Source organism: Cygnus olor, chromosome Z (assembly GCF_009769625.2).
Source record: "Cygnus olor isolate bCygOlo1 chromosome Z, bCygOlo1.pri.v2, whole genome shotgun sequence".
Taxonomy (NCBI): Eukaryota; Metazoa; Chordata; class Aves; order Anseriformes; family Anatidae; genus Cygnus; species Cygnus olor.
The window spans coordinates 1,242,558-1,308,477 of record NC_049198.1 but is presented as its reverse complement, the minus strand read 5'-3'; the positions used below and the strand labels follow the sequence as shown (position 1 = coordinate 1,308,477).

The window sequence follows — 65,920 nt, the reverse complement described above, 5'->3', positions numbered from 1 at the left end:
AGCTGTGCCATGAGCCTTATTTTGCAGTAGGAAAATTTGGGGTAGCAGTGGGAGCCAGGTATCAGTGTGCACGTTCATTCCCGGTTTCTCTTCCCTCCATCTCCTGCTGGGCAGGCGTGAGGAGGAAGATGTCAAGGCATAATTGCACCCACAGATCAAGGAACAAGGTAGTCGAGTGTGTTTGTTTGTTTTCCCCATATTTGGTTTCTGCATGGAAGAAATGTGCTTCTGTGCTGGAGCCCATGCAGAGGGCACGGACAGGCGTTATTCCTCCACCCAGCCTGGGGACACGGGGCTGCCCCCCGGGCTGCGGAGTGAGCCTGCGATGGCATCTGGATAGGAACAACTGGCAGCATTGTTTCCATGGGAAATAAGAGATGTTAGCTGTCTGAAGAGAGCAGGATCACCCCGTGTAGAGCCTTGAACGCTGTTTGTGCTCCAGGCGCTGGCAGCGAGAACGCTGGGACGTGAAACCTGCGGATAGAAAACAAAAAGGAGAGAACAGAGGAATGGGAAATAACTAATAAAAGGTTGGGACAGCTGCTGAAATATTATAAAGTGGATTTCACGAGGCAGCAGCAGAGTAGTTAGAGGTGCCTGCTGCTCTCGCTGTGCTGCTCATGGGGGTATGAGCTCCATGCGGCGATGCAGCAGGAGCACCAGCAATATTTGCAGGCTGGGGGGATCGGTTTTTTATACTCAAAATCGAGGTCAACAGTGGGGGAAAGTGGAATAACCAGGATTTGTTACGTCCTCCCTGTAACAATGCCTGTGGCCAGAGGGGAAATAATGAGCAGCGCTGCTTCTGCATGGCTCACGCTTCATTTTCATGTCTCCCTTCACCACGTATCCCTGACCTGGGCATGCTCTTCCTTCCTGGGGGATGCTGAGCTGCCAGCACGACATTTCTGCAAGAAGCAGCACTTTTATCTTCAGACAGGATTTGTGGCACAGAAGGGCCCAGGCCGGGCAGGAGAAGGGGCTCTGGGTGCACCTCCTGGGCTCTGCAGCCGTGCGTGTGCTCGGCAGGGCACAGCCAGGAGCTTTTCTCAAGGGGTGATGATTTTATGGAAGATAAAATGTTGATTTTTTTCAGCAGGGATAAAGCACTCACTCCTCTTTCTCAGCGCTCCGCGCTATTTTGCAGCGCCCGGCAAATTAGATTTGCTCAGCGCATTAAGCACCGCTCGGCTGCTAGGTTTTTACAGATTAATTTCATTCGGAGCTCTTCAGCCCTCTCTGTGCTGCATGTAACGAGAGGAGGAGAGCCTTTGGTGCGAAGAAAGTTTGTATGTGATCCAGAGGGGGCCGTGCACAACATAGCGTGCTCTCCACCAACCTATTTTCTGAGCTTACAAAGGGATGCCACCAAATTTTAAAGCCAGTTTGCAGCTAGTGCCGTTGAAAGAAAGGATCTGCTTGCTCAAAAGAGATGCACTTCATGCCTGCACGAAATGTTTTGCTGTCACGTTTTGTTCTGTTTTTGCAAGTTTCTGTAGATAACGTGAAAACGCCTAGAGGAAAGCCAGGGAAAAGAAACCCACACAGACAGTGTATGATTATAGAGCTGTAATAAATCAGCGCAAATGAAGTTAGGATACCGAGGCAGTTGTGTCCAACTCGGAGCGTTTTTCCCTATCTCAACCACCCCAGGTACTGGCAACGGACACGAGACGTCTCAGACTGGTCAGCACTTAGCAATTGCTGCTTCTGCAGCAAGTGGAAGGTGAAATCCGCGTCCAAGGCCTGATGAAGTCCAGCACGAGCCTTATTACGTGGCTTTTCTCACCACCAATACCTCAGTGCAGATGCACACGATTACTTAGGTGCTGATACTCAGCGTTTGCAACATCAAAGCGATCTTGGCTTGCTTCTAAATGTTCAGGCATATGAAATATTTAAAACGTAACACGGGGAATTAATAACACGGCGTGCGTTTTAAAGGTAAATGAGAGATCTGATTTTTTAAAAAGTGATGCAGATTACTTCCATTGTCGATTGGCAGAAATCAAAGTATTCATCTGCTGGCCTTAACGATGTTACGGGAAAATAAAATGTTCTGGGTCTGAAAAAATATGGGGCAACTTTCTAGATGAAAAATGAATCTTAATCTAAAACCTTGGTAGCAATAACAATAATAAAATAACACTTAGGGCCTTTCTTTCTAACACCATTTCAAGCAGAAGAGGACATTGGTTTCTGACCAGCCTCGCTCTTTCCTCTTACTCTTAACTAATTAATCCCTGGCCACCCATTCAGGGGGCAGAAAATATGAGCATATCCTGCTGACTTACTACAAACAGCAAATGGATATAGCGGATTAAATGTGCGGTTAGGGTAAAATACTCGAGTTCAGATGGGCTCGGAGGAGTCAGGCGGGCAGCAGCAGAAGGCTGGTGTGCCTGCAGGCATGGCAGGGACGGGGCACAACTGGGAGGGGACGTGGGTGGCAGGGCAATGGGGGAGGAAGCAGGATATACAGGGCTTAGTCATTAAATAAATCTGCAATGTATGCCTTATCTAATTAACTTGTTGCCATTGTGTTGTTAAGTCAACTCTTTGCTCCAGATTCGCCTTGGTCGTGTATCTCATTTCTCTGTTGTAATTAAATAGGCGTTTTAAAAATGGTTTAGAGTAGTACTTGTCAGTTTAGACTGGCATTTTTTTTTATTTTCTTAATGTAGGTGAGCAAGAGGAAGCTTGATACTATTTAAAACACACAGCAAGTTTCTTCTCGGAGAACCTGGACAACTCAGGCAGTACTTTGGTCAAGGACAGGATGAGAAAATATGAAATATGCTTGCAGCAGTTACTCGGTTTGGACATACCCCTGCCTGATTGCATTCGCTAATTACCACTACTTGCACTGACAGCTCTTTTGGGAACCACTGGACAGCCTTGTGTACATTAAGGCTCCCCACAGCAGGTCACACACAAGGTGACAGGACACGTCTGGTGTCCCAGGGCTGTCCTCTGGCCCCGTTAGGGAGCGGCGTGCCTCTGTCCTTCCAGCCCCACGCGAGGGGGCTGAGCGAGAATAAAGCAGACTGAGGGCATTTGCATCAGAAGCTTGTAGCAGTTTAATTAGGTTGAGTATACATAAATGTAGCTTGCATTAGTAAAATGAAAAATGCTGCTTATATTTTGTGAAAAACCACAACCAAGCCGCAAGAACTGGTTTCAGACAGCTTACTTAAAGGCATGCACCAGTTTTGTTAGTTAAAATGATTTTATTACATTATTATTTTTTTTCCCAAAGCAGAGCAGGCCTTGAAGAAAAATTTGAATAAGTAATAACTTTGTGGGATAATTAAAGAAAAAGCAGGGGGGAGAGAGTTGGCTGCAGCCTCTTCCTTATTCCTGGAGCTCACCAAGGCTATGCAGGGCTGGGTGGCTGCTGCCAGCTGCTGCTCGTTCCCTCTGTGGGCACAGGGAGAACAGGTGAGATAACATATTTGCTCTCTTTGTGGTGCAATATAGCAGCTAAGGCAAATATGCTTGTCACGGCGAGCCTACATACCACATCCTGCTGCTATTTCCAAAGGAGACCCAGCCCTCTTTTAAACAAGGTTTATTCAGGAAATACCACCGCTTCATTATTAATTTTGTATGGTTTATTCTAATAACTCAAAGTACTTGTTTAGCCACTGCTGTTTCACATGAAATTTCTCTATCTAGGAAGAACAGAATCTAGGCACGTTTCCTGTTCTTGTGAATCGTGCTGAGCTTTAATTGTTAGAAGAACAAGCAGGAAGCTGAGGTTACTGAGCAAGACACTCGCCTTTAATTTCAGGAACCCAAAAGAAACGCAACCAAAATCCTTTGGTTTGCCATTTAGCAGCCTAGTGGGGATGAAGAGAGAGCCTATCTAGAAACTGCAACTGCTTCGGCGAAATGCTTCTGTCCGAAACCTTCCGTCACAGCAAAATGTTTCCAGTGACATAAAGAGAGCTGCCAGCACGCAGCTCCTAATCGCTTGTGTGCTCAAACCGCACCGCCGCTGATCGCAGGCCAGGCTGTAGGACGCCCCGTCGGTGCGAAGTTCTGCGACGCGAGGCCTCGAGGAAGTGCTTGCCAGCGCCTCCATCTCCTCTCTCTGCGAGCACTGGGTATTTACCACCGGGGAAAGTGGCAAACCGAGCAGCCACGACCTGTCTGTGAGCATCGCAGCAGCCAATGCTGGCACCGGTGTGGCTGATCCTAAACTGAGCGACCGGCGTTCCCAGCTGAGCTGCAGGAAGGTCCTCTCTAAACGCATGTGCATGCCATCGGTAAGATGGGTTATTTGTTAGCTGTGCATCCCAAAGAACAAAGCCGTTCAGAGAAACTCTTTTTCTCTTGGTAGCAACAGCACTATCTTGAAATGTTGCCAGTAACAAATCCCAGCAAATGGTAGCAACCATTTAAACAGATTTATGAGTGGCTGCAAGTGCTGGAAACTGGTCCGGGGTGGAGGGAACTGCAGCTGGAACATCCTCCCAGGATCATGAAAGGTTAGAGGCAGCCACCCAAGTTCTGCAGCTATCTCTGAAAAGACAAAATTCAAAACAGAAAGATAATGGTGGAGCATTCCGATGTATTTGAGCAGGACAAGAACCTCAGATTCCAGTTTCCAAGAACTGTTTCCAAGAACTTTTTGGTTTGTATTACAGCATATGCCCTTCTGAAGACCAGCACTACCTCTTCTGAAGGATGTTGAGCCCTGCAGAAATTCCCTACCTCCCCTGAACAAGACCTATCTCAGCCCTGTCAGGGTTTAAATGCGGGATTTTCCTCCTGTAGGAGCTCCTACATGTCTCTGCCCATCGGGGCAGCACCCGGGCTGTGCAGTGCTGTGAATTAGCGGGACGGGCACCAGGAGCATCGCTGGCAGCAGCAGTGTAAAGCTGACAAGCCCAGGTGCCATGCCGGCTGGCTGGGCCGCCTGTTTGCCTCTCCCACCTGTTGTGTTTCTATTTTTAAGGCAGATAGTTGAGAGCTAAAATATGCTAGTACTAGGTACCAGTGTCTTGGAGGCAGGTGGGTGTCTGACCCCAAGGAAGCCCCTTCGGGCCTTGCCACGCGCCAGTAGCGACAAGCCTGCAGCAGGGCTGATGATAACCGTGCTGTTTGGCTGTTAGCTCCCTGAAGTTACTCTACTCCTATCACTGGTGTGTGAAAATGCTTCAGAAGGAGCTGCACTTGAGTTACCAAGTGCCATTTCTTCTCAGGAGCGTGGGGCGATGGGATTAGCAGTGGCTGGGTTAGCACTCGATGAGCTCTCACAGCTCGGGGCTGGAAGCAGAGCCTGACCAGCAGGTGCCTCAGCCTGGTTTTGGGGAACAGGGGCACGGATTGAAGCGCGAGCTGGTGAGGTGAAGCCCTTTAGATTTCTCCCCCAGGGCTCGGAGGGGCGATGAGCAACAAGGCAACGGGCCGGGCTGAGGCGGTGCCCGGAGCTCTGTGCTGGAGAGGGGCCGAGCGGGACCAGCCCCACACACAACCGCCGGCACCGGGGCAGGAAGACGACCCCCGTCGCCCCCGGGCACCAGGCGAGCGGGGCTGAGCCCTCGCCCCGGGGGAGGCCCCGGCAGCGCCGCCTCCGCCCCGGCTCCAGCCCCACGGCCCCGGCGCAGCCCCGCCGCCGGCCGCCCGCAGAGGGAGGCGCTCGGCGCCCGGCCCCTCCGCCGCCGCCAGCAGGAAGCAGCGCAGGCGGCGCGGCGCTCCCCGGAGCAGGTCGGTGCCGGTGGGAGCGGGCTGGGGGGCGGCCGGGCGGCACCGGGACCCCCCTTCCCCCCTCCGGTCTCGGTCCCCGGCCCCGCGGCGGGGCGCTGAGATGGAGCCCGGGCGGCCGCGGGCACGGCCTAGCGCTGCTCGCCGGGCTGCGGGGCTGCACCTCCGGCCCCTGCCGACGGAGGGAGGGATGGGGAAGGGGCAGGGGAGGTGGGCCCGGGCCGATCCCGGTCCCTGCCGGGGGGCTGAGGGCTCCGGCAGCCCCCCAGGCCCCGTGAGGCGCAGAGGTGCTCCCACCCGCCTGCAGACGGGGCTTGCTCCCCTCGCTTTATGCTTCTCGGGGCGCCCGAAGTGGCTTCGTCAGGCCCTTGTGCCCAAAACATAGTTACCCCGAAATGGCTCCTGCGGGGCTGCCGGCACCCGCACCTCCGCGGCGGTGCTGCAGGGGTGAGCTGGGAACAGGAGATGAAGCGTAGAAGAAGATGGGCGCAGACACGCGTGGAATACGCTTGTCGTTTGGAAACCGGCCCGGCTCACGGGCACCGGGGGTTCTGGGGTCCCATCGCACCCCGCAGGGGTAACCCACGGGTTTGGGACCCCAGCTCCTGCGGGAGCACCAGGCCCGCGGAGCAGCAGGGAAATAGCTCGCCTCCTCCGAACTCGGGCTAAACGTTCCGTAAAGTAAGCCTAAGCTGCGGGCTGCGGGTGGAGGAACGCGCTGAAGGCGAAAGGGATTGCGTGCTTGCAGGCGTATGGGGGGTTTTCCCCCATAGGCCAGGCGCTGGAGTCGTGCTAATTCACTCCGGTGAGAGGGCGAGCGTGCCGCCGCGTCCCGTCCCTTAGTCAGGCTCGACTCGAAGGAGGAGCAGTTTCCTTGTGCTGAGAAACTCTTCCCAACAAAGCCGGTGGGTTTGTCGGCGGCGCGTGAAGTTCCCAAGGTGGGGGGTGACGAGGGGACGCGCGGGCAGGCACTGTTGGCAGGTCGGCACGCGGCGTTGTTGGAAAGCTCCGCTGAAACGTGGTGTCAGGGAAGTTTGAACAGCTGCAGAGGAAAGCGGCGGCTCTCACGGCGCGGGGCTTGTTGTTGCCTCGGGAGGAACAGCGCTGCGTGGCAGCCTGCGGGAAGGCTCCCTTAACACGCTCCCTTAGCGTGTGCCTAGGAGTTGCTGCGGCTGACACAGCGCAGCCCGGTCAGTACTGAAGTGCCTGCTGCTGCACTCCAGAAACTGGCATAACAGCATCTTGAAAAATACACTTCCCTTAGGAAGGTGTCACAAAACGCGGTTGTGTGCTGCTTACCCAGATATCTGCGAGTCCAGCCTGCCGAAAGTCCAAATTTGCACTCGAGAAAGCTGCGTAGCTTCTTTTTCTGCAGGATGCTGTTTTTTTCCCTCCCTGTTCACGCATCGCTGCCTCAGACCTCCAAGCTGATTTTCCTGCGAGTGAAGGTATTCCTGTCGTCTCGGAACAGCTGCAGAGGAGGCTCTACGTATATGTTGTGCTGCTTCCCGTGAAGGCTTCAGGTTTGCTCTCTTTCACCGAGGAACCAAGCAGCAAGGATTACTGCAGCAGAAAGTCCGCGTTTTGCATTTTGTGTGTTGAGACACGGCACGGTGAAGCAATGTCTGTTGCGTAGTAGAGTGGGGCAGGATTTGATTTGATTCGGGTGGTGCTGGGGCAAGGCCAGGCCGAGCAATCTGTCCCTCCCCGCCATCCCCGGGTCGGGCTGGTGGCCTCGGTGGCATTAAGTTGATGTGACAGCGGAGATCCGAGCGTGACCCGGTGTGTGCATCCCGGCCTGCCGTGCTGTGATATTCCACCTCTGTTCTCGGCAGTGCAGCCGTACAAAATGACCAGGCAGCGTGGAAATAGTTTCAGTGGTCTAAAACACAGTGGGCTTATCAGGCAGTGAGTAACTCTCTGGAGTGGCTTGATTGAGCGCGGACGATGTAATCTTCAAGTATCAGAGCAGAAAAAATGCTTGAGGATCTATGCTTCCTTTTAACTCTTTAAAACCTGCAGTAGATGAGGGTGATAAAACTCACTGCTAGCCTTGCTTGTGGCAGCTTATTGCCCTCTGCGGCTTCGAGGGGTTCAAAACTTCTGGGATGAGCGTTTGTGCCTGAGCAGCGCCGTAGCCTTGGATTCCCAAACCTTTCGTGCAATAATCAGATTGCTTCAGTGCTCCCAAAAGATCGTCTGCCGCAGAAAGAGGAAATGATTTGCTCTTTCCGAAGCGGTGCTTTAAATGTATAATAGCCATTAGCGCGTTAGAACTGATGACTTTCTGTCTCAAGAAACCTTCCTTACAGTTCTCTCGGTCCTTAAAGAGCCGTGATAAATGGGATGGGATTATTTGACAAGCCAAGCCGTTTTGATCACCGTCGTACGTTTTTATTTAACCAGAATGGTGCAGGGCATGGAAATCCGCCTTAACGTGCCAAGGGAGATGTCGGCTGCTCTTGTGGCTTACCATTATTGCCCGGCTTGTTTAAATGAGCTCTGAGAGCGTTAGGAGCTTTCTGAGCCTGTCCTCAGCAATATGGGATGAAACCCATTAATTTTCAGTTATGCCAAAAGTCCCCTCTACCCATCTGACAGCAGAAGGAAAACTGCTTTGAGGATCGCAAAAGAATGGTATAATTTCAAATTTCCACAAGTCGTTTCTGACCAGCTTTGTTTTACAAGGGGCCGGGTGTAAGATGGCAAAATGGGTTTGGGACTTTAGGAGAGCAGTCAGTCCCTGCTCCTGTGCTGGGCAGGGTCGGCTGAATATCTCAGTCATGTTTTTGTAACCTCCTGCGGACCTCCAGGGATGGGGATCCATCTCTAGAGGATGAAAAATTAGAAGCTTTTTATTTAAAAAAAAAATATTAAAAGTAGAAGAAGGAGGATTAAAAGTAGCTTTTAATTTTCCTCCGTTTCAGAAGCTTCTGTAAAGAGGATGGCCTCCCAGCTGTGACCCGTTCCCACATTTATATGCCTGTTTTTTCATCATCATCTTTTTTATTTTCCTTTGCTGTGCATACAGCTCATTATCTGCAGGCAGCACAAAGCAGAAATTCTCCTAGGCTTAGTCTCGATTCGGACTTTTTGTTAAATTCTCCGCTAAGAAGATGCTCCAAAAGACAGGTCTGGGTTTGATTTGGGGATCAGTTATGGGGTTAAAGATGTGATCAACCAGTTGAGAGTCTTCACCAGCTTATCGGGGTTCCTGAATTTAAACAGAGATCTGGCAAAAACCAGCCTGAGAGTCATGCGTGTGGTTGCAAGGGCTGGCTTTTGTCAAAGGAGCTTTGCAAAAGAATTGTGATGAGTTTTGGATCCGCAACAAGAAGTTGATAAGGTCAGGGACAGATGAAGCATGGATAATGATATCGTGTTCCTGCAGTTAAAAGGGAAGTCTAACCCACTTGGTGCCTTTCCGATAACCGTATTAGCTCATAAATTTTCATAGAATTTATTTTTTTTTTTCCTGGCAGGTAAGTAACGTAATGAATGGTAGGTCGCGCTTGCCTTCAGAAGAGCAGGAGGGGCTGAGAGGGTTTGAACGGCAAGCCAGCAAAGAGCTACTCGGACTCGCCCTTTGGATTTATGGCAAGTTGGGTGGCGTTGGTAGGGCGTGAGGTGACCCGGTGCTTGTGACAGCACCCCCCTTACCCTCCTCCTCCTGCATTTAATAGGAGCTGTTCCCACTGCACGTCCACTCCTTATACATTCAGGCGTGAAACACTGGGCTGAGGCCGGCCTAGAGCCTCTACGTCCCGAATCCTGAACCCGTCTGCGCTCAAATGCTGTGGTGCTCCCTCCGGTCCTTTGGGGTTTTCTGCTTTAAGGAAGGAAAGGATGAGAGGTGGCTTCTCTCACGCCAGTGCTCCATTTCTTCTGTATTGTCGCTCACAGCTCCCGTGTGGGAATGAGCGCGTGAGCCCGGGTTTGAGGAGAGGAGCCAGCTTTCATTTCAGCTCAGCGTAGCTCCAGCGAGTTGTTCGATTTTTTTTTTTTTTTTGAGGGGGGGGGGGGGGGAAAGCGTTTGGCTCATTGTGTGCCATTTCCTTGGCAGCTGTGAGGCTCTGCTTTTTTGGCAGATGACTGCTGACAAAGCATGGCATGATGCTGGGGTAACTGGCTGGAGCTTTATCTCGCCATCGCCGTCTCCCATCTGTTTCTCCTGCTCGGGAAGGCTTTGTGAGGCTACTTTCTGATAACGCGCTCTTAAATTTCATTTAAATCTTCTGTCTGCATCCCACCTCGTCCTGCAGACTTCCCTTGAGGTGTTTTCTGCTAGGGAAGAGGTGTCTGATGTGCCTGCTGATGAGTCGGGTGTTAAGGATGTGATCAGTGAGGGGTTGCCTCTTGGGGTATGCTGTCCCACCCCAAGAGTAACAGGCTGTGGGTGTTTGGGGTGGGACTAGGATTTAGCTCTTCATAAAGCATGCAGAGGCCTCAGGGATTGAAAACAAGACAAAAAGAAGCCAGAAAACCAGGGGGCGGCTTCTCTCTTCAATGTATGGTTAAAACTGCTCTCACCTGGGGTAGAACTAGTCTGGCACCTGGAAGGTCTCGTCCTGGTTGAGCATTCGTGTGGCCTGTCTGCTAAGGCTGGGGGCTCAGGGCAGATTTTGTAGTTGGTTTGTTTTGCCTTGTTTTCTTTCAGTAGCTCAGTTTTCCCGTGGATATTCTGATCCAACGGCTGTGGCCCCAAATGTCTGAATTTTGAGGACAAAAGGGAAGGAAGTTTTCCTTAAGAAGCCCGGAGGAGGCCTTCTGTCAGCACGGCAGAGCTTCGCCTTTCTCTTCAAAGGACATCACGAAGGAACGTCAAAGACCAGCCGGGTCCGGCACGATCTTAGGAAGCCTTTGTGTTACAGCCCGTACGGTTTCGTTAGGAGGTCACACAGAGCTAGAGGTAACGCGGTTCCATTCCTCTGTACGTACCGGCTCTGATTTCCAGCAGGAACCTACTGCCGTGAGCGTTTTTTATCGTCGAGAAGCGAATGGAAGAGGGAGCCTAGCAGGCAGCCCGTCCTCCCCCAGATCAGCTTTGCCCATCGGCACCTACCACACGTCGGTAGCAGGGACATCTCTGCTCATGCCTGCGTGGGTGACGAGTGTCCTGGTCACCTGCGTCCAGTCGCCGGCCATCACCGATTCTCTTTGTCCTTAAGCTTTGGGTTTTTCGATGTAAAAACAGATGAATAGTGGTGGTGCCGACGTGTTTTGCCGCAGAGGGAAGGAGTCTCTGCTGACCAGCTGCTGGTACAATATGTGCGCTGCCATTTTACATCCCGCACTCTCTAGAGCTAACGCTATTTATTCAACATTTGTGTTTGTTGGCCTTTTAACTAATAATGTGTCGGGGAAAAAAATCTTGTTTTCTGGAACTGACTTCTCTCTCGTTGCGGGCACAGCTTTTACTTAATGATATTCCCAGTAGCTGCTTACGTAAGTATAAAGATGTCCTCTTTTAAACAACCCTCTCCATTAATTAGAAAAAGCATTATCAGAAAATTCAGCGTGTAGTCTATTTGTTTAGGGCATCCTTTCAACGTTTAAAAACCTGTCCAGTTTGGAATTTAGAAGTTTTAAGATTTTTTCATAAAATAACCTCTTCCAATTCCGAGAGGGCGAAAATATGACTTAACGGGCTACATTTTTAGGTTAGGTTCATCAGAATTTTAGCCTGCTTGATTTGTTTTTACTACACGTCTAAACATCTTGAGATTTAAAAGAGTTTCTGAGTTGAAACCATTTCTCTGCAGTTTGTGCCCAGCCAAAATTAATGTTTGTTTTTTTTCAAAACCAGGTTAGATTTCAGTTCGGAACCATACTTGTAGTTTTTCAGGAGCAGTGCAAATGGAAGAAGAGAGGATGCGGCGTGCAGCCAGCCCCGAGCAGCCGTGCCATCTCTGGCCTGTTAGGAAAGTTCAAGAAGAGAACTGGGAAATCCACAGAGGAAAGGGTGAGGCTGTCAGGAAGCAAAACAGGATACGCTTCGCAGCTTCGGCTGATACCAGGCTGAAATGTGCCGATACTGGCAGATGTGCTTGGAACTCCTTTTGTCCCCGCTGTAGGAGATGCCGGAGGGTCATGCTGCTGTGCTCGAGATGCTCCTCCAAGCGTGCAGTGAGGGCCAAAGTGTGCTTCTTTCGAATTCCCCATCGGGTGCAGAGCAGCAGTGTGGTGTCCGAGGAGTAGATTTGCCTCTCCCGTAGGCTATAACTAAAACATCTTAAGGTTAGGCTGATTTATTTGAAGCCTTGTCTCTCTATTGAGAAAACGCTCTCGAGCATCTGCTGACAAGTGCCAGATTTTAAATGATCTCTTACCCTGTAGTTAGAGAACATTAAATAGGGATGGGAGAAAATAATCAGTCAAGAAACAGGATGCTGCTTCTGGTCTAGATGGGAATCTTGTCTGCCAAGAAAGCTGGGAAGTGTTGTTAAAATCAGGCGCTGTCTCGACGCACAGCCCGGGAGAACAGCAGCAAAATGACACATTTATCATCCTCTGGCTATCGGCCACGTTGCCAGGAAGGCTGGGGAGGAACGGCTGGGAGCTCTGCTGGGGTTCTGAACGATAACACGTCACCAGAGCGAGAGCAGGGCTTGGAATTGGAAGGTGAGGTGGGTGAGTCGAGTGGCAAGCTGCCTTTCGTCTGCCGTAGCTTCTAGTACAATTTCAGACCCGTGTGATGCTCTCAGGATGGTGAGGACTTGAAGGGTAAGATGCCAGGATCAGTTGGTGGTGGTGGTTTGGGCTGTTTTGTGTTTGTTTGTTGGGATACCATTATGGAAAACCATGAATTAAGTTGTGTTGTCTTAACTACATGAGACTTGTACATTACAGCCCGTGGGTATTTCTTTTCAGGAGCTCCATTTATTGAGCCATTTACAATTACAGTTGAATTAGAATGAAGAAAAGTATGTTACACTTTTCTTAAAAAGGCCTTGCTAATTTCTTAGTGGAAAATTTTGATGTGTTTTTCAGATTTTCGCAAAAACCCTTGAAGTAAAGGCTTTTTTTTTTTTTTTGTTATGAACCTCGGATATCATAGTTTGATTCTTATACTTCAGTTGTAGGTATTATCTAAGGTAACGTTTGCCATGGAGCAAATCGAAACATTCAGAATTTTTAAACCCAGTTAAATCACAGACACAGTTAAGAGCAAGCTTAGATGTTTTACTTAATAGTAATTACTAGTAACCAGTAATAGTTTTCACATTTTCATTCTAAACGAAGTGAAAGTCTTCATGGTAAAATTTCCCGTGGAACGAGAACGCAGTTTGCTGTACTGCAGCATTTTGCGAGCATTAAGTCGGTGATGGAAATGGGATGGAAGAGGATGGGTCTGGTCCGTGAGCTCCCCCCCGGCAGCTTTTCGTGCAGCGTGCTCAGCCGGTCTCCATCAAAGAGCTCGCCAAGCTAGGAAGGGTTTCTTAGTGGCTTCAGGTTCCAGTCCGAGGGAATAAATAGGCTTCGTCCTACATGTTATGAACTTACTTTCCTAAGGAGTGAGGAGAATGAAGAGGGCGAAGCGAGGAAGAGGGTGAGGCCGCCAGGATGCCCTGGGTCTGGACGCGGAGAGGACTGTTCGTATTAACAGGCAAGCATCGGGGGGGGAAATCATCTTCCTTTTTTCTGTTTTTTTGAATGAATTACCCAAAGAAGAGTTACCGCGTTGACCAGAAATAGTTTGATTTTGATCATCCTTAAACATCTGGGCAGAAAGTAGTCTCACCCTGCTGGTAAACCTGAGATATTGTGGGAAAGATTAAAGGTACTGAATTAATTTTGGTGACGGTGCTGCGTTGGTGCTCTGACCTCTGAAGAGCACAGGACAGAGGCAGAGTAAGGCAGAGCAAAGCATGCAGGTGAGAGCCTTTTCCTCCGATTTCTTTAAACCCTTGTCATCTGCAGATGGATTTCTCACAAGCTTGTCCTGCCTCTCTGGGTGGCTCTGTGTCTGTCAGAGGTAGAAGGCTCATACAATGAAACGGCTTGGTACGCAGCCAGCTTTTTCTTATCCTTAAAGCTGTTGAAATACAGGGTAGTCAAAACGGGCTGAGATCTCTATTTCAGGCGAAGCAGGTCGGTGCTTGCTAATTTAAGTGCTCAGGAATGTAGGTTTTATCCTGATGGAAATTAAGGGCTTGCACCGAAAGAAGGAGGAGGTTTTATGAATGGAGCGTGACCCCGGGTCTCCCGCTCCGGGTAGCACGGCAATTAGTCTCAGCATAAAGATCCGAACGGAACGGATGTGTTCATCTGGGCTCAGGATTAACAAAACGTTGGAAAAAGCGAGGGGCTTAAATCACATTGAGAACAAGCGAAGAGGACGTAAACCAGCTGGTGTTTCGCGTAATTCCAGTTTTCTCCTCATCAAGGCATTTCAAGCAGGTGAATAAATATTTTATAGGCCTATTTCTTGCGTACGTCGTCCCCTTTCCTTCCTCTGCAGGGCAAAACTTGGCAAAGCCAATACAATAATGGGATTTTCCCTCCCATATATACCACGTCGCTTGACTCAGCAGGTTGGGAAAACTCAGGACGTGCTGTGTGGGGCCGTGAAACTCTCACGGGAATCGTTTCGGTGGCATACATTTAGCTCCGGGAGCTCTGCCTGGGCTGGGAGGCAGCCTGGCAAAGAGGAGGGAGATTTCCCCCTTCCTGGGAATTTGTCTTACCCTGTGATTTCCTGATGTATTTGTTTTACAAGTACCTAATAGGGCAGGCTTTGCTGATCTTGTTTGCAGAAAATAGCCTAAACCAGGGGCTGTTTGTGGTTTCCTCAGGACATCGCCTAACCCGAAATGCTTCCTCCTGGCCTGCAGGAAATAAATCAAGCTGCAGTCAAAAAAGCAACTTCACTGTGGCAGAGCTGAGCCCACGCTGCGGGTTTGCCATCTGGTTTTCGTTCTTCTTCACTCCAATTAGCATCGGCAGCATTTGATTAGGGTTTTGTTGCGTGCGTCGCGGAGCGAGGCAGATGTGCGTGCCTCTGATTGCGCTAGTGAATAAACTGAGCGGGAGAGCCCTGCCCTTATTAACAGTGACCCCGGGATGATTGCTTACTCTGCTGCTTAATTAGTTCTTTGAGGGAAAAACACGTTTCTGTCGAGATAAAAATACGTAGCCCTGATAACTTCATGCAATGCTGTTAGTAGCCTGAGCCCTGCAAGTCTCGTCCTCCAAGGCAAGTCTTTGCAAGTCTTATTTCGTCAGGCTGTGTGACACTGACCCACATCCACAGAGGAGCAGCAGCAGAACCTTTTCTAATGGATGAAAAGCTGCTCCTAAAGCTGTTGGATGGTTCCTGGTACGAAGCCCACCGGGAGGAGTCAGCCGAAGGAACAGCCTCAGAAAGCCGTGCAGCTCCAGAGGACATAATTTTCAACCATGCACACAGGCCAGCGGCGTTTCAGTGACCAGAACTCTAAGTGAGGCAAAAACAAAGAGAAAGGGGTAGGGGTCGTTCTCTTTTTAAAACATTTTGTTTCTTCTTTTTACGTAGGTTCCTAAAAATTAGCACTATGACTGATGGAGACTATGATTATCTGATCAAACTCCTGGCCCTTGGAGACTCTGGGGTTGGAAAAACAACGTTCCTCTACAGATACACCGATAACAAATTTAATCCCAAATTCATCACGACAGTAGGGATAGATTTTCGGGAAAAACGAGTGGTAAGTTGTCTCGTACGAATGATAGCAGCTTCCTTTTGTCTTTATTCGTTACTGCTGAGAACAAATTTGACGTAGATGTGTGCTGCTTCTCTTGCTGTGGGATATGACATGTTGATATGACATGTTGATATGACCATGTTCCTGGTCTAGCTCTTGGCTTAAGCAAATCATAATTAGGAACTGGATAAAGGAGAAAAATGCCATTATCTTTATCCCGATGCGGGACTGGTAAGTGGTTTATTGCATATTTCCAAGAACAGGTTTCCATAGTGCTAGTGAATGAGGTGTGCTTGCTTATGACTAGAAATAACTCTGGCCCCAAAACATAAAAATTTAAATAGAAAAGATGGAAACTTTCAGAAACGCAGCAGTTTCAACTCGCTTCCAGATCAGACAGTAAACTAGCGAAAGGGCTTGCTGCTTCCCTGCTTCCCCGTCAGCAGCAAGGCTGGCAAATGAGTGCAACCAGTCTGTTATCAACAGTCCTTGTAGGATTGATGTAGTTCCTAATGCAAGGCGTGCAAGCCTCCTCCGCAGTGCATTTATTTCTTTATCCTAAATAGAAGATGAGAGTCTTCTGTAGCGTCAGTCAGACTCTTCAGGAATATGAGAGCATGCTTGCTCTGTTTTAATTTCACATGACTAATATATCTGCTCGTACATCCTGATACCAGATACAAGCTAAATATAGGGGACAAATTCAACTTCCTAATAGGAATCGTTCCAGCTTGCTTGAACAGTAAAACCATGATAAATACAAGACATTACACCCTGGAGGATGATTTTACTTATTTATTTGATAAAAAAGATGTAAATACTTGCCCAGTTCACATATGGAGACCTCTTTAAATTTGCATTTTTTAAAATTTAAATACTTGAAGGATTTTGCATGCAAAGTCCTTGGAAGTCTTGACAATGCAGAGATGCTAAAGGGGCAGGAGAACCACTGCTTGTGGAGAGTTTTTCAGCCTGGAGAGGGGCAGACCCTTTTTCCTGAGTTCTGACAAAACTTCCCACTACTTACTTTCAACAAAGCCGTGTTTCTCAGCCCCATCAGGTCAATGTAAGAGTTAAAAAGCATTTAAAATATTTTTCTTAAAAGCTTTCCCAGTTTTGAAGTAGTTGAATGAGAATGAATGCGTTGGCAATATAAAGTTGTTCACGTATTGCCATTTCACGTGTTTTCCAGTCCCTATTACTGTGCAAAAAGGTGAGCTTCATTCCCCCAGACACCCAAAACTTCCCTAACAATTTTTTTTTTTTTTTTTTTTATGGCTGAGAGCATTTGTGGCTGTGGTGTTGAGTTCGGTGGTGCCGTTGTGGAGGGTACATGCCAGCCCCACTGAAGAGAGGGCCCTGTATGGGTTTTAGGGGTAAATCATACATTTCTTGGTCCCCTGTCCTGTATGGGTTTTAGGGGTAAAACACACATTTCTTGGTCCCCTGCTTGAGCCATAGCAGCACACGGGTTTATAGTGTGGTCAGGACACACTAGGTGTATTTAGGTCCGTGGGGAACCAGGCAATTAGGAGGTAACTCTTGTAAATCAGCAGTACTAGAGAATTAATCATTAGGCCTGAGGTAGAATAAAAGAATCAGGGCTCTGGATTATGTCTTAAATTACTCCTAATCAGCACTCCAGCAGCTCAGACCGGTTAAGCACGATGCACAGGTCGGAGGGGAACCCGGTGCCTCCACCGCACCGCTGGATTCCCCTGATAGAACGAGAGGAAAATGTTAAAAGCAGTTTTATTGCAAGGAAATGTCTGAACACGCAAATTGCTGGCGTGCTCTTTCCCTGCCTGGTCAGACGCTCGTTAGCGTGTTTTGAACACGGGTGCTGGCTTCCTTCCAGGGGGCTGAACTTTTCTGCGAAAGGTTGCAGACAGATTTCTTCTGTAATTTTCCACTGCCATACATTTTGGGGTGAGATGGTTTTATAAGGATGGAAGAAACTACGCCTTACGTGCAGTTACGAGCTTTAAAACATCTGGAAGGTCCGTCTGAATAAAACGTCCTTTTAAGAAGGAGATCCAAAAGGTTCAATACGTGTGTTCTTCTGGTGCGTAAAAGTCATATTAAAAAATGACCCCGTGAAATTCCCTGTTTATAATGCTGGGTATTGCAGGAACATGCTTCAGTGAGCCTATTTAATTCGCAAAGCGTGGTGTGTGGTTGATCCTGCTGGTTCTTCTCAGATTCTCAGATCTGGCACCTGCCACAAAGGAAAGAAAAGCATGCTCTGGTTAGAAGCTACATGTTGAAATTACAGCAGTTTAAATAAATCCGTGGAATCACAGAATAATCTAGGTTGTAGTGGGCCTCCCGAGGTCATTTAGGCCAACCCCCAATTAATATTAACTGGGTTGCGCAGGAAAGCTGAACGCTGTATTTTACAGCCCAGAGAGAGCAGGTGAAGAAGTATTCCTCTTCCTCGAATAAGGTCAGTGGAGCATCTGGATAAAGATATGCCCAAAAAGTCCATATCTTCTTGCTGTAAATGCAGGGGCAACATTTTCCTGCTTTTAAAATTGCTAAGAGTCTGCTGAGCAAGTTCAGAGAACAGAAATGGCTCGTATTTGTTTTTTTTCCTTCTGTCTTTTACTGTAACGGTTAGTGTACACATTGTTTTTGTTCAATAAGGAATTGAGCCCCAGGAAAAGGTCACGGTGCTTTCTTTAAGCGCCACAAGGTTACGGGTGCAGTTGGTAAGGAAGTCTTTGATGTCTAACAGGACTTAACGAATCAAAAATAGTTTTAGTAATAGTGGCTAACGCTGTCAGCCAGCTGCAAATTTTGCAAGAACAGCAACGAAACAGAGCGCAGAAAGCTTGCTCAGCACAGAGCTATACCAAGTTTTACAGAATTGGGATCTAATTTGAAGTACTAAATGTGACCAAATAACCTTCCAAATGAAGGTTTCGTGTGATTCATGTGTTTACTGATTGCACTCTCTCGTTAGGTGTACAATAGCAGAGGACCAAATGGATCTCCAGGAAAAGCCTTCAAGGTGCATCTCCAGCTTTGGGACACCGCTGGACAGGAAAGGTAAGAGTTCAGCTCGTTAGAAATCAAGTCTGAGTTTTTCCACATTTGTGGGTAAACCATTAGCCCATACATGTGAAGAATCTCAAAAATCCTCTTAATTTGGGACAAGAAAAGTATTTTCCAGAAGTAAAGCTTTTTCTGACACTTTATCTAGCACTTCTGAGGCCACATCTGGAGTACTGTTCCCATTTTTGGGCCCCTCAGGATGAGGTACTTTATACTGATAACTAAAGTCCAGTGGAGTGCCCTTAAAACAGGTCAGGAGGCAGAGGCACATGAGGCAGACCAGATTCTTTTCAGCTTCACGGCTGGAGGACCAGAGGCGACAGCTCAAGCTGCAGCAAGGCAAATGCCTACTAGGTAGAAGGAAAAAAAAGCGCTGACAGCACGAGCGGTTAAGCACCGGAGCAGGTTGCTCACAGAGGCTGTGCAGTCTGCATTCGTGCAGGTGTTCACAGCTCCGATGGACGAGGTCCAGAACAGCGTGATGCCTTCCTTAAGTCCTCTCCAGTTTAAGTGCCCCTGACTTGCTCAAGCTTTCTGTTAGGAGCAAGTTCTCTTCTGTATTGCCCTGGACTGATGTCCCTTTCATCACCAGGATGCAACGGGGTGGAGAGTTCTGGTTCAAGTCTTACCAACGCTGACTACTTGCATGGTTTTGGTCGTGTTTGCCCTCTTTGCAGCAGCACACTGTGGTTGATGGATGCTAAATTCGTGAGTGGCCCAAATCCTCCTTTGCAGAAGAGTTCCTTAACCGGTTATTCCCCGTCTTCTGTTTGCAGTGATGTTTGCTATTCCCACAGATCTTTTCCACTTGGCACTATTGAACTTGATCCTGTTGGGGTTTTTTGAGAGGGAGAAGTGTGTGTACTGCTTTCTTAAGCTTCCCCTGGCTGGTTACACTGGGTTTTGTGTGTGAGGTTGCCCTCAGCATGATTGCTGATACCATCTGTTGACAAGGGAAGAAATTGCACGTCACACTTCTAACAGCAGCTGAGGAGTAGTGGACGAAAGCGTTCGCCTACTGCAGAGGAAGCAGAGTAGTGATGAGGCAGATTTCAGGTTTCTAAATAAGCAGTGCCAATACTGTGTGGGAGGGGTTATTGCCATGTGAAAAGCAGAAGAAAGCTGAAATTTTGTTTGCATCTCTCCTGCTTACCCCCAAACACCATCTACGTATTAAAAGTTAAACATTTTGAGGCTATTTCTTTTTGCTGAGAAGAAATACAAAGAACGTGTCGGGGTATCTGACAGATTTCTGTGGAGAGCTTTCGTTTTAATTTGCATGTATGTGTGTCATGAAATACCCGTTTCCGTTTCTGACACCGTTAGTTTCTGCAGGATTATGTAGCGCTGTTTTGGGATGGGATCGATCCCCGCCATACACAAAACACCAGAGTGCCGTTGCGTGGTTTGCCAGCACTCTGAAACATGTAATATCGTTTGGATTGTCTTCACGTTTCTGATTTGAACAGAGTTGTGACCTTCTGGTGACAAACGGCTGCAGTTTCATGGTTTGTACTTTCGTCCAGCTCCATGGCTTTGTGGGAAGCCTGTAGAGGAGTGTAAATGCACAGACCACACGTGTGGCCAGAGGTCTGCAAAACCAGGTTACCTTTCCTTATTGCTGAGCTTACCAGTAGAAAATGGCATCGAACAATCAAAAGCATGTAAACAGCCAACTACTCCTATTTTCTTTAATATTTACTATACTAGGCAGTGCAAATCCATCAACTAAGTGCATGTAATCTCACCAGAAGCATCCGTGTCCCTGTGATCTGTGATGCACTAAATGCTTCTGTCTCAGCTTATTTACGTTAGCCAGCTCTTCTCTCTCTCTGTCTCCGTCCCAGGTTAAATCAGACAATTTGAGCTGATACATTAGTCACCGACAATGTTTATTTCTCACGTATAAGCTTCCTCTGGCCAGTTACTAACACACTGATTAATATGTGTTGACTGATGTGATGTATCATAGCTAAAATGAAAATCACATTTTATTTTTTTTTACTTCCAAGGGAATGCACATCCTTTAAATCATGCAGACTTTTCTGACTGGGATTTTTTTAATAGTTTTTCGCAAGTGATTTGGAAAACCTTTCATTTACTTCATCTCTTTCTCCTTACTCAGTTCCGTTTTGCCAGAAACGTGCTTACCTCGAATCTTAGAGCTCACTTTGTAATAGAGCTATGCTCTCTTTTTTTTCTTCCTCCTTCAGATTTCGAAGCCTCACCACAGCATTTTTCAGAGATGCTATGGGCTTTTTACTGATGTTCGATCTCACCAGTCAACAGAGCTTCTTAAATGTCAGAAATTGGATGAGTAAGTAGAACTATATAGTTTGCATTTATTGGTTGACTTGAAGCTTTCCTGCATGTATTTTATGCTTCTAGGCTTTATGTGTATCAGTGTTTGTGAACTGGAAAATTTTCAAAGGTATTTATGTCTAAAGCAGCCATATGTGAGGTACTCACAGCCTGTGTGCTCTAGAGCACCGCTGCTCCGGATCAAGGTTTGAGGTGCACATGAGATGAGTTGTCATCCTTGCATGCACCATTACAACTGAAGGTCTGCCAGAGGTAGGAGGACGTGGATTGTGATCCCGTGGAGCGTGGCACCCTGTTGTGACTTACTTTGGGCTACACTGACTTGCCTCGAGCAGGATATGCCCTTTGATTTGGGGTGAAAGTTTCATCAGATTTGAAAGATGCACGCTTTTCTTCTATTTTTTTTTTTTGCATGGTAGACTTCTGAACACATACTTGATAATCTTGTTTGGATTTGGTACAATCCAAACAAATCTGTCGCCTCTTGAAAATTTCTGGTGTTTGACACTTCTTTGGCCAATCTCCTTATTTGAGGTGATACAAAGGAGCTTGGAAAATGCTGTTTAGTTTAATGGCGTGATTTGTATTAGCAAAACAGAATGAGATTCCTTCCTGTCTTTGAGGTTTTGATTAAAATTGGTCTTTGAAGTTCTTGTTTGAAAGCAGATAGTATTTGCCTTAATAACTGAACAGCTGAATGTATTCTGACCCTTAACAAGGCAAATGGAATTACAGCTGGCACCTGTAGGTAGTTTTTATTGGGACAACCACCTGACTAAAAGTGAAAGAAAGGTTAAATTCTTAAAGTTTGTTTTTAATTGAGGGTATTTAGAGTTCTGGAAGGACGGAGGCCACTGCTTTTCCAACTGGTAGCTTTCCAGCCAGTGAGCTGAAGTGGGGATAATGCAAGAATCCAGACAGATTTGTGAAAACAGCTCCATCAGATTTTATGTACTAGCTGAATTTCTTCAGAGATTCCTCCCACTAAAAGGTTGGTGTCATCACAATCTTCCACTGCTTACCAAGTTGAGTCCCTACTTTCTTCTGTGTTGCAGGCCTTTTGAATTGTTTTGTCAGCCGTCTGAGTCTCTAAGGCACTACCAGCATTCTCTTAACTCTCCTGTTTATTTTTCCTTCTAGGTCAGCTGCAAGCCAATGCGTATTGTGAGAATCCAGATATCGTGTTAATTGGTAATAAAGCTGATTTATCCGACCAACGGGAGGTAAATGAAAGGCAAGCAAAAGATCTGGCAGACAAATACGGGTAAGCACATCATGGCAGAAGCAAAATTTAGCGTTAAAATTGTTGGAAGTATAGCTAATGACTGGCTGGAGACTCTTGCAAGAAAGAGATACTCTAAGGTATGTAGTCAGTGCAGTATCACACGCCTTCTGAAGTGATCCTAGCTTGTCACACTTTCAGATCAACTTGTTTGAATAGGAAATAGCACGAAACACAAAAAACCATAAAACATCTAGATCATGATGATGTGATACAGGCGTCGCCTTTACAGGAAAAATAAGCGTCACTTTAAAATAGTGGACATAAATGCGTCTGTTGCCTACGTGGGCTTTTCAAATCGTGTTTTGGCAGAGGTTCTGTGTAGGAAGCAGCGTTCTGAGAGAGAAGGGAGGTGCTGGAGCTGGGTAGGTGCTCACGTATGAAAAAGGAGCACAGGTTTGGTGTGTTTTCAGAACAGGCAAATGCCTGCATTTGCAGTAGATCGATTACAACCCAAGGTGTGAGTCAGAGATTTGCAGGAACTGTGGCATGCAGGCTGGTGTAGGAGGTACGTCTTCGCTCAGACACGTGGCTGGGTGCTGGGTGAGCTGGCGCTGGTGCCTGGCTGCATTTTAGCTCTGCGCTGGAGCCAGCGCTCAGTGGGTTTAATGCTTGCTGAAGTTGGAAGGCGTAAAGACCGGGACAAAAGTGGCAGACAAAAGAGGGGCATCTCTGCGGTACTGTGCCAGTTCTGGGTTGGAAGGAAATTGGTAGGAATGGAAAGTTTATGTGAAAGGATTCGGCATCCAGAGAGCGTATGAGAAAGGTGTAGAAACTGTGCTTACCTCGGCATTAAAATACGAAGGCCTCCGTTTTAAATCTGTTAAAGAAACTTGCCTATAGAAATTGTTCTCAAAGGGAGCGAAAATTAAGGACGTTTTTGATGTTTTCTTCAATACCTGGGGGAAAAAAAAATCTCCACCTTAAATATGGGAAAGATCTCTCCCTGTTCTAAATTGGGAAACAGTTTTTGCCTTATCCATCCGCTGTGGGTCAGGAATTTCTGAACAACTGAAAGACATACTGTAATTTTTTCTAAATATTTTGATAAATATGCCTGTTAGAGAAACCACACAGCCTGCACTGATACGCTATGTCGTACGGTCCCTGAAACTTTCTGTGATGCAGACCAAGGTTTCTCTTTAAAGCAGACGTCCTGGTTACCTGCAGGACTTTCAGCCGAGGTTTGTGTTGACGTTCTTACTATTTGAAGTCAAAATGTCAGGACAGATTTTTTTTTTTTAATTAATGATTCTGCTTTGTGTGCATATCATCATACCACCGTGTGCTAGGAACAGGAGTTCGGGTTCTGGCGAGCAGGGAAATAGAGTCCATCAACCCCAAAAACCTCTCACGCTGTTTTCGTTAACGCTAAACCCACCGCCGGTAGCTGGGCCAGGAGTTTTATGAAGAGTTCAGTCTCCATTGCCTTAAAATGGAGTAAGTACTCTCCAGTAAACCTTTTCCTTTTTGCCCTAGCATCCCCTACTTTGAAACAAGTGCTGCTACCGGCCAGAACGTGGAGAAGGCCGTGGACACGCTGCTGGACTTGATAATGAAACGTATGGAGCAGTGCGTGGACAAGACGCAAGTCTCTGACACAGCCAACGGAGGAAGCTCGGGGAAGCTGGATTCAGCAAAGCCGGAGGAGAAGAAGTGTGCCTGCTAAACCTCGCCTCTAAACTGTGAGGACCAGCGAAAATATCGCATCAGAACATGGCTGACCTACCACCCAATTCAAACCTGCTCCGTCGAGCCGTGCACAGAAGCAAAGTTCCATCGTGTTAGTGGGATCGTGCATTTTTTTTCTCCAAAGAACTGGTTTCAAAACCTAAAACCTGTATTGCGGTGAGGCTCTTGTGCTGAAATAATTATTCCTGATACGGTGTCATCGTCCTGAATAATTCTCCCACCTGCTCTTCCCCGCTCTCCCATTCCCTCAGCCCTCATCTTTATTTGTTTTGTGATCGGGATACTGAACAGAGGAAAGTAGCTCTATTCAAAATATATATTTAAAAAAAAAAAGGGGGGGTGGGGGGGAGAATATATTGTCTACATCAGCTGGATATTGAAATTTAAATGGAGGTGGGTGGTTTTCTAGGTCTGTGCCATTTTTCCACGGAATCTTTTTTCTTTACGGTTCTTAATCTGCATCAGGGCCCGCGTGTTTTCGAAGGCAGGGATACGAAAGATTGTGTGTGGCCTCTTCAGAAAAACTTTCTCGCTTGCACGGAGTGCAGTGCTGTGAAGCTGTCCCAACCGAATCACTGAGAAGCTGCTTGGGGGTGGGGTGTGTGTCTGTGTGCGTGTGTTTTGGGCTTGGGGGCAGGAAGAAGGGCATTTAATTAAAAAAAAAAAATAAATAAAAAAAATTATCAGGGAATTGTGCAGCATTGCTGATGTTGCCAATAATCCAAGCAGGGATTGGAGCGTTACAGGAAAAAAATGTTGTATTGAGAGGGATTCTGGCACTGCAGGGACAGTTTATACAGATGGGAATGTAATGCATGGGAACAGATATCAACTATATTTTATGAAGCATCTTCTGAATCTTGCCATTAGCAAAAAATAATTGTCTCCCCCGTTTGAGGAAACTGTCCCGTTTCTTCCTTTTTGGGGGGGGGGGGGCGGGGGGGGGTGTATTAACTACATATCCCAGGTAGGATATGGGAACTTGTGAATGTGTTGCACTGCCTAAAAGGGAACTGCAAATCGTGCCACGCTGAGAGATCCTCGAGGTTATCGCTCAGGTTTGGTCAGGTCCTCTGTACACGTAGGTTTTCAGCAGGGGACGACAGGACAATTGTCTCATACTCTTAAATTCTGTACAGAATATGTGACTGGCTCCGGATAAAGATGTGTTGCATAGCTTGCCAGATATTTTGGGACAGAAGTTATTCTGCTGGTGTGCTGCAGCAGCGGGGTGGATTGCAAAGGATTTCTTCTAGGGGTGAAAACCACTTCTAGTGAAATAGCAAGCTGCTTGTCACGAGCAAAGATAAATACAGGAAAAAGTAAAGAAAAAAACCTATATTTATAAGCGAAGAGATCATTTTCTAAACCAGGTTACAGCATAGAGTTTATCCTGTCCTTTTTTATAGAATAACAGTTTGGGTTTTATACAGCTGGTAGTTAAAGGTCTATTTGTGGTTATTGCGCTTTAAGCTACTTAAAAATCATTCAGGGGAGGAAGGGGCAGATCTCTTTACAAGTCAGGCTTGGTTGGTTGGGTTGGCAGAACCGCAGCCGTTCATTTATGTAAATGTTTTCAGCTTTGATCGAGTCACAATTGCAAACTTTGTGAATAGCAAGCTCATAAAGTGTTTCAGCGCTTCCCAGAAACGGAGGATTTACCAGATTCACTGCTGAAAAAATGACAGGTTCTTCCACCCAGCCCATCAAATGATGTTTAGTGGAGGATTTGGCGTGTCAGCGGGGGCAGATGGTACGTCCACAGGAGCAGATCCTTTGGGTGAGTAACCAAATCGCTGCAATTACCAGACCACGAATCCCACTTGGAGACTGTAAAGATTATTTAAGTGACAGGCTGTGCCTAAAGTACGGTGAATGTATACATGCATATATGGTGAATAATATACAGCCAGGTGTATGAAGCACTCCTGTGCTCGACTGAGTTAACTTACGGCCAGCTGTTGCACTGTTTATTACTCAAGGGATCCATATAGGAATGAAAGGGAAATGACTCTAGCAAAAGTTTTGTTCCTTGCTAATACAGGAAGCTAATTATTATTATTATTATGTGTTTTTTAAAAAAACGAAGCAAATGAAACTATTATTCCAAAAGGATTTTGCCATCCAAACTTTGTTTGCAGGAAAAGGGAGAGAAATGGAAGTTTCTTATCTGCTGCAGGTAGGTTTTGTGTGGTAGCTCTCAGGTATTAAAGTGAGGAAAGAGGAGCATAATAAGTGATTCTAAATGCCTGCCAACAGCTTTGTTGTTTATTAGGTTAACCCTCCTTGCAAAAAAACAGGTAACAGACTTATTAAAAACCCTGTCCTGTCCCCTCTCCATCTACATTTGGCTCTTGCTCCCTTTTTTTTTCCCCTGCTAAGCAGCTGCAGCCCTGCACGGATGCCTCAGAGCCACTCCTTGGCTCGGGAGCAGCTCAGACTGAGAGCGAGAGCAGCGTTAAAAGTTCCCAGGTTGTATGTATGTAATGTCCTGGAAACAATGGTAACCGCAGCGAAGAAAGGCCACACCTGAGTCATCCGTGTGATGGATGGTGCTGTCCCGCAGGAAGCCTATTGTGGAGGGCTGAAAGCCCAGCACGTTGGCACAGCACTTTATTTGCCGGTTCTGACTCTTCTGATTGCACTCTGAACTCCTGAATGTATCCCTCCCGGGTGCCAAACCCTGCCGTTTTCCCCCTTTTTGCGCTCCCGTTGGGTGAAGTGTTTCACTCTACCATGTTCCGCCCTAGAAGTGGCTCTGGGACAGTGGCCTTGGAAATGAATTTGCTTTCATTTAATCTCGCTGGTTGGATATGGCCTTACCCCACCCCAGCAGATCTTGAATTCGAATCCTGCCGTTGCAGAACCTCCTTATAGGTATTTGAACTGGAAGTATTTGCTTCTGAGGACAAGTACAGCTTGTTTGCAAGCCTGCTAGGCATCCCACGCGAGGGTTGGAGAGGGAGAGAGGAGGTCCAGCGATGCTTTGTCCGGTTCGATGCTAGGAATTAAGTGCACGTATTCCGACCCTGTTGGCCTGTGTCTGGATTTCAGTCTAGACATAGTGCTTTTTCAAAGCGTCTTTTTGTGTCCCTTTAGAAGCATCTTCTTGCAGCTTTTCAGCAGCCATCCAGTAAGTGCTCTTGCTGCAGGCTTTATTGTGCTCTGTGTAGTAATTTCCTGACTCAATAGCGCTGTGTGTCGACAGAGGTGACGGCAAGGCCAGTCCTTTAGCGGTCCAACCTGCAGGATCTCACAGAAAGTAGAATTTTGTTTCCTTGTCTCTCTGTACAGTTGTTTTCCGTGTCTCTGGCAGCTGTCTCAGGCTCTGGTGTTCACAGGACGGCTCAAGTTAGCAGACTTTATTGCATCTGTTCTGTTGGAAGGGGTCGGGTAGCTGGGGCTGGCTGGGAAGTGCAGGGCAGCACAGGTATGAATGTTGTGGTGGCTTTTTTTTTGTATTGTTGTTGTTTAATAGCGTCTAGCGATTTAAAAAAAGAAAATTAATCAACTGAAGAACGCTAGGAGGGTACTACTAACTGTGCTTCAGTGCAGTTTTAAAGACACTTGAGCATACGCTCTCCAGAAGTCCTTACAAGTTGGATCTGTTGCTCGTGGTAGGGTTAGCTGCTGCGGGGGGTCCAGGCACTGCTTAAAGGCAGGCTACAGGGTATGGCAAATCATATGGCTTAGGCTTTGCAATCATTTAAGCTTCCGTTTCCATTTTACGGAGTATTTTTATCTGGGATTAGCTTTTAGCGTGTTTTTCTCGTTCTGACGTGCCACGTCCCCATGAAGCAGGCTGGCACGGTCAGCAGGATTCCCTGCGGGTACCAGTGCCCCCAGCTGATGCGGTTTCCCCACTCCACATTTCCCTGTCCAGCTGGGGCCACTGCCCCCTCTCACCCCCAGCAGGCTCTGTGCCTGCTAAAGGTGGTGGGAAACCAGCAACAGGGGCTTAAGTAACTCATCTTCGCTATTGCCTTCGCTTTCAGTGGCTTTCTTGGGACGTTTGCAAGAGGAAAAGCAGTTAAAATAAAAAATGTTGGGTGCCTGAAAGACGCTTTTTTTTAAAAGCGGAAGGGATGGACGGGGAAGTTGCTGGCTGCTCCTGCAGCTGCTTGTGGCCTCAGGAGGGTGTGATGTAGCAAAGGATGGAGCTGAGAGCAGTGGCTGCGTTTGCTGGCTTGGTAACTTTATAAAAACCCATTGCCTTAAACTGTTTTCTGAAGGCTAAGCATTCCTTTTTCTGTGTAAAGGGTTGTCACACCTCCATTTACATTTTAGAGGCTGGGAGCCTGTAAGAAACTTTATTAAAAGTTGTACAAGATGCGATTTTGATACCTGCTCCATAGCAACTCCTTGGGACTATTTCAAGGTAAGAGGTTTTTATGTCCTAGATCTATTTCAGCTCCTGGATGTAACTAGTTTTTTTCAGCCTAAACGTAAAACAAGATGAAAAAAAAAATTGAGCTGTTATTTTAAAATTTGTATTCCCGTCACTATAACCCTAGAAACGTAGGAGGTGTAAAAAAATAACCTCCAGTGACTGCTATTTTTACGTGTGCAAATGCTGTAGGCGTTTCAGACCATGCTCTGATATTGCACAAAGAGGAGAAAAGGGGAAAAAAAAAAATCAATGTCTTGTAACTGACGTGAAAATGTTAAAATGAGTATTTTTTTTTTTACCTGACTGCTGTGAGACCTGGCTTGAGACATCTTTAAAGAGAGAGCCAAATTTTCACAGCTTCTTTTCTGTCTTTTATAATTCTTTTACTTTAAAGAAATCGATCCCTGCCCCTCTTCCCCCGAAAGAAAACCAGAAGCGCGCCCCCTCCATATAGGATGAGTTTTGGTTTTGTTCTTTTTTCCCCAAGAGGATGCTATCTGGCTTAGAATTATGCTCTTAGATGCTGGGCAGATCTGTTTCTAACTTATTATTATTTCTATCTAACCTCGTTAAAGGCAACAGAGAAAATGATTCTTTGCTTTGTGCTTTTACAGTTACCTAGTGAAAACATAGCCTTAGAAAATAAACCCTAAAGTCGTCGCTCCTCATTGTGCGATAGGGCTTTGATGGACAAACTGCGTATCACAAAAAAAGCCTGGTGTTACCTTACCAGCTTCCTCGTGGACGTCGAATTGCTCTTCGGTTTCGCTGAGGTATCTTTCATCTTCCAGACAAAAACACTAAGGAGCCTCTGTCAGGTCCTTTCCAAGTGGTTTCTTCTGTTGTGCTAGGGCAAGCATGTTTTCCGGCCGGCTGCGGCAGATCTGTGCGACGCCTAGTGCCGTGAGCGTGGTTGACACTAGATCTCGAACACAAATAGTATTTTTATTATAGCTGCCCCCTCGGTGGGACCATGGCGCTTGCTTTTAACAATGTTACTGTCACTTTTTTGTGCCAAAGCACCTGTGGCTTCAAACCATGCTGGCAGCTGATCCCCCGGTGTGTGGGTCTGTGTAACACAGCTGAGGAATGTATTCCTGTGATCCGGTTTCTGCACTGTTATTTTCAGAATAAAAGTACATTTTTAAGCAGCTGGCTCAGTTGTTTGTGGGGAAAGCGGTTTTTTTTTTTCCTTCCTGACCTGCAGTTGAGCTGAGTTTCTCCTGAAGGACCTGAACACCAGCTCACCACCTTCCCACGTACCACAGGCACTGCGCGAAGCTCTGCAAAGCCAGCACTGGCGTCAGGATAACCCCAGCGGGCACTGCTGCTCACCTGTGCCTGGAGGCCCTGCAGCACCAGGCCTTTATTTGCACCTTAGCAGAGGTAATCCCCAAGCAACGCTACCTTTGAGCAGCGCTTCTGAAGCGAGACAAGAAAAGAAACAGACAAACTGGGTATATTCAAGTCTTATTTAAGAATCAACACTTTTTTTTCTCCGAAATACTGCTATTTGTGACACAGGTGAGAAGACAAACTCCAGACTACGCAACGCTTTGGCTTTCCTTCCCCTAACGCGCGCAGGAGCCCGGTGCAGAGGTAAAGGTGCACGTGCAAATAGTGTCACTCACGTGGGGGACACGAGTCGCACCACGAGGTGACATCTCAAACAAGGGACAGCTGGTCCCCAGCGCGCTTTGGTGTGAGAGCAGAGGGACCAGCCTGTCCTTGGCACAGGGTAGGATGGACGAGGTGTTACCTGCACCTGGGCACCAGTGCAGAGAGCAGGGGCTGCTCATCACCCGTCGATGATGTTGGATTGAAACGAGGTTATAAATGCCAGAACCCATCCAGGAAACGAGGCCAATCCCCCGCAAACGGGATTTCGGGTGAAGGGAAGGAGAGGCTAAACGCGGAGCTTCATCCTCGCACCGACTGGGGCACAAAAGCCACCACTCACCGTGGAAAGCGTCCAGGAAAACAGAAGCTGGCTTAACACCGAGGGATCGGCTCCATCCTCGCCTGAGGACAGCACAGCACCGCGCCCAGGGGGCTGAACGCCACGGGGGCAGCCTTGGGCACCGCTGCTGGGCTCGGCAGCTGCAGCACGGCACCGGGCAGCGACGCGCTTACTGTGAACAGCCGCTGCTCCCGCTGGGTACGGGACTGATGCTCCGCTGCAGCCCGTGGAGGTGGGGGAGCCCCCGTGTGCAGCAGCCCCCGGGCTGTCTCGTCACCTCGTGCCTTGTTTCCAGGTTTATCCTTCCAAGAGCAGCTCCGCGGCACCCCTTCTGCACCACGTCTCGGAGAAAAAGCAGCACGTGTCCAAGGTGCGGTGCGACACAAGAAGTCCTTCTGCCAAAGGCAGGAGATGCGCGCCCGGTAGTTCGTTTAGCTGTCCTGCTGCTTCATCCTGGTCAGCAGCAGGTAAGGGGATGCTCTGTAGTCCCGCAGGGGGCTGCGGAGTGAGGCAGAGAAAAGCAGGGATCGCTCAGAAACCTTCCCGCACCTCTTGTTTTTCTTGAGAGCCCATCGCAAACCCACCCCTCTCTACACACCCACGCTCACACCACCAGTGACGTAGAACTGCTGCCCTGCGCGTGGGGCAGCTGACCCCAAACCTTGGTTTCCCGAGGGCGGCTCTGCCCCCAGGCAGCCAGGACTCCCGTGAGCCCCAGCAGAGCCCCGTGCTGAGCCTGACCCCTGCCCAGGGCACAGCGACCTGCCTCCGTCCCTCAGGTTCGTGCGTCCCCTTTCCTGCAAAAGGGAAGGATCCTCTGCAGGCTGCGGATCTGATTCCTTCCACCGAGGCCTGGATCAGTTTGCCCAAACCCCTCCGCGGGCAGAGGCACTCACTCTGTCAGGACGGCTTTTGAAACTTTCATCTTGGGCTGGCCGGACCATAACGCCACTCTGTCTTTTAGTTCTTCATTCTGCAGGGGGAACAAAAAAAAAAAAAAAAAGGATGTAACGCAAATAAATAACAGCCAGGCGCTGCCCCCAGCTCAGCAGCCTGCAGGGCCATCCCTGCTTTTTGCTGCCCTCTCTCCTGACGTTTCCCCACCTGAGAAACAAGAGGATTTCACGGGACCACTTCTGATCTCTCCTCTTAATGCCTCTTCCTCCTTCCTGACCTTACCTGAGTCTCAAGCGCCGTCACCTTTTCTGTCAGGTCTTCTATTTTTTTGTCCTGGATTTTGAGTTCTTCGTTCAGTTCCTCCACCTAGGAGTTAGGAAGTTTGTAAGAGATTCGAAACACGAAAAACAAGCAAAACCACAGCGTTAAACGGCCTGCCACGCCAGGGGAATTGCAGCCACTTCTTTCACCAGAGGAAAAACTGGAGCTAAGTGATTGCCCAACGTATAAGACAGTTTCCCAACACACGGTGTCGCATTTTCCTTAGTCTGCCTCGCGTTGGTGTATGTGCAGAAAGGTGCTTGTGACAGCTAACTGGTGTGGGGACTTGCCTTAACTGGCTGGGAAAAGACAGGCCAGCATTCTGTGAGGAGCGTGCAGCGGGAACCAATATATTTTAAAAGTCAGCAAGTAAAAGCAGTTCGCGTTGTATAGTTTCTTGGGGAAGGGGGCTGATTGCTTTTAGTTTTGCTGGAGGCTTTCTAGGATCTAGGCCTGTTTTGGGGAGAGGGACTTTATCAGGGAGTGACAGGGCAAGGGGTAATGGCTTTGAACTAAGAGAGCCGACAGATTACACATTGGGAAGAAATTCGCGACGAGGGCTGTTCATGACAGCAGGTTTACAGCCTGAGCTTGCCCCATCCACCCCAATAATCCCAATTTTGGGGGCGATGCCTGCTCTGCATTAATGGCAGGGCCAGGCCCCTGCTCCGCCGTCGCACGGCCTTACCTCCTGGATGACGCGGCGCAGGCTCTGGTGCTGTGCCCCGATCAGGCGCTGCAGGTGGCCGATCTGCTCCCGCAGCGTGGCGATGTCCTGCTGCACGGCCAGGCACCTGGGGACAGGAGCACGGGGGGAGCGCGAGTAGATACACGTATAGAGGCTTCTCTGCTGAGCAGAGCAAATGAACCCATGAAATAAACCCCACAAAATAAAGCAGGCTGTGGGGCAGGACCACCCACCAACCCGAATCCCTGTTGGTCATTAAAATCATCAGTAACTCCACGGGCTGAAGTCACCAACGAGTTCGCAAGCAATAAAGCATTATCTGATATTAAAAAAAGTTGTAAGGGGGGGCTGCAGAGGCTCTGGGAGCCCCATGGGGCGGGTAGGTAGCGATACCCTACACCAAGTCACCCCCAGAAACAAGGGGAGCGCTGCACCATGTGCGTTTAATCACCGTTTGCTGTCTTCATTCCTTGACATCATCTGCAGAAGCATCTTTTCATAGGACGTTTTCTTTTCTATCAGAGTTTTCTTCTCCTAAGGAAACAGAGTTTTATGAGAATGGTATTACACGCCCTGTCGTTTCATTACGAAGAGATATTTGGCTTTAGGTCCGACCGCTCTAGCCGTCTCCAAAAATTCAGCAACAGTCACCTACACCAACCTCATCAGCTCCAGCTGTAGATACAGAACAGTCCGAGCTCTCTAAACCAACCCAGAAAGGGATGGCAGCGTACTGATTTGCCGTGAGAAAATTCACTCAGTGAATTCACAACAGTTTTTGCCTTTATTTAATTAGCAAAAATTTCACATCTTGAGAGTGGCCATGCTCAGCCGCCAGTGGGTACCACATAAGCGCTACAGCCAACTCTCCTTACAGGACGCCGTGTTACCAGAAGACCACAGATCCTTCAGAAACACTTTTTCCAACCGCTTGCCAAACCTTGCGGCGCCCACCTCCTCCATCCTCCGCACGCGCTGCTCCATGCCCGCGATGCGGGCGCACCTCTCCTCCACGTCGCTGGCGAGCCGCCTGGCGTCCTCCTCCTTCTGCTGGAGCTTCTCTTCCTGTTCCCGGCTGCGGGCCTGCGAGCGAGGAGGGCAGCTCAGGGTGTGCGGGTGCGCGGGCACCACTGCGATTTTGGGGGCTCCAAATACCTGCGGGCTTGACCCACAGTAGGAAACATCCCCCTCTGTGGGCAAAGAGCTGCTAAATTCACTCATTCCAAAAATCCATTTGTATCTGGGCCCCAGCTTTCCCACCCCACACCTCAGAGCAGCCGCAAGTTAACTGGACATAAGAAAGACCTTCCTGTAACAGCTTGGTATCTGAGCAGGACCGTCGTTCCCCCACACAGGGAGATCTGTACCTGTACTTGCTTCTTCTCATTCTCGTGAGCTTTTCGAAGTTCTTCTGACCGAGTCTGGTAGTTCTCGTAGAGTTTTTGGGAGGCAGCTCGGAGAGCCTGCACGCCCGCTTCTCTTGTGGCTTCCAGCTAGAAAGGGAATTTCACAATAAGCATATATGGTGCTTTAAAAACGATGTTATAATCACATGTCAAAACACAAGCACTCTATAAGATCAATTTCCAGTATTTTCCCTTGTCAAAAAATAGCAATCCTACCCACCTGCCGGTAACGTGCAACAGGCAGTTCAGTTTCTAGACAAAGGCAGCTTTATTCAGCACTGAAGCACCCCTCCTTGAGGAAGGCCGATGGTTTAAGAGGAGCGAGGTGCTTCGAACTGCTCTTAAACACCTCTGCTGTCAGCTACCAGCAGCACTACATTGTCTCACCGCCCAAAAATTGCACGTGTGAAGCAGCTTTAATACAAATTTCATTGTCTGGTAGGACAGAGCAGCTCGCACCAGCTGGTGAAGCAAAGGCAGCTCCGCCTCTTCCCCAAAACCAGTTGTCCTCTGGGCCACGAGGCACAGGTGAAACCTCGGGAAGCCCCAGCACGCACCTTGATCCGTAGCACCTCGTTCTCCCTGCTGACCAGCAGCAGCTGCCTCTCTGTTTCCCTCATCTTCGCCGCCACGGGGCTGCAGCTCGAGCCCCAGCCGCTGGGCTCTGGGCTCCTGCCCAGCACCGGAGGGTGCTGCTAAAGGAAACACACGTGGAAAGCACGGTCAAAGGATCAGAAAAACAGCTTGAGCAGTTGATGCTGATGACTGAGCCCCTAAAACAGGCTGGTTTCTTGCAAGCACCCCTTTCCTTTCCCCGGGAGCCAGCTTTGCAGAGCAGCCAGCTCTTCCCGAGGGCCAGCAGAGCTCCCGGCTGTGCAGCTCTCCAGGGCTTCACGTTTTAAAGCCTTAGCGTGTCAGTCCTTACAAATAGCTGCCTTCTGCTCCCTGCATTGTTACTCCGCAAGAATAATTAGCTTTTAGATGATCGCAGCACGCCTATGGCAGGTGAGGCTGCGTAAACACACGTTGGCAACTGCTGTCCAGCACTTCCCATCCAAAGAACTCCTTTGTTACTCCGTCTTTAAGCTGTTCAGACACAGCACCTCTAAACCTGTTTGCTTCCTAAGGGCCACCACCTCTTCGCTCAGAACCACTTGCTTGCAGTGCTTTCAACTTGCTGAAACTGCTCCCCTCCGCGAGGTGTTCACAAACGCGTGCTCACCGCTTCCAGCTCTCCGCTTTGAGACCCGGTTTGTGCAGGAAACGTGACCCGCAAGCGGTCAGATTTCTGCCAGAACGCGCTGGCATTTTTACACGGCCTTTCTTACTTTCCGCCGAGTTCGTTTGTTAAAAATAAACCCCTAAAAACAAAGGGCTGCCTGTACATTTCCAGGAGTTCAAACCATAAATCACTTTCTTTTCACTTCTTTTCTTCCACCTCCTTCCTCACCTGAGCAGAAAAAGGAATACGCATTTTAAAGAACTTGTTGTGATCAATTATTTCTTAATGAGCACTGTTTCAGCCCAGTGATCCTTCCCCTTACTCATTCCTGTGCTCCTTCAGGCTCAGCTAGGATGCAGAAAAACAGCTTTCACATTTTATCACCACTGTGCTCTGTTGTTTGGAGCAAAGAACTAAGACATCAGATCTACTGGGCTGAGTCCCACTGCTCACAAGATCTCTTAGGGAAAAAAAAAGAAGAAAAAAAAAGCATGTTCTAGCTATGTGTTGTGGTGTTGGCAGCAAGCAGAGCACCCCTTCACAGACCCTGCGTGAGTTGATGTCACCACCACAGAATATATCCTTTTTTGCAGTAAGGCTATATCCTTATATCCTTTTATGCTTTTATTTTCTAATGCATCAGCTCCCACCTTACTCTGCTGCTGTCACCTGTAAAGCACAAGGCGCCCACCCTAAACACCTTCTTATCGCAAAGCGTCCCCAGCTGTGCCTCGCAAGAGCTGCGAGTTGGGTGGGGACAGCACAGAAGCGTCTCTTGCAACAACCCTAAACGAGGGGTGGAAAAACCTCCCGAGTTTCAGAGTGGTTTAACCAAGACAGCGCACGCTATAATTAAAGCAGTGCTGCAGAGAAAATAGTATTTCTAGTAAACAACCGCGTACGGTCAGGATTTTCTCTTTCAGCAGCTATCACGATTGCTCACCGTGTTACCAAGCAAAGAAAGGAACGAAACAACAGCAGCTTCACAAATACCTTTCTCACATATTCAGCTTCTTCGGTGATCTCGGCACAGGAGGACCCGTACAGGACGTAGCTCCCCTCCGAGCCCCGGTCTTCCCGCATTACTTCTTCAGTGAGCAGCAGGGTGGTGGTCACGATGCGCGCGTTCCTCTGCTCTGCACAAGGACAAGAAGAGGGGCTTGTCTCATTACACCAGGGCAGCGAGGCCATTTCTCCACCCCATTTAATTCCGTTTCAGCTTCAGGCATTGCAAGCGTAAAGAAGTAAAGACTGAGAACCACTTATAAAAACTTGTAAGAGCCACATAAAAATAAATGTAGGCACTCCCTCTTTTTTTTTTTTTTTTTTTATAGATGGGAAAATAAATGCATTCACACGTTATTTTCATTGAAGATTTCACCGACTTCTCGCTAGCAACCTAAACCACCATCCTACGTCATTTCAGAAAACACTTGGCCAGAGACTCCGGGCAGAAAACACGCAAATACCTCACACAAACCTGCAATTTAACAAAGGGCAAAACAAAACTTTTGCCACTCGTCTGAGAGGTTTATCCACCAAAACCAATTAGAGCCTGCAGAGCGGTCCCACTGCCAATTACAGCAAGTCCAGAGGACTGATAACCTGTCCTGCTCAGACGCAAGGAGCAGCACAAAGCCTGAATCATAGCACAACTCTCAGGAGAGGGGTTGGAGCAAAACTACCTAGGGGGAACGGATGGGAGACAGCAGATAAGGCTTGTTCTTCCCGTGTCACGCACCGAGAGAAAGGTCCCAGCCGCCTCGGTTCCATTTCTCTTGTACAATGGTGACATCCAGTGTCAGCTGCTTTACTCTGAAATGAGCCTGAATTTCTCCAGCTACCTGTTTCCAGCCTGTCCCAGGCGGGGTCAGCAAGCTTACAGGTGCCCATCAGGCAAGCTGGTTTTTAACGAGCACGTTTGAAGCATCTGCAACTAATTAAAGCTAACACAGAAGATTAATAACACCACTTAGCATGGTGGTGGACAGGCTCAAAACAAAAAATGGTTGAGTTTTACAAACCTCGCAGATAATTTACAATAAAAGTTCACTTAAAAATGCATTTATTTAAAAACACTGGAGTTCAAGGTCTTAGTTCCTGCGGGTTAAGCTGGTGACAGCCATCCCTGCATGGGTTGCTGCAGGCAAACCCTCGTGTTCATTGAGTCACCCCAGCACAGAGTGTTGCAGCACTACCAGGAAGATCACTCAGGCTAGCGCATTTCTTAATTCACCCGTTTTCTAGTAAAATATAATTAGGCGACTCGAAATATTTATTGCTGCGGTGGAGGAGGAATCTCCTTCCCACAAAGAGCTGCGTGGAGCTGGTTGCATAACTGCCCCGCTGGAGCAGCGGCCCACGCCGCAGACCTTCCCCATGTTCTGTTAACCTGTGTCCCAGGCAGACAATACAGAAGACTAAATCGCAAATCAGCCATAAACAAGCATTAAAAAAAAAAAAAAATACACGAGCCCCACGGCTGTTACTCAGAACTCCAGTTCCTAGGTGATCTACAAATTCAAGAGCAATAAAACAAAGAAATAGCCTCCCTGCTTCCCATTTCACACTTCTTACCCACTTCTAAAAGTCAGGGAGCATCAGCAGATGTCACAGCCCCAGCCAGCACGGAGCTGCTCCACTTTGGATGTGGGAGATGGGAGGGAAAATCATGACGGGAAGGCTGTAAAACGAAGAGCTCCCTTTCTGCCCATAATTTTCATGTGACTGGCAAGGAGGAGCTGGAGATCCAGACACAACCCTCAGGGCTTTGACCTCAAGCAAGCACACAGAAGAGGTTTCCGTAGCTCCAGAGGACGGTTCCCTGCCGACACGAAGTCGGGTCTCGCTCTGGGGCTGCTGTTTTCCTCCTGCCTGCCAGCTCGCCCAGCACAGAGGCGCCCCGCACCAGTCTCCCTCCAGCCTGGGGAGATTCAGGCTGAAGCCTCCAGGCCCCGTCCCCTGGGGGCGGGTGGGATGGAAATGCCTTTTAGCCCTGAAGAAGCGGAGCCAAGAGAAATAAAGAGTGGGCACAGCTCTGCAAGGTGACCTGAAGGTCCCCAGCTGGGGTGGGAGGTGCTCAGGGCAGTCCTCGTCTGTCGGGGACTCGGGACAGGTTTTTGCCATAAGCCCCAAACCTGGGTCTTTGCCATGAGCATCTTTCCAGGTGGGGCAATGGGACCAGCAACAGAATGAAGCGAGGGCTGGAGCCCTTCTAATCGGAATTAACGCATTTAATTGCGACTATTGGGGATACCCGGATAAGAAACCCTGGGCCAGCCTCCAGCAGAGCGCTGTACCCCCACACCAGGTCTCTCCCTGCCCATGTTCCCCATGCACCCCCCAGGAGCCAGCTGCCAGGTAAACAACCACGGCGCTCGTCCCACAGCCGAGCAGGGACTTGGACAACCTTCCTCCCCCTTTCCATGCCTGCCCGAGCTGCTTGCTGAGGCTGTTCTCACAGCTGTTTGACAAACCCTCGTTAGAAAACACACACAAACACGATGCTTTCTCCCCAGGCAAAGGTGCCCCCCCGCCGCTTGGGCAGGCTGCGGTGCCCCCCAGGACCCACCCAGCCGGGTCCCCCTCTCTTCCTCCTCCTCTTCCTCCGCCACCTGTCCCCCCCAGCCCTTCTCCCCCCCGGCCCCTCAGCCTCACCTGCGGACATGGCTCGGCCCCGGCAACCGGGGGCCTCCGCCCCGGGGAGCCCCGAACATGGCCCCGGGCCCCGCCCGGCCCCGCCCCGGCCCGGCCCAGCTTGGCCCGGCCCAGCCCGGCCCGGTGTGGGACGGAGCCTCCTGCCCCCCGTCCCTCACAGCCCTCCCCCTGTAAAGTTCCCCCCCTTGGCTGCGGGGACAGCGGGTGAAGTGGAAACGGGGGGAGAAAAACGTGCAATAAGCTGCTGCAAACACAAGAGCCCCGTCAGCAGGTCCCCCCCGCAGCAATCCCTCCACATCCGTAACTCCAAAATGCATCACTTTGCACCCAGTTCTCTCTTTTCCAGCACCATTTTGAACCTGAGGCTGTGTGGGTCCAGGACAGGCGCAGCTGCTGGGCACCCACCCGCCACCATCGTGTCCCCACACGGTGCTGTCCCCCCATGGTGTCCCCCTGCCTGGCCCTGTCCCCCCGCGCCGTTGGGGCCGCAGGACCCCAACATTGTGCTGGGTTGAGGACCAGGAGCTGCTGGCCCCTGCGAGCTGTCTATTCTGTGGACGGGCAAGGGGGTTGTCTTATTAATTATAATCAGAAATAACAATAAAAATAAAACATTACTCCTCTTTTCTTCTGCTGCTCCTTTCTCGCCTGCCCTCGGACGTGGAGTGACGCGGGGGCAAAGTCAGGCTGTTTCCAGCCCCGTTTGGAGAGCAAACAGTGGCACGGCAGCGCCCAGCTCCAAAGTCTGCTCTCACCAGCAAGGACGGGAGAGGCTGGGAGCACCCCAGAACCACCCTGAGCCCAGTTACCACCCAGCACATCCCCCAGGACTGCTTCTTCCTTAGCTCTGGAAACTCTCAAATCTCTAAAATGGGGTCACAAGAGGAGTCTTTTCTCTTTTCTTCTTGTGATACCCGCCGAAGTAGCTAGCCACCCACCGGCGGTTAATCTTTAGTCCCCAGTGAGCCTTGCAGCTGGCTCCAGCTGCGCTCAGCAGCCCAGGAAGGCAGAGTCCAGGCTGGTGATTTCATTTCCATTTACTGCTTAAGGAAGGTGAGGCAAAATGCAGCTTGGTGTGTCTTTGAAGCTGTGTGTAAAATGGTTTGCAAACACCGCTGTGCTTTCCCCCAGGAAATCTCTGAGGGTGTAAGATTTAGCGATTTAGTGGCTAGCATTGACGCAGGTGATGCCCGAAGACCTCTTTTAATGGGGAAGACATTTTGAGGTGACTTACAAGATACTGCAGGAGCTGACGCCCCAGCTATCAGCATACTGCAGTGCTCCATGCAACCTTGTGTAAACTTCAGCATCAGCCCCTCACTCCAACACAGCAATATTTCGGTAGGCAGTGTGGATTCCTGCCCAAATGCAAGAGGTAGGCTGGGTCTCTCAAACCAGTGATCGCTAGACAATTTGGACTAAGAGATTAACCAGTCCTCAACACATGTAGCACCCACGAGGCAGGGGAGGCTGATGAGCCATGGTAATTTAGGTTAGCGATTCGGACTTGCCCTGGGATTCATCATTCCTCCCTGCCGCATCCTGTTTTGATCCAGCTATTGCAACGCACACAGGTTTGTATGGGATGAGCAGGGAGCTGAGCCTATGAAGGGAAGGTCTTCCAGCCCCTGGAGCTTGTTCAGTTACTCATCTTCTTACTGTCATTATTCAAATATCTGAGTTTTACCTCCATAAAAACAATTATATCCACAAACTTATTAAAAAGAGAATGGAAAAAATAATTATGTCACTATGGGTTTTCCCACCAAACTTCCATTATGTGCTTTGATGAGTAAAGCATTAAGCTTATTCGCAAATTTTGAGGTCTGGAGCAAAGCCTGTTGAATAACATGGAAAGAAACTTCATATGTCTGTGAAAGAGGATTACTTATTTTTATTTCTCTATTGAAAACACAAGCAGTAATTCAGCTGCATCACTCGTTCTCTGAAAGTATGATGGCTCTTTCATTCAAAGAGTACCAAAAACGTCACATTTTTATGTCTAAGCTGTGGCAACATTGGACAGGGGGACAGATTTAGCAGAACACCAGCGCTGGGGTACAGGGAAAGCCCTCGCCTTTGCTGTACCTCTGCAGCCGTGTCCAGAAAATTGCAGTGTGATGCAAGGGTGCTTCAGTCACGGTAACCTCCATTCCTCCAGGGAAAAGGAAACAGAGTGTCTCTTTATTCAGCAAAATCTCATTTTACAGAACAGTGGGCTGTTAGGCATGTGATGTGAAACAGAAACGGCTGATGACTTTTGTGATGAGGATTTGTCTTCACGAAGGTGTGCGTAACACCAAATGTACGGAACGGGGCGAAACGTGTGATACTGAGCTCACTCCTGTGCTTCAGTTCTGCATTTTCAGGAGCTTTCAACTAGGAGAGAGCCAGAAAGGAGCAGAAGATATACAAATCACATGCACGGATCTAAAACTATGTTTTAGAAAATGTGGGACGAGTTATCCTAGCAGCTTGCAAGGACACAAGTGAACAGCGAGAGCTGTCACGGCGAGATGTGGGAGCCTGCGCTGCAGCAGGGCGCGTGCAGGGCCAGGTGTCCAGAGCAAGGTGAATGCTTCCTTTCGCTTCCAACCAAAAAAGTAAAAGTAAAAGGCAGTGCTGCGAGCACAAGTGCCTGCAGTGCTGGTCTGCAGAAGTGCCATTTCGCGGAGCTGGCTCCTGAGCTGCCCGCGGAAATGCCATCCTCTCCTCGTCCCAGCTCCGGCCTCTCCTGCCCATGTACCCCGTGGGTGTAACCGCAGGTTTGCCATCAGTCACAGTGAGCACTCAGTCAGCAATTTCCTCGGTGGGAGGATTGCTGATTAGCGAGGCAAAGTGCATTCCTCGTTGGAAACCCATCCGATCCCACTCAGGTTTTTCCACTCACAGTGCAAGGCCGGCGGTCCCATTGCTGCCCCCACTGATGCTCGGCCCCATAGCTCGCCTTGCCCTTGGCTGCTCGCAGCTCCTGCACTGCCTGCTCCCCAAATACCTTACCCGAAGCCAGCCTTCATGCCAAAGTTGAGGAAGATTAAAGATGAGGACTTAGAAATTTTAATAAAGATTCAAAGTTCCTTCAAGCTGAGCTCACCCTACAAAAACAGCCTTTTATTGATGGCTTTTGAACCACTTTCCACAGATAAACACGGTAAGAAGTTATTCAAACAAAGCTTTAATGCTGGGATTTCTAGATAAGAATGTCAGATTATGTTCTGGCTCTGACAGGCCCAGCAGCTCAACAAAAGCCGTGAGTCATCTGTCTGCTGCCTGCCGGGAATCACCCTGCGCTTGCAGGCAGCCAAGGTGTGTTCGAGCCATCTCGATGAGATGTCAAACACGATATGTGTCCCAGCACCATGCCCGTGTGTCCTGGCACACTGTCCGTGTGTCCCAGCGCAATGCCTGTGTGTCCCTTTATGCTGTCCGTGTGTCCTGGCAGAGGTATCGAGCACCCAGGCTGAGCCCCAGGGAGGGAGCCGTGAGCGAGGCTGGCCTGAGGTCACACCGAGATGACCCCAAAACTTCAGGGTGTGTTGCAGGACGTCACGGCCATCGGGTTACATACCTGTTAGTAACACCGCTTCAGCAGCCTACGTGTCTCCAGGTAGGAAGCGTTTTGTGCCTGCACCATGGAAAGTGCCCTAACTTAGATGTTGAAGCTAACGTTCAAACCAAACAGCAATAATCCTGCAACAAGGAGCAAAAGACGGCTCTTTTGCCTCAAGTGTTTAATAGTCACCAGGGAAGCCTGGTAATTAATTTATTGCTTTAATTATACAGTGTGTTAACTGTTCCTGTCAATGTCTTTTTAAGATAAGAGTTTTGTTGCATGAGTAGTTTGGGCAAGAAGAAAAAGAGTTCTTCTTATCTTGCCTGCGCTGAAAACATAACATTAGCAGGAAAATGAAGCCCTCACTCTTCCCCTAGTTTATAGAGACATTTTAAGAGCGTTTAATCAAGACTAGGCAATGCCTGCTTACTCCTGACTAAATAGGTCCCCTCGCAATATTTGTTATTTGCAAAGGAAATAAATATTTGTGCCTGGTCTAGCCAACCACGAATTGGAATTAAGTAAATAGAAACTAAAGCTTGAAACGTGTTCCTTCCATTTCATATGTACGGAAGAGCTTGTGAACCAAAGAGCTTGTTTTTTTGTTTGTTTGTTTGTTTGTTTGTTTCCTAAATAGATCATTTGCTCTAAAAAAATCTCTCTCCCTATAAAACCCACTTCACTGGCGTTATAATTGGGGGTGGTTGCTGACAAGATTTATATGCTCTGCTGCTACTGAAGAGTCCCTCCAGACTCGGCCTACCCGCCTAGGCAGCCCTGGGTTATTATCCTACTGCACCTTGAAATCGTCTCTGTCGCTCCTCGGGGCAGGGGTGGGCCTGGGGCCTGCTGTTCGGCACGGTGGCAGCGATGGGGACAGTGATGGGGATGGTGACAATGATAGTGACAGTGTTGGTGATGGTGATAGTGATAGTGACGGTGACAGTGATGGTGACGGTGATGCTGACGCATGTGCTGCCCTAGGGCAGGGGCTGTAATTCAGACAATGGACTGTCTTCGCTCAAAGAAATTCACAGCAGGCAGGGAACGTCTGACACAGAGCACCATGGTGATGTTTAGGCAAGCTGCTGTAAAGCACTGGTGCTCATTTTCGGCGCCTGGTGATGAGGAAAGTAAGGCCTGGAAACCGTGACTCACTTACCTCCACCCTGATCTCTGTGCCACGCAGCCCATAGTTCCTGAACTAGGTCGCGTGGATATAGCCCTCAGAGACTCCTTTTCATACTGAACTGCTCTGCGAGAGGTTGGCATTAACAGTGGCTGGGCTTCCGCATGTACAGGACGGGACACCAGCCCTGTGGTGAGTGAAACGTCGGCACGGAGGGGGAGAAACCCCGACATGTTGAAGCCAACGGAGGATTATGGAGGGAATGGTTACTGCACGTACCTTAAGCCATCAGTATTGCTTCTGGTCAAAAGAAGTTAAAGGGCTGGCCCTTCCCATGTCAGTACGGACCCAAGGCTGATGCTCATGGACACCACTGTCCTGAAGGGGCTCTTTTTTGGCAGTTTTATGCTCAGCACTGATGGCAAATGGATCCTGTCCTAAGCACCCAGAGGTGAAGGCTCCCTTCGTTCCGTGGGAAGTTCCCTAGGGGATGTTTTTGCCTTCATACGTGATTGCTTTTAGAAAATAAAATTATTTCCACGGTCTGGTGCTGAGGAAGACTATCCAAGACAAGTTTTCTTGCCTATGTGAAGAAGATAAGTGACCCACTGATATTCCCTTACCTGCGTTTCTCAAAGCAGCAGATGAGACATCTCATTCTTTTCATAGCTGAGCCTTCAGGCATTTCCTGGCCTTGCATCACAGGGAAAATACCAGTTATCCGAGCATTATTCAGTGTCTGAAAAGTGTGCCTGCAAGTGCTTTCTGGGCTGCAGCTGCTGTGTACAGACGGGTTTAGGAGTGCTGCTGTGTGGATGCGGCAGTTTTGGTTTCAGGAGGATGAAACCATCGACGTAACACCATGGCCCTTCTCTCACAGACCTGCAGTCCGACAGCACCCACCTGGATCACGGTATTTCTTTGGGATCAGGGACAAGGGAGATCTCACCGAGTACTTACGGCACTTCATCTCACCAACAACCAACTTTTCCCACTGGCTTTCAAGCAATTATTTCACCAAGTGCTCAACCAAAAACACTGCAGAAGCAACATGGCCATGATAGATTTGGACCCCTACTAACCCTCCTTGTCCGTGACAGGTTCGCTGAAGTCCACAGTTTGAGAACTACGGTATTTAAACACCGTCACTGACGTTATTTCTCGCGTGGCGGTTCGCCTGTCACCATCTTTTTGCTGCTCGGAACTGATTTGCCTTTCATACCTTGGCATTATGTTCAGGGCTCTCATGCCAGGAAAAACCGTGCCAGCAAATGTCAGATGGAAAATGAGAAAGCTACTCAAAAACCTTGCAAAGCACAGCAAAAAGCTGTTTAAAAATATAATTTCAGCGTGTTTTTATAGTACTTCCATTTATTTTGATAGGGTTGCAGTAGAGAGTGGAAATGACATGTGTACGAACATGTCGGTTTGACACCTCTGAAGCCATCTAGACATGAGTGTGAGAATCAACTCCCAAAGGGGGGAAACCTCAGCGTTTCTCCATGCAGTGCCTTTGGCTCATGGCATGGGGTTAACGGCACTATCTGGGGTCCCATGGGGTCCGGGGTCCCACGGGGTGCGATGCTGCAGGTCTGGTGGCTGGGTGGGGGCTGTGCAGGGGACACTGGTGCTGGGTTGCTGGTACCTGCCACGATGCCACTGCCATGTCCCCAGTCTCAGCAGTCACTTTGTTGCTGGTGTTAATGGGGTGGGAGCTTTGCTGGCGATTTAGGGCCACGAGCACCGGCCCAGGGTCTGCAGCATCGCTCACACAAACCACCCCTGCCACGCAATGGGAGCACGTGCACGCATGGAAGCACCAAGTTTCAAAACAGAACAGCTCTTGGAGATTTAATTCTGCAAAGCCCATTATAATCGGAGTTTCTCTCCAAAAGTGTCTCTTCTCGCAACACACACATGAATAATGAAGCCTCCCAAACCAATCACTCAGCGCCGCCTTGCTCGAGCGGGTTCAGTGAATCGATCACTTGTGTTTGGAGGTAGTCATTTACGGGCCCTTCTGTTCCCCTGCTTCCCCCAGGACTGGTCTGCTCTCCCCGTCAATCTCCTTCTCCCCATCCTACAGCTGCTGCTCTGGGTCTTGATTTTGATAAACAATCTGTCGCCTGCAAACGGAGCCCCAAGTTACAGCAGCTAAATTAGAATTATCCTACTCCTCAGAAAACCCGGGCTTAGAAAGAAGCATATTGAAAAATGACAGCCGGTGATAAATTTGGGGTTTCTGTACTAACAGTTTTGAAGTTGTGCCACTTCCATTCAACTCGGCGCTCGTGCGGTGACAGCGCCGCTCACGGCTCTTTACACGGTCCCAGATTTTATCTCCTAGCCACGGCGTCGCGGAAGCAACACGATGAAATTGTCCTGGCAGGCTGGGAGAAGCCCCAGAGGTGTTTAATGCTCAGCCCGCACGGCACCACAGGGCCACATCCTGCCGGGGTGGACGTGCCAGCAGTATTTTCTTGTTTTCCTTAGTTTTCCTGCTGATCGGGAACGTAAGGATGGGCCCACCATAAAGGGCAGGAGATAAGGCTCAGGCCATACCCGTGCTCAGGACATCCTAAAAGCTTCACTTTGATGGGGATGTAAATTTTATGAGCAGTGACAGTCCTGCAGCACTGGGACAGCACCGAGGGTCCCACGGGGAAGGGGCACAGCCCTCGCTCAGGCATGGGTACGGGGTGGGTGATGGCACGATGCATGCCTTTTAACTTGGGAGGCTACATGGCTGCATTCGCTGCCACTGAATTAAATGCAGCTAATTCATTTTAAATTCATCATTCTGGACCTCTGTGGCTGATAGTGTTTCGCATCTCAGCTGAAGTTGATCCTGGTTTTTGCTTTGCTAGGAAGTTTTTGCCTGTTAGAAGGACTTTTAAGGCTCTTCGACTTCCTGCGGGGGAAGCTCTGAGACTCTGAGATTGCCCCATCCATCACCTCACTTCCCAGGAAACTGCAGAGATTTATTATTTATTTTTTTCTCGTTTGCAAAGGCAGAGGAAGAAGATTGAGAATTCAATCATGGAGGTTGTTAATTAAGCACTCGGAGCTCGATGAGCTGGTGCGGTTTCCAAGCCTGACAAGTTCAGAAGCTGCTGGAGCTGCTGCCCCGCTCCCCAGCCAGCTGGCTGGCACAAGGCTTGTGCTTGTGCAAGCAGGAGGCAAGTGCTGCGAGGCAAGAGAAGAGCAGCCGAGGGGACAGCTTTGCTCTATTTGCTGTCTTACTTCAGGAAGAGGACAATTTCAGGCAGCTTTTCAGCACACAGGGGCATGTGCATGCTTGCCTGAGGATGGGGGACCCCCCTCAACAAAATCTAATGTCTTTGTATAAATATGTGTATATATATATATATGTCAGTTATAGGGTTATATATACGTGATGGTATATTAGTACCATGCCATATATTAATCTATAGTATGTGGTGTTCCAGTGCAACATCCCAATGTGTTACACACGTGCAGTGTGGCAGAGAGAGCAAGCGCTGTGGGTGATGCAGGGGATGAGGGTGATGCAGGGGATGAAGGTGATGCAGGGGATGTGGGTGATGCAGGGGATGAGGGTGATGCAGGGGATGAGGGTGATGCAGGGGGTGTGGGTGACGCAGGGGGTGTGGGTGATGCAGGAGGCGCAGGAGATGCGGGAGATGCAGGAGGTGCGGGTGGAGCAGTGGGAAGGCAGTGCCACCTAGTGCTGCCACCCAGCTCTGCCACCCAGCTCTGTCACCCAGCTCTGCCACCCAGCGCTGCCCGGGGGCAGACGTGGCCCAGATTTGTAAAAACCAAAGCCACCCTGCGTGGTCCAGCAGGCCTGAAAATCTGATGGTCTGAAAATCAAAGAGTTTTGCTTTGTAGATTCTCACCAAAGGAAAAAAAAATAATAAAAAGTTCATTTCTCATTCCTTCACTGTGGTTATTTATTTATTTATTTTTAAGAGGAACTCAAGAACAGTTGCCCTTTCTCAAAGACAACTGTGACAGGCTAACGTGATAGGCAAAAGACTCTTTCCACGTATTGCTCAGTTGAAGCAAGAGACTCCAAAATGTGCCAAGAGAAGCCTAAAGCAGCACCAGCAAGGCTGCAGCATGAGGGTGTAAGGCCCGAAACACATTGCCGTGTGGGCATTCCTCTCTGCAACACACGCCTCTCATTCCAGCTGCCCTAATTGTGTTCAGTAACTTGTTCCACATATGCAGGAATGGACACTTAGATCAATGCAAGTCATTTATTTGATGGTAAAAGAAGCTTACGGGGCCGATAAAAGCGCACAGCATCACTCACAGCACAGAGGAGTTGCTGCAGGTGTCATAGGGCACGAGCATGTAGAGATCTGTTACACACCCTGCGTTTATTCTACGCTTGTGGAAGCTCAGTATAATGAATACAGGCAACCTGTTATCAGATTATTTTTTATTGGTGTATTTCTGGAGTAAATGTCTTGATTTCGATAAACTTCTCGGGTATTTGAGTCCCTGTAATTGGGAAACGGGGTCGAGTTTTGCAGTGTGGATCAGCCAGTACTGCTGTGCTGGGAAGGGGAAGGTGCCTGCTCTCATGCATTAGTCCCCAGTCTGAAAACATCCCACTTTGATTACTGCCTTTTTTTTTTTTTTTTCCCCTCTTTTCAACTTAACGGTACTGCAAGTTTCTTCATTAGTAAAATCTCCGAGGGTAGACGGTCTTTTCTTCTACATCGCGACACCTCAAAGGCGGCTCTCTCCTTTCTAATGTATCAAGAACTGTATTTGTAACAGATGAGAGATTAGTAAAGTAGCCTTGAAACAGACCTAAATAAAGCAGGGAAGAGTAATAATGCTGCTCCTTTCCACCCCGGATTTCAGCAAATGTTCCTTCCCTCCTCAGAACAAATCTTGTGTGTGTGCCTGCCAGAACTCCTAAGGAAGACAACGCTACCTTAATACGAGAACAGAAGCTGGAGCCTCAGCAGGGGTAAATGAGTTTCCTGCAGGTTTAGAAAGATTTCTCTGATCCAAAGTGGGGTGCTTGAACAGTTCAGATAATGAAATGAAATGAATTTTCAACTGCTATAGAAATGCTGTTCAGTGGACCCAAACCCAGATCACAATTGCCGCTTGCTGAGTAAAATGAGCCTGAGCACAGATGCTCATTTCTTAGGAGCGTCCCATCCCTTTGATTTTAAGGAGCGTGTGCTCCGTGAGCTCCCCGCGAGCGTGCTGGCATCCCTGAGGCCAGGACCCGACCCCGCTGAGCCGCAGGGGGAATTCAGCGGGCAGCGGGGCAAGGAGGGCAGCTCCCTGTTTTCCAGCTCAGCCGTTTTCCTGTAGCTAAACGCTAAGGACCCCCACGCGAGACCTCCTCTTTCCAAGCAGAGATGCTCCATCACCCCGTAGGCACCCAGGTGGCTCCTTTCTGAGGAGACACGCTGAACTTTGTTGGGAACCGAGCCCTCCAAATAGCAATGCCTTTCTCCCTCAAGAAATTCAGCATATTAGCAGTTATTATTATTACGATTCCTTCTTTTTCTAATCAAAAAGGAGCTAATAGGTTCTATGTGCAGGAGGCATACTTGATGGAAAAGAAAAACCCAGACGCGAACAATAAGCACTTCCCTTCAAGGACTGGCCCAGATTGTCCATTAATTGTTTTAATTTGTCTCATGTGGATTCACATCAAATCTGTATTGGAATCACTTAAAGGTAATTGAGGATAATGGACTTCATCGCTCAGTCGCGGCGGAGGCCGCTCGCCGAGGTGCGGCGGCGCTGCCCCCCACGGGGACACCCTGACCAGGGACACCCCAGGAACAGCCCTGCCTGCACCCAAGGAGCACATTTTGGGGCCAATTTGGCTTTCCCAAGCATTGCTGCTTAAAATACAATGATCCGAAGTGTTGTCTTGTTCAGAAGTTTGGTTCAATTAAGATTACGTGCAAATATATTTTTTTTCTTAGTGAAACAACTGTGCTCATATAGATAAAGTTCCTATATTATTTCATGAAATAATTATTGTAATTAGCCTCACAACTTGAATTTAGAAACCATTTCCTTCCCCCAACCCTCCTTTATTTTTTTTCTTTTTCTTTGTCTTTTTGAAAAACTAAATTAATTCCCTGGGAAACTGATGAGAAATTTTCAAACTAGAAATAAATGTCTGCAATAAATCAAGAGATAAGGGAACACACAGAGATTATTCTGCAATTAAAGTTTACAGAATTAATTCCGCTTTCAATCCGTGGAGTTTAATGCGATAAAGTCCACGTCTTCCGTCTTCTTTTTGGAAAGGATCATCTCTGGAAATCTGGGAGGAAGGAGAGCCCAGCGGAGGCTGACAGAGCAATCATGATTCCTCCAGCCACCAACAGCCAAAGAGGTTTCAGCACTTCTTGCACATTTTGACATTCGAAAATATAAATAAACATAAGGCACAGCAAACACGGGCAAACTGATTGGAAATTTGGACAGGTGATTGGAAGTCGAATGTGAATATTTGTTTTTTACCCAAATGAATGTAAATTTCATTAGTTGATAATTAAAAGGAAATTATACAGACATTACAATTACTGCCAATGGCATAAATTATGAAGCTATATGGCAAAACAATTTAGGAATTCACATTGCAGTTCTTATTGTCAATTTGGTTACCAAAGAAACCAAGAATAAATAATATACTCAGTGACTATGCAAATGAAGCCTTGATGTGTTGCTAGGCTGTTAAAGCTAATGTCATTGTATAAAACAATAATGTTAAACATTATTAGTTTTTTAATTATGTCAGTTAATTAGAATTGTTCCTGTTAATTGCCTATGATTCATCTCTAGAAGAAAAATGTACAGCTAACAGCTTTGGGGTGTTTTTCCTCAACGTATCACCTCGAAAAAAGAACCAGAGGTTCGCAATATCGCACCAAAAAATAACAGTATCCCGTATTCAGCCTCAGTAGGCAGTGTGGCAGTAAAGGGATGTCAATGGAAGGCGAAGGAAGAGGAGGGATGATGACAGTGTGGGGACACCCGGCAGCAAGCACTGACCCTCGGATACAACCATTTGCTCGGCTCAGGCGGAGGGACAGGAGGAGATGCCGGGGACACCTGCCCAGGAGGAACACCAGGGCCCTCAGCACCCAGAGCCCGAAGATGTTGCTCTGAGGGCGGTGTGGCTGCTGCAGCTTGGCTCCGAGCCTTTGGTTCGGTATTTTGGCATCGTGTCTGACCCTGGATCCCCGTGTGTCAGCTCCCCGGGCGCAGGAGGTGTCCCCAGCCCAGCCCCAGAGGGGTTTTCAGGCCCAGGAGGAGAAGCGCGGCCTTGCTCTCTGCCCTCACCCCATGCTGCCACTTCAGGCCCCACTTGCTGCAGGTGAAGCAGGTGAAGCCCTTCAGAGCAGTGGGAGAGGTGATACCTCTGTTGGTCCTGCCACAACACTTCAGGCAGTCAGGTTCCTGCTGGTAGCAGGCCTTGAAAGCAGGCAGCGAACGTATTTGCAAAATAGGATGAGCTCTGTGAGCTTTGTTTATCGCTGCCGCCATTCCCTGGGCAACTAAGGGAAATGATTTGAAGCACCTACTCAGAGGGAGCAGGGGCTATTCAAAAATAAATCCTTGTTGCTCTCATTCTCCATCTAGAAAGATGGAGCCATGGCCACCAGAAGATGAAAGGGGCTCTGAACTCGTGGGCTAGGGCCGTAAGGCTGCCGTGCTCCCCTCTGGGCAGGCAGGGAGAGCCGTGCCCGTCCTCTTCCCTCTCCTCATCCCTCCTTCCCCGTCTGGAGAGGATCCCAACAGCTCCAAGTGTATTCCCTCGTAAACAAAGCCGTCTCTCAGCGGAGTTAAAATCATCAAGAAAGAGGAAGCTTTAACAAACAAAACTGTCAGTAGTTGATATCACTTGCATTTTGTTTTCAATTTTAAGATTGCTATCGGAGTCTGCATCCCTCAGAGAGAAGTTCTCACGATCTCTGTCTGTGTACGTGCGAGTGAATGGATATTCACAGCAGAATTATCAGACTCTGGTCTCCTTCTTTCATTATTATTTTTTAGAGCAATTCTTTTTTTCTTTTACTCGTTGTTCTTTTATCTTCTGGAACTGTTCTGGTAAGCATGCCTCATTCTGCCCCCGTCAGCACCACCTTCAATTTCCCACTTTGCTTCCATCCATTGTCACAATCCTTGGAAAAAAAATGGGTGATTTACTTTGCTCTACATCTATGTTTCAGTTATAATGTGATGGAAAACGTTTACATCGCTTCTCCCCGGTTCTGGGCTCTAGAACCGGCTCACGGAGGGCAACCTCCAATTGTCACGCTGAAGTTGCAAATGCATCATCGTTGTTTAAACAAAGTTAATGCACATAAACGCATTGTATGGAAACAGAATGCAAATAGTATCTCACATTTACAGAAGACTACAACACAGCTTTCTTAACACCAGAAACGAAGGGCTTAATAAGTCTATCAAATTATAGCACCATCTTTCTGCTTTGTAATGCTGGATCTGGCTTGTTAATATTCCATTCCCCCTCTGACAGCCCCATTTCCAAATGTTGGATCTGCAATTTCTCTCTTTTTTTCTCCTCGTCTTTATACCTTTCAGTCTAAATACAAACAGAAACAAAGATCCTAATTATGATCCACAATCATTATTCTCTGAAGAAGTTCCCAGTAATTAAATTTTAAAGAAAAATATATTTAACGAGCTTTTTACAGTTTCATCCAAGCGATACGTATTCAAGTAGATAGTGATTAGAATGAAACAGCTCTAATTTGAATGACTTGATAAAAGCTCCTACTTCACTCCTATGTTTTTAATAATTGTGTAATTACATAGAGAAGTATTCCTGTAAATAGCACTTGTTTTGTACAGAATGGGTGACATAAAAATCTGAGGGGGTTATCTAAATCTTCAGTACTTTGAAATGGCATTTTCCAGTGTCAGCTAAAAAGTTAATGTGGGTATCTCAACATTAAAAATATAGAGCAGCGTAGAAGCCTACGTGTATATTTTTTGTTCAGAATTTCAAAAAAATAATTTCCAATTTCATTTTGATTTAAAAATTCCAGTCACGTCCATGTCCCAGCCACCAAGCACTCTCCGCAGTGGTGGAGGAGAGGGGTGGAGGTGGGATGCTTCCCATTTCTTGGAGCCACCGGCAGCTCCCCAGTGCCCCGTGCCATGGGCTCGCCATGGGCGGGTGCAAGCAGAGGTCTTGTTATTGGCATTATCTAGGGCTGAAATCCTCCAAAGCCCCCGTTAGACCCCAATGGAGGCTGCCCAGCAGGAGCACACCCCACACTCCCCCTGCCCACGCTGCGCTTCCCATGGCACGGGGTCCTCCCGCGCTGGGGTCAGCATCCCGAGCCTCCAGCCACAACCTGAAATGCTTCAGCAGAAGAGATTTAGTAGAAAAAGCCGCAGTCGTATTAATCTGGGATACTTTATTTTTGAAGATGACTGAGAAGTAGATATGAAGAAGGTGTGAGATACATAAAGCTGTGAAGCATCAGAGGAGTTTGCAATTAAGAGGAGGTTGAAGAGCCTACGGTACATCGAGTTATCGAGCTCGATGCTACAATTCACCTTGTGAATGAGACATTAACAGATGAAAATGAAAGCAGGAAGCCTTCAGGTGAAAGATTTGTCAAGGGCTCATGATAGATGGTGCAGCTGTAATTTTAATTGCATTTTGGAAATACAAAAAAAAAGAAATACAAAAAAAAAATGCAACAAATAAAAAGAAATACAAAAAGAGAAATACAAAAAATCTGGTTGGAGCGTAAAACAAGCGATTCAAAAATACAGAACAGAATGAATGTGTAGCTCAGCCCATAGCTGAACCGAAATTAAGACCTCAGTGAGCCCTCTCTTGCGCTAAGCTGATGGTGTGCCGAGGGCTGCTGCAGGGCTGGCAGCAAGCGGGTATATATATATATATATATATACACATGTATAAAATGACTTGTTAAACTTTGGAGAGCAAATTTTTTATTTTCCATAACATTCTTCTGCATTTTCACACTCTCAAACACATGGTCTGGTTTTTTGGGTGGTCCTTTGGGGACCCACGAGTTGGACTTGATGGGTCTCTTCCATATGATGGGATATTCTGTGATTCTAATCCCTGGGGGAAAATCAGAGGGACAAGAAAAGGGCCATTTCTATCACTCGGGTGGCAGTCCCACAGAAAAGAGCCCGTGAACCCCGTGCAAGTGCTCCATGGATTTCCATTTACCTCTGTCCCACCAGGGTGTCAGCAGCTGAGAGCCAGCTCCCATGGGCTGAAGCCTGGCCGGGACCAACCGCACGATATTTTGCAAGTTTTCCCAACTTGGAGGAGCAATGCTAAATGGAAAAGCGGTGTTAATTTGGATTCACTCATACTATATTTATCTACATCATAAAGATACTTCAGCTCATTTGAAAAAACCAAAGCACCACCTCTCCAGTTCTGTTCCTAGCACGTGCTAAGCCTCAAAGTGGTAGTTTTCGCTGATTGAGTTTCCTAAGTAGGTTTTAATAATGGTGGCACAACTAATTTGCTCAGATATGAAACTCAATCTAAGTGATATTATCTGTGAGATAATTAAATAGGAAAAAATTTAATGTAACTCGGAATTTTCAATCAAGGCTGCAGGTGACTCCCTAAACATCTCTTTTTCCCGCTGCGTGGTTATCGTGGTTAGCAACTCCCTCGCCACCCTTTCACAGCGTATTGCTCTTCTTTGAGATTATCTAGCAGCACCGACATCGTGTGATGCTTCGGGTTTATTTCAGCTGGAAATAAATCCCTGCCCCCGGGGCACGGGCTCACCTCGTGGTGGACCCACCTCTGCCCGTCGGGCAGACACAAACGGTGCCCAGGCGAGAGAGGCTGTGATAAACTGACAAAATATTTTTGTCTTTATTTGCAAACGTGCTGCTCTGCTAAGGAACACGCGGACAACACTGAAATCCAGAGCAGATGTGAGGCATTAGGGCAAATACAGTATGTTTAAGTGCTGACATACCAACCTGGTGTCCAAGAGGTTTTTGCACCTTTGCCGGGCACCCGTCCCTCGCCCCGGGTCCCCGAGGGCACTGACCAGACCTCGCTGGCCCCTTGGGGACACTGCTGCAGGTGGCTGAGCCTCCCCGGCCCCAGCACAGCACATCACCGAGGGCAGAGCCCGTAATCAAGCGCCACGAAGAGAGAACCGTGCCACGTGCTCGCGGGGCTTTCGTTTTTCATTAAATCACAATAAAACACCATTGGCCTACGGTCTCCTGCGAGACCGCTTTTAATGATTCATGCGTTCGTTTTCGCTTGACAGCCAGCCGTGAGAGCAGGCACCGCTGATCTAATAGATACAGATATAGGCCCGCTCACTGGAAAAGCAGTGAACTACAAAGAGAAAAGTCCGTGTGAGCAACAAAACCCAACGGAGAGCAGGACAAGCCCCCGTGCTGCCTGGTCTCCCCCCGCAGGGCAGGCACCCCAGCACGGCTGGCAGGTGCCTTGGCTTTTATTGCACTTGGGGGACAGCCCTGGGGATGTGCAGGGTCCCCAGCAGCCAGGGGGGACCTCAGTGTCCCCAGCTGCTCCCAGGGGACGCAGGATGGCTCCCGGCAGCCCACTGCAGGGCCGGGGACACGAAGCCTGGCGCGTTGCACAAGAGCTCCTCTCTGAACTTAAGTCGTTAACCAAACCCAAAGCAGATTTTTTTTTTAAGCTAATTCAAAACAAAACCAAACCAGATTTCTAAATGGACTAAAAATACATTTCCTCTCTTTTCTCAGTCACTTCTGATGTGTTTTTTTTTCTCCACTTTCCAGGGCCTTAGTGCTCGGATTTCTCTTTGCCCCAGGCGGAGAAGGCTGTTGTGCTGATACCCAGGGAACTGGTTCGAGCTTTTCCCCAGCCCCCTTCCCTTCTCGCCTGTTGTTTTTTTTTTTAATCTTCCTGGTCCCTTCTGACAAGGTGTCCCGGGATCTGCTGCTCGAGGACACTTTGCACCGTGCCGCAAAGGGGAGTAAGCGAACGGCGCTGGCACGGGCTGAGTTAATGGGGGGATAAGGGGGAGAATAAAACCTTTGCAACCTGCTGAGCGAACCCAAACTTGCTGAACTGCTGGAACATTAGTGAGCGAGAGATCTTAATTAAATTCTTTGTAATTAGCTCTCCCAGGAGTGAAAAGAAAAAAAAAAAGAAAAATGCCAAACTAGTGACTGCAAACTACCTGTGGCGCTCAGCCAGGGCACGCTCCTCCGGCAAACTCTGCTCCTGGATGCAGGGAGGGCTCGGGGTAGGCCTGAAGACTTTGGGTTGCTTTTAGGGTCACTTCTCTGCCCTGCTGCCACCTTGGTGGGCCGGAGGACTCGGGGATCTCCAGCCAGGATACTGGCTCGCTGGAGGAGCGCTTGGGCAGCGGGACGGCTGCCCAAGGGGGGAGCAGCGGCGGCACCCTCCCTCGCCCCGGCCGGGAGGAAGGAAGCTCTCCCCTTGCCTGAAGGGTGCCCTTTGATATTTTCATTTTTGTCATTTCCAACATATTTTTTTTGGGGGGGAGTTCTTGTTCTTCTTCCCCGTTTCCTTCCTGGTGGGTGTCACAAGCCTTTTCTTCGGTCGTTTTTGCGGTTTTGCTTTCGACAGCTCGTCGGCTCATCCCCGTTGGTTTCGCTGCCTGCTGGCTGCTCTGGGACGCTGGAGCCGTGCCCGGCACAGCCCCGCAACACTGCTGACCTGCAGGCAGGGCCACCGCCAGCCTGCAGCCACCCCAGGCCTTCAGACCACCCATTTTCCCCAGAAACCTCGTCCTCCCGCAGCCCAGATCCTTAATTAGCAGTAGGGCCCCTTCTTGTTGCCTTCCAGTATCCACCCGTATAAACCCCACGGTCCTTCTCGCTCGGAGTGCTGGAAGACAAATGCAGAGGGAGGTGAGGGGTGCTCAGTGCGAGGATTAGCACACGTCCTGAGAGCGCCGTGGCGGACATTTCGTTTCCGCGGGCATTGTTTTTTAACAAAATAATGTATTCCTACCGCCTCGTTAGCTGTCCCGGGCAGTTCCTTTCTAACAGAAATCCCATTTTTCATTCCAGATGTTCAAAGCTGGATGTCACAATACCTTTCAAGTTAATCAAAACCAGCTTTTGCAATTAGCTCTCCGCATCAGACAGGGACGGGACACCCTTTAGAAACAGGTTCTGATAATAAAACCATTAGGCGGGTTCTGTTTCCAGTAACGAAGATGGCCTGCAACTAATTCCCCTCCTAACAGAAACAAGGTGAGCAGATGGCTCGACCCCAAAATAGAAGCACTATTTTTGCACAATAGGAGACCGTAACAGGCACCCTGGGCCGGGCTATCAGGCACAGTTAGGGCGCAAACATGTTTTCCCATACCTAACCCATTGAAGGCTGAGGATGGGACCAGGGTGATGGAGGCACCGGGTACGGACACGCGAGCACCGCAAGCTGGCACGGCCGCGTCTGCTGGTGTGTCACCTTCGTGGGGAGACCCCCAACGTGGTGGCTGCCAGCCCTGCCCCTGCTGAGATTTCGAATCTCTTTCTGTCCTTGGTGGGTTTTGACTCAGTTTTGCCACGTTTTCCTGATGCGAAGATGTGCCAAAGTGCCAGGAGAAAGCTTGGGGAGAGGCTCTCCGGGGCTTTTTCAGGGGAGGGAGTTTAGAATGGAGCATTTTGTATGGGGATGGGGCCCATCCATGCAAACACCACGGTGTTATCTACCCATAAAACCAACTCCAGCCCCTCCTGCCCCTGTGTCCCCTTTGCAGTGGCAGCACGCCCCAGGTTGCCCGGTGCCCTGGCGTCCCGGGCTGCCAGCCTGCCTGCTGCAGCGGGGACAGGGCTTTCTGGTCTCCAGGGTGTGCAGCGTCACTGCTGCCCTCCAACTCCCTGCAGCCCCTCACCATGCTGCAGCATCCCTCTGGGCTTGCCCTGCGCCCAGGTCAGCCTGTGCCCCGCTCCTGGCCTCAGGCTTTGAGGTCTGTCCCGAATCTCTGCGGATATATGTGACACCGGGAACAAAACGCCCATTTTCCGGCTCCCAGTGCAGCGGCGGGTGCGAGGAAACATTCCCGGCTCTCCGTCCTGCGCTGTCCTTCGGTGCAGCAGGGGGAGCTGGGGAACCTGAAAGCAAATAAAAATGCAGTCCAGGAAGCGCTGGTGGGGCGCGTTGCGGTAGGATTGCACGTTCACATTCCTCACCTGCTCCCAAAACAGACATCCGTGTGCATCCCCCAAACCCCAAACTTAAAATACACAGCCACGAACACATCAGTGGGCTTCTCCCACCAGTGAAAGGAAAAACAATGGGTGCGGACTAAAACACGCACAGTTCCACTTTAATTCTTTTTTTTTTTTTCTATTTGTTTTTCCGAGACTGGACGAGCCCTGGCACAGGCTGCCCGGCGAGGCTGCGGAGCTTCCGTCCCCGGAGGTACTCACAGCCGCCTGGCCGCGGTGCTGGGCAGCCGGCTCTGGTTTTATCCCCTGGAGCAGCGAAGTTGGACGCAGCGACCCCAGAGGTGCCAGCCCCGGCGACTCTGGCGTTCTGCAGCTTCCATTTGGACATACGTGCATTAAAAAGGATTGCGTGCGTCTGGGGTAAAAAATTCGTGGTGTAAGCGTATGTGTGATTAAGAAACTGGTTTGCGGCTGCGGCCAGAGCCTGCTGTAGGTGGCCAGAGGGATTTTTTTTTTTTTTTTGCCGTTCTCTGAAGCTTCTGCACATGGCGTTATCTCGGTGCGCAGCAGCAGCAGCTGCAGCCCCCCCAGGGCCGGGGCCGGGCACCGAGCAGCTCTGCTGGGGCCGCACGCAGCCCTGCCAGCTCCCAAGCGATGGGCTACGGGGCAGCCCTTCTCCTCCTGCTGGCCTGATTCTGCCCCTGTAAGCATGTAAACAGCTCCAGGAAAGTCGGGAGGGATTCGGAGAGGTGCTGGGGAGCTGCTCGGGGAGGGTGAAGCCAGTGGACATGGCAGGCATGGGGACCGAGGGGTTTATTCACCACATTCCCTGCTCCAGAGCTTTCAAAGCTGCCTGCCTGGCACAGGTGAAGCCAGGGAAGCAAAGCACGGTGCAGGGCCCAGCACTGCTGCCCACGGGACGGACAGACAGCCCTGCCCTCTGCATGGACACCCCACCGAGCCTGTGCAGGACAGACACGCTGTTATTTGCAGTGTCCCCCCTTCCTCATAAATCCTTCCATTAATCCCTTTTAGAAGTGCCTTTGAGCTTGTTCTCGGGTCGAGAGTAATGAAGGTAATTAGGGACGGATTCTGAGTTCTGACATAAAACAAAAACCCACCAGCAAGTAATCTGTCGATTATGCATTTCTATTTCCATCCTTTTTTCCACGTATCCCCCTTGCTAACCCGGTTATCAGAAGCCGAGTTCACCGGATTCAAGCGCGGCCAAAGCAAACAGGCCAAGAATTTGGAAAAGTCATTCATCTTAATCCAACAATCGGGCGATAATCCAATTTATTGGCCTCGAATGCTTTGAATTTTGTCAGCTAAGCGGGCCCTGCGAGGCGGCGCGGCGCTGCCTCGGCGCCAGCTGGAGCCCAGCGGGCAGCAAGCGCCGCCCAGACCCCCCCGGCCCCGTGCTTTTTGGGGTGGTGGCAGCTTTCCTATTAATGGGGCTGACACCAGTGTGCACCCCCATAGCACCCTGTGTCCCAAATGTCCCCCAGGACGGATGCAGGTTAGCATCGCTCGTGTGTATGCATCCCCCACGTGGCTTCCTCTGGGCGAAGGGGCAGCGGCCGAGCCCGTAGGGGGGAATCGGGCTCAGGATTGACCTGGGTCTCTCGGGAGCTCTGCCCCGTTGGGCCTGCACCCCACCGCAGCCCGTCGGGAAGGAAAATGTCGGCGCCGTCACCGGCAGGCTGCGGCAGCTGACGGAGCGGTAGGTAAACAAATCCCCCCAGTACCCAAGTTGAGGCCCTAGTAATTAGCGGAGAAGTGCGGGGTAATAAGCACAGCAGGACGTCCCTCAAGGTACTTTGGGCTCCCACTGCGTTTATTTGCCAGTATCAGTATGGAAATGTCTGCCTGACTACGTTTATGGCGGCTCTGAGAACTGGAACGCCCCGGAGAGGTGGCAGCGACCCCGGAGAGGTGACAGAGACCCCAGAGAGGTGGCAGCGACCCCTAAGAGGTGGCGTAGACCTCAGAGAGGTGACGGAGACCCCAGAGAGGTGGCGGAGACTCCTGAGAGGTGGCAGAGACCCCAGAGAGGTGACGGAGACCCCAGAGAGGTGGCAGCGACCCCTAAGAGGTGACGTAGACCCCAGAGAGGTGACGGAGACCCCAGAGAGGTGGCGGAGACCCCGGAGAGGTGATGGAGACCCCAGAGAGGTGACGGAGACCCCTGAGAGGTGGCAGAGACCCCACAGAAGTGGCGGCCCCTCTCCTCCGGCCATGCCGCGCTAGGTGGCACTGTGGCCTGCTGGCTGTCCCCGCTCCGTGCCGAGCCGCGCTGCTGCTGGCGGCTGTCCCCAGCAGGATTCAGCCCCTCGTGCCCCCGCTTCGTGCTGCTGGATTTTTCCCTGCCCCCTGCCAAAGGGCCGGGGCACCGCAAGCACAGCTGCCACGTCCCAGAGCGCCCCGAGAGCCTTCGAGCATCCTCAGGGTGTTCGGCATCCCTAGAGCCAGGAAGATGCCGCGAGGAGAAGGCAGAAGGTGGCAGGAAGAAAGGAAAAGGCCGCTAGTATGGTCATCGTGAGGCTGGGCCACAAGTGTACGTAGGATTCCATCAAAAGCTCAGCACAAGAACTTTGTTTCACGGGGTGTGGGGTGCTGGGGGTCCCCAGCCCGCTGCCCGCGCTCAGCCCCTGACCCCGGCCGTGGCCCCGTCCCTGGGGCCGGGGGACCTGTGCCGCACCCCCCCCGGGCCCTCGCCTCCCACATGGCTCCTCCGAGCTCAGCCCCAGGCCCCGCACCAGGCTCCTACTCGGTCACAGGTCGTAAATCAAGGCCGTAATAATGCGCTCTCGGAGGAAAAGTAGCATCATGTTGTGACTGCAGGCAGGAGCGCAGGGCGGGCGGCGCGTTTCCAAGGGCAACAGCAACAACAAATAAAACCAAAAGATAGAAGAAAGCACGCTGGAGTAAACGACCCATCCGTAATTGGTTTCTTATTGTGTTTGATCGCGGTGGAGACGGTCGCGAGGATTGATCGCTCCATATACTTAATACCTTTTATTTGTTTTGGGGGGCAAGGTAGGAGACGGATCCGCGCAAAGAGGGAATACAGAAATTTTAGCTGCAATGAATAAGCAGGACAAATGTATTTCCCCTGGTTCTCTCTTAATTTTATTTGTGTCAGTCTATTTGCCGTGGGAAGTCTGCCCGAATCCCAAATTATTTTAGTTAGTTAATCTGCCAGTTTATTCTGCAAACAGTCTCTGTAAGTCCCAAATAATTGCAGTTAATCTGGCCAGCGCCAGCCTATTCTGCGGGCAGCCTATGCAAATCCAGAGAGCCATCAGTTAAATTAGGTCAGGGCATTTTAATAAGCCGAGGTCAGGCCCGGCTCTGGCTCCCGGCACAGCGGCAGCGCCTCTGCCCCCGCATGTCCCTGGGGCTGGGGTACTTTTCTGGGGCAGTCTCGCTGCATTTTGCTATTTTGCCATTCTTTCTTGCACGCCTGGACGTGGCGGCTGCAGCAGGAGGATGCTGTCTGGGGACAGGCTGCAATGTTTTCTGTGGATGCAGTCCCCGTGGTGTGACTTTGTGCCCACAAACCACAGGTACCCAGGTCTTGTGCACATGCTGGCTGGATTTTAACTGTCCCAAGAGGATATAAGGCCAGGATAATTCTGGCAAAACAAGTGCAGGACTTGTTATTTTTTCAGAAATTTCACCTGAGGATTTAGTGAGTATTTACGCTCAAGAAATCTGGAAGTTCCTGGAACCCCCCCCATTGGAGGTGGGATAGGAGAAATGATGCACTGTAACAAACAAGGTGAGAGCGTTCAAGCATCGATGCTTGCAGGATTTACAGAGCCATCCTCTAAGGCACATCACACTCTGGTGGAGATGCCCCTAAATGCTCAGGACCCGCTGGGCTGCATGATGTACTTTAGGCCAGCAGATTTAAAAACTCTCCCTTTTCTGACCTGCCCCTCTGGACGTGCTCACCGCCTGCAAAGTTCCAGCTCTGAGCCTCAATCAGGGCCAGGGCTGCTACCGCAAACCCGGGCAGAGCCTTCGCCTGGCTCAGAAATGAAGGAACATTTGAAGAACCGAACAAAGCAATATCATTTGCAAAATGACTTGGCAATTGGCATTAATCCCAACATCTCCGAAGGAACATGACCATGACAAGCCCTTTCGACTTGGCTGGATGGTCTGTTTACTTGTAATGAAACCAATTGGACTAAGGAGATATTGCAGAGCTGGAACATCTTCTTGTGCATAGGTAATTGGGCAAATCCAGCCCCACCAATTATTAAGGAAACGTTTGGTGCCATCTCTCCATATAATGCCACGGAAGTTTGCTTTGAGAAGTCGTAGGAAAATACATGTTTATCTGCCCAAACCCACCTTCTGGGGCTAACAAAGACCCCAGAAGAGATGATGCGGGGACTCCGAAATGCAGGGAGCACAAGGGGCCGTTTGCTGAAGGGGGGCTCGGGGGCTGCGGGCGCAGGCACGAGGGAGCAGGAGGGCAGGGGCTGGCTCCAAGGCCAGGCAGATGAGGGAGGGCAGCGAGCCAAGGCCTGGAGCAGGAAGGAAGTGGGAGGAGGGAACCAGAATATTAGGAAGCATAACTGGAGCAGGAAGGGAAATGAAGGGTGAACGAGTTCAGCAGAGTCACATAAGGTTGAACCTGGCCCAACATAAATTAAGATGGAGCTTCGCTCCAGCTGCTACAAGCTCCAAATCTTGTATTTCCAGAGCTGTTAAATGAAAATACATAAAAACACTACTGGAGTCACTCTGTCCATAAATTATGGTTGTAATTCAAAAGCTATCTAAGGTGACTAGGATTTCCATTACAAAACCAAACCACAAGGCTCTTCTGGGAATGCTGTCACAACAAATTCAACCAGGCCTTCTTGGGAAACATTTTATAAGGTCCGAAATCTTTTGTTGTAACTGGAAGGAAAAGTGTTTGCCTTTTCCTGACACAGAACGAGCTTTTCAAACCCAAACTTCAGCAATTTCATCTGAGACTCGCTGCAAAACTCTTTTTTAATTTTAATGTTGTTAAAAATCCATCCAAAAGCTTGCAGAATGCACCATCCCTACGGTGTCCACGTGCTGCAGGGCATCCACTGCATGCTTCGCATGGCTCATTGGCAGCTCTGCTCTTTTCCTGTTGAGGATTTTTGGGGGGACTGTGGAAGTAAATATTGCTTATCAAGAGAGGCAGCTACAACGAGGAGGTGAAGCTGGTACCAGCCCTAGCAAGCCCTATGAGGTTGAGCCACAAAACTCACTAATAAAGGAAGAAGGTTGCAGCTCGTTCCAATGAGGAAAGCATTCTTCTTTTTAAAATTGTATTTGGATGGCAGGCAGGGTCCCTCTCTGGTCTAACTCAGAGAGACACTGGAATGAGAGCTGGGAAGAGCCCGGCCAGCGCTGCGCCTGCCTCCCCACGCTGCTCCCCCTTCTGCCTGGTTCCACCAGGCCCTATTTTGCCCCCATCCCCACTGGCCATGTCTCCTGACCCTCGGGACATGGCCTTCCTCTTGTTTTCCTCATTTCTTCTCCCATCCGCACTCCCCAGTGGCTGCCGGGGCGTCTCTGGTGGGTGCTGGCCGTGTCTCGCAGCACCAAGCCGTCGCTTTACCTATTTGCTTGTTTATTCCTCCCCGGCTTCGACAAGGCCTCCCCTCCATATCTATAAGGAATTATCAAATAAAACACACTTCACATTAAATCAAAGGAACATTTCAACGGCCAGATTTAATAACGTGAAATAAAGTCTTGTGGAAACCCACACACAGCTGTGGAAACCCCAAAATAAATCAATTTTCAAGTGGCTGTACAGGAGCCAGGGAGCAATTTTTTCAAATTGCTTTTTTTCTAATATAAAAAACTCCTGCCCAAGGTTGTGCTGCAAATGGGAAAAGAATGTGCTCATTTTCTTATCAATACGCTATTGTAAAAAATAATAATCAGCCACTCCGACATCACTATCACGGTTTTTACATCTATTCTTCTGCTTCCCCTAAGTAGAAGGCAAGTGGAAGAATTAATTAACACAAGATTGAATTAGGGCACATTGATTTACAATGTATTTCAGACAAGTATGTGTGATCAGAGAAGAAGAACATATTATAAATAAAAGTAGGGATGTGTCATTAAGGCATCTGATTTTCTTCTGAAGCTTTCCGTGTTAACCCTGAGTAGGCAGAGGCACTGCAGGCACAGCGAGCCGTGTCCGCATGGCCACAGGTCCAAGGGCCATGAAACTATTTCATATGAAAATATTTGATGTTGGATCCTTGGGTTAGGATCAGACCCCATGCACCAGACCTGCTTGTTGTGGCCTACCGACACCTTCAATCGTAGGGGACTGGCCAGGGGGACGGGCTGGGAACAGGCGTCCTAGGTTCCCTGAAGTGCCAGCACACATCTTGGTCGGTCTCTCCAAGAATTCAAGTCGTAAGAACTGGAGACGTACCAAAAGTCTAGGAAATGGAAAACAGGGTCCCTAGCCTTAAAATAGACAAAAAGGAAAAGAAAAAGAAAAAAAAAAAAAAGGAAGAAGAAGAAGAACAGAGATGCTATGGAACTGTCAGCTTAGCATCAAGTCCCAGAAAAGTACTGGAGCAATTAATCAAAGAATTTTTAAGTATATGGAACAAGGAGATGAGTAACAACTAATACGGCTTTGTCAAGAATAAATCATGTCAAACCAATCTAATTTCATACTGCAGCAGGGCAACAGGCCTTGTGTGTGTAGGAGAAGCTGTGGATGTCACATGTCTGAGCTCTGGCGAGGTTTCTGATTTAAGCATCGAAGGGAACTTAGTCTGGATGAGAATGCTACGAAGTAAACAAAGCCAGAACTGGAAGCCCGTACCCAAGGATGATTTCCAACATCGACCTGTCGGAATGGGAGCGTGTATTCAGCAGGGAGCCTGACTGTGGGGAGCCCAGAAGGTGGTGAAAATGCTGCTCACAGAGTGACCTGAGTGATGGGCTGAATGAACCTGACTAGGCAAGGGGAAGGCGTGCTGCTTGCTTTCGTGTTTGTAGAAAGTCTGCAGAGAAAAAACAAGATTTCATCTCCACATGGCAAGAAAGAAAAAAAAAGAAGAAGAAAAAAAGAAAAGAAAAGAAAAGAAAAGAAAAGAAAAGAAAAGAAAAGAAAAAAAGAAAAGAAAAGAAAAGAAAAGAAAAGAAAAGAAAAGAAAAGAAAAGAAAAGAAAAGAAAAGAAAAGAAAAGAAAAGAAAAGAAAAGAAAAGAAAAGAAAAGAAGACAGAGGCACAGGCTGCATTGGGGGAGACTGAGAACAGAGCTATTTACTCTGGGATCTGGTCTGTACAGCTCCCACCTATGTTTCGGTGCCTAAAGAAGCAGTCGTGCCTCCCAGTGAAGGGGGTGGATCACTGGGATATCCTCAAGGAGACCCTGTCTGCCACCAGTAACCCTCCGGGCCTGCACCGTCCCTCACGCTGAGCTCCGTGGGGTCGTGGTTTCCCTGCACCAGTCCCTTGCCACCCTCCTGTCCCGTCCCGCAAGGTGACAGCTCCCACTTTTTCCCTGCTGTCTCTTTAAAGGGCCGCAGTTTCTCTCCCACGCTGTTCTCCTCTAACCCAGCTTCCCAGGAAGTCTCCCTGCCACCCAGCTGAGATTAATGAAGTCTGCCTCCTGCAAATCCCCCGGCTTTATTCCGCCTTCCCTCCCTCTTTCAAGGCACTGGAGCGCCGCTTTCACCCGCTCGCTTTCCCATCGGAGGCCGTGACGAGCCCCGTGCTGCCGGGCCGGGCACAGTGCAGGGACATTTCCCCTTCTCCGGCTCTCACCAAGCCTTGTGGAGCAGTCACCATGCTCAAGGCACCCGGTCCGTGCCGTGCCGTTTCCCCCGACCCACAGAAACCCACACGGACAAGGCCTGTGCTCCGGCCGACACCGCCAGGAGCTCACCAAAGCCCCATCCGCCTGCTTTGGCCAGCTATAGCAGAATCACAGCATCATCTACGTTGTAAGCACATGAGGAAAACTCCTCCACACCGTGCTTTGGACCTCCCCTGGCAGGCCTCAAACTCACATTTTCCTCCCGAGCGTCCCTGCCCGGGCCTGGTCCCTGCTGTGTGGCCACGGCCGCCTAAACCCCCTTACTCTGCACAATTCCCCGGAGCTGGAGCGCCGCACAGACATTTTTCTGCCCAGCTGAAGACCGTGGATCACATCCTGTGAGACTGCGGCTGGCACTGGGGGATGCCTCGCAGATGACATAATGTACGCCCAGACTTGTTTGTTCTTCAGACCTTTTTTTTTTTTTTTTTCTACATTCTCGGTTTGTCTCCCCTCGCACAGAATTTATGTATTTATTTTACACTGTTTTCTCAACCGTATTTTATTCTCTTGTTTCTTTCAACACCCATTGTCTCACTTGAACATGCAATTTCGTGTTGGGCAATCAGGCCTTTTGCACCACAGGGCTTGGGCAGACTTGGAAGGGAACCGCAGCAACCCGGATAGCCTTACGCTGGGTCTGCAAGCACAGGCTGCAGCGGCTGCTGGAGGAGAGCCCTGTGGGATGGACTGGCGGCTGGACCTCTGTTTTAAGGTCTCCTGGCATTCAGAGCCCCCATCCCGGTGTTGTCACCAGGGTACGGTCCATACACCCATCAGCATCATGTTTGGGCTCTGAGGACATCCAGGACTAACCCTCCTGTTCTGAAGGCACCTTCCAACCTTCATCCACGTTCCTTTGCGTTGTGGTACTTCACCATTTGGTTTTTCTTGTTGTTTGTTTGGTTTTGTTCTGTTTTGT

At 49.2% G+C, this 65,920-nt stretch overlaps 2 protein-coding genes and 1 long non-coding RNA gene across 8 annotated transcripts; 2 read left to right on the top strand and 1 right to left on the bottom strand.

Annotated features, from left to right (window-relative positions):
- Positions 1-5,549: 5,549 nt before the first annotated feature.
- On the top strand, positions 5,550-28,361 carry RAB27B (RAB27B, member RAS oncogene family). 2 transcript variants are annotated; one of them, XM_040540882.1, is made up of 6 exons: positions 5,550-5,715; positions 15,227-15,398; positions 18,361-18,446; positions 20,666-20,769; positions 21,915-22,038; positions 23,536-28,361. In XM_040540882.1, the coding sequence occupies exons 2-6, from the start codon at positions 15,246-15,248 to the stop codon at positions 23,723-23,725; spliced, it is 657 nt and encodes a 218-aa protein (XP_040396816.1). In that variant the 5' UTR covers positions 5,550-5,715; positions 15,227-15,245; the 3' UTR covers positions 23,726-28,361. The 2 variants fall into 2 exon arrangements, with proteins under 2 accessions (XP_040396816.1, XP_040396817.1); XM_040540883.1 differs by lacking the exon at positions 5,550-5,715 and adding an exon at positions 6,517-6,617.
- Positions 28,362-30,335: 1,974 nt separating this feature from the next.
- CCDC68 (coiled-coil domain containing 68) lies at positions 30,336-38,351 on the bottom strand. 5 transcript variants are annotated; one of them, XM_040540879.1, is made up of 10 exons: positions 38,290-38,351; positions 35,626-35,768; positions 33,968-34,105; positions 33,372-33,497; positions 32,959-33,087; positions 32,456-32,538; positions 32,005-32,110; positions 31,278-31,361; positions 30,995-31,071; positions 30,336-30,596 (listed from the first exon to the last, which is right to left on the bottom strand). In XM_040540879.1, the coding sequence occupies exons 1-10, from the start codon at positions 38,297-38,299 to the stop codon at positions 30,530-30,532; spliced, it is 963 nt and encodes a 320-aa protein (XP_040396813.1). In that variant the 5' UTR covers positions 38,300-38,351; the 3' UTR covers positions 30,336-30,529. The 5 variants fall into 5 exon arrangements, with proteins under 5 accessions (XP_040396813.1, XP_040396812.1, XP_040396811.1 ...); XM_040540878.1 differs by lacking the exon at positions 38,290-38,351 and adding an exon at positions 37,972-38,212 and having other exon boundaries at positions 33,968-34,102; XM_040540877.1 differs by lacking the exon at positions 38,290-38,351 and adding an exon at positions 37,972-38,209.
- Positions 38,352-54,820: 16,469 nt separating this feature from the next.
- On the top strand, positions 54,821-57,540 carry LOC121062294. Its single transcript, XR_005815505.1, has 3 exons — positions 54,821-54,967; positions 56,034-56,219; positions 57,339-57,540. It is a non-coding gene; the product is annotated as an uncharacterized LOC121062294 (long non-coding RNA).
- Positions 57,541-65,920: the final 8,380 nt, after the last annotated feature.

What these genes read in the sequence shown, in the direction of transcription:
- RAB27B (XM_040540882.1), top strand. Translation starts at nt 15,246, where the DNA reads ATGACTGATGGAGACTATGATTATCTGATCAAACTCCTGGCCCTTGGA. An exon ending in GACACCGCTGGACAGGAAAG is followed by an intron (nt 18,447 to 20,665) that starts GTAAGAGTTCAG and finishes TTCCTCCTTCAG; the next exon opens with ATTTCGAAGCCTCACCACAG. An exon ending in AAATGTCAGAAATTGGATGA is followed by an intron (nt 20,770 to 21,914) that starts GTAAGTAGAACT and finishes TTTTCCTTCTAG; the next exon opens with GTCAGCTGCAAGCCAATGCG.
- CCDC68 (XM_040540877.1), bottom strand. Translation starts at nt 38,059, where the DNA reads ATGGAAAGGGGGAGGAAGGTTGTCCAAGTCCCTGCTCGGCTGTGGGAC. An exon ending in TGGCAGCTGGCTCCTGGGGG is followed by an intron (nt 35,769 to 37,971) that starts GTGCATGGGGAA and finishes GTCCTTGTGCAG; the next exon opens with AGCAGAGGAACGCGCGCATC. An exon ending in ATGAGAAGAAGCAAGTACAG is followed by an intron (nt 33,088 to 33,371) that starts GTACAGATCTCC and finishes CCTCGCTCGCAG; the next exon opens with GCCCGCAGCCGGGAACAGGA.